Source organism: Urocitellus parryii, chromosome 12, assembly GCF_045843805.1.
Source record: "Urocitellus parryii isolate mUroPar1 chromosome 12, mUroPar1.hap1, whole genome shotgun sequence".
Taxonomy (NCBI): Eukaryota; Metazoa; Chordata; class Mammalia; order Rodentia; family Sciuridae; genus Urocitellus; species Urocitellus parryii.
Window position 1 is genome coordinate 11205139 of NC_135542.1, and position 72089 is coordinate 11277227.

At 41.1% G+C, this 72089-nt stretch overlaps 1 protein-coding gene across 1 annotated transcript; it reads left to right on the plus strand.

Moving 5' to 3' along the window:
- Window positions 1-24684: 24684 nt before the first annotated feature.
- Lyg1 (lysozyme g1) lies at window positions 24685-33180 on the plus strand. Its single transcript, XM_077792143.1, has 5 exons — window positions 24685-24727; window positions 27704-27808; window positions 29711-29922; window positions 32734-32866; window positions 33062-33180. Exons 1-5 carry the CDS (start codon window positions 24685-24687, stop codon window positions 33178-33180), a joined length of 612 nt encoding a protein of 203 aa, XP_077648269.1.
- The last annotated feature ends 38909 nt before the right edge of the window (window positions 33181-72089 follow it).

Consider the following 72089-nt stretch of genomic DNA (forward strand, 5'->3'; position numbering starts at 1 on the left):
AGCATGATCACAGAGGTTAACCACCATTGTCCTTTCTTTGATAACCAGTCCTCATCCTCTCTCAACCTTCATCATCCATTACCTACGGCGAGGGCCTGACCTTCGTTCCAGCCTCAGTTTGCTGAGGAATGTGACATATCTTGCCCACTTAGGCCAGTTGGGGCTGTAGGCAGATAACTTTTTGGCAAAAAAGCATATCGCGGGGTCAGCATAGTGGGCCCATTTTATCAAATTGTTCTCTTAACCTCATATTCCTACCATCCTCACCTATCTGTCCCCTTACACCAGTGTGCAGTGACCTCCTTTGTCTCTTCTGATTGATTTTGGCTTGAAGTCTACTTGTTAGATATGACAGCTACTCATACTTGCTTTTGGTTTCATGGAATATCATTTTTAATCCGTTCACTTTCAACCTGTGGATGTTTTTGAGGTGTGTGTCTTGCAGGCAACATATAGTTGGATCTTTTTTTTCCTTCCTTTCTTTTTTTCCCCCCTAGTGAAACCTAGTTTTATTATATCCTTTCATCCTAGGGAACAAAGAAATACCCAGCCTTTTGGCAAATTCAGTAAGAGATGAGAAGTGTTCTTCTTGTCATCAACTTCTCTCCTTGAGAACTTCAAATCATCTCTTCTAGCAATAAACTTGATGACAATAAGTCTCAGTGGCTGTGAGGAAGGGCTTCAAGTTAGCAGCATTGAAGAACTTAAAGTCATTGCATCTTTGAACATTCTTTCATTGTCTCACACATGAACTTTTTGGGGATACCTCATGTCCAAACTATCACAATGTGAATGATGGTAAGCATAGGAGGAATCCCTTCTGGATCAGAATATGACATGTCACCACCTCTGCCATCCACAAGCTTACATTCTGGGATACTAAGCTTATTTTTCTTAGATTAATAATGACGATAATAATGAAGAGAAGTAAAAAATACATTTTGCTGCTTACTGAAGCCAGATGTGTTTTCCCAAGGTAGAAACATGGGTGACATTGGGAAGGGTCAATTTTTAAAGAAATTATTTATCTTCTTGTTTTTATCTTTATCTACATGTAGAATTTCTTTAAGTATCCTCTGTAATTCTTCCGTAGTAGTTAGGAATTCTTTTATTTTATGCTTACCCTGGAAGGTTTTTATTTCTCCCTCAATTCTGAAGGATAACTGCTATAAGTAATCTTAGTTGGCATTTCTATTCTTTCAGGGTGTGAAATTCATTACTTCAAGCCCTGCTGAAATACTAGGGTTTCTTCTGAGAAATGAAACATTATTCTGATAGGTTTGTCTCTAAATGTGACTACATATTTCTCTCTTGAGGCTTTTAAAATTCTATTCTTATTCTTTATATTTGGCATTTTAATTAAAATGTGTTGAGGAGAGATTCATTTTTGGCCTTGCCTATTTGGGCTTCTAATGCCTCCTGTGTCTGGATGTCCACTTCATTCCCAAGATTTTAATTTTTTTTCTGCTATTATTTCACTGAGTATGTTATCAGTGCCATTAGTTTGTATCTTTGCGCCTTCAACTCCAGTGAGTCTTATTTTGGTCACTTACTATTGTCCCAAAGTTCTTATATATGCAGATCATAGTTTCTTTTTTTCTTTAATATTGCCAAAATATTCAGGGCTGGCCACCTTGTCTTCTATTTGATCTAATCTATTAAAGACATTTTCCACTGAATTTTTTATTTGATTTATTGAGACTTTCATTTCCAATATTTTGGCTTGGCTCTTTCTCAGAATCTCTATTTCATTATTGAAATGCTCTTGTATTTTCTTCTTTCGTTCGTTCCGTATATCTTCTTTTAATGCACTAATCATTTTAACTTTTTGAATTCTTTGTCCAATATGCTCAGCTCCTCCCTGTCCTAGCCAGGCAGCAAGTACTAGGGGAGTATTGTCTGCTTCAGCATAGAATCCACCCTCAGTATGTCTGTCATTGTGACCAAGGAGAGGAGCATACTCCTGGCAGGGCTGCTGGCCATCCGTCTCAACCATGCAGCCTGTCGACCCACCCAGGAGCCACTATCTGTGTGCTGGTGGGAGGTGTGTAGGAAGTGTTTCAGGAGAGGCCAACCTGTCCTCCAGAACTTTCTGGGCAGGGGGGAGGTGGCAGGAAGCCCTCAGTAAGCTGCCCCAGCGTCACTGTTTCCACCTGACCCTGATCCATCCCGGTGCCCCCACCACCACAGCCAAGCTCCTTATCACAGAGTCCAGGCTGCCCATCTAAGTCAAAGTGTCCTTCCTTCCCTCTGTTGACTTGCCGACCAGATGTCGAGCCACCCAGAGCTCTCCCTCCCGTTCAGTGTTACGCCTCACTCCTGGCCTATTAAGGAAAAGCGGATTACGGAGCAATTTTAGGCTGACTCACCTCTCTGGCACCCACAAATAGAGTGAAAAATAAAGCCTAAGTGGCTGTCAGGTCTGGAAAGAAGATATATAAATGTAGAGAATGTAGAAACATTTTAAATTATACATCATACATTACTAGACATCAGAGAGAACACACTGGAGAGAAGCTCTACAAATGAGACCGTGGTACCATTATTCTAAGAAAGGGACAACATTTAATTCTCCCCACAATAACCATAGCGTAGAGAAAGTTTTGAAATGTGAAAATTGACAATGTGACAATGCCTCCAAAATTTATTCACCAATACTCAGCACCTGTGGGTACATACTGGTTAGAGAAAATACAAATGGAAAAAAAAATTGTAGCCACGTGTTTCTTAAACACTGCTTATTTTTGGAGAATTCATTGTGACCAGAAACCCTAAAAAGTTAAATAATATTTCCAAAATGTATTTAAATTTTAAATTCATTGAACATCTGAAAACTCATACTAGTAGTGAACATTGAACAGATTTTGTCCAAAATGTATGCCTTATATAACATTTATAATAAATGTGAGAGTATAGTAAAGTTATTATCTGTACATTATACGTTGATGTCTATGAGGATCAGTAAAATACAGAACTCATTTAAATTTAGAAAATTAAAAAAAAAAAGTGCCGTAGTCCGGCTGCAGCAAAATAAACGGGGGGCGGGGTGTGACGAACAACTTGTGTAGATTGATGCAGCAGGAGTGGGAGCCGTTTATTGTAGGACGGGAGGGGTATATACACATTCCACACAGCTTATCTTAATTAACATAAACTAGATACAGCAGTCAACCAATAAGGAATCGCCACACTTACTGGCTCGCTGGCGTGACTTCGTAAACCACTCCCTCTGCAAAATGCCAGGCACCATCTTGACTTGTTTACAGATTCTAACAAGAAAGAAATCAGACCACAAACAAGACAAAAGAGAATTAGAGAAAAAAATAGAGGTTTAAAAATGGAAAACAGAGGTGGAGAGCAGAGATTTCTAGTCTCTAAATAATCTTTTCCTCCAGATCTTCTGGAAAGTGCTGAGTCTCTCCCACGCCAGCTCACCTTACAGTCTCTGAGTGTGTTTTCTACTCAAATGGCAAATTTGCTGGACAGAGGAACTTGTTTTTATTAAACTCTCTGGGAACTTCTCTCAACTCTGAAAATGTTTCTTAATCAGGCAACTGGGAAGCCTCTAGCAGTGGCCCAGCAACCTCAGCAAAACTCTATTTTCTCTTCCACCGAAGAAGAGGAAGTTAAATCTCTACAGGAGATCTCAAGGCTTAAAAAAAACAAAGTCTTGACCAAAGCACCAGGTTGTAGAGGTTGACAAAATGCAAAACCCCTACTTATGATGCATTATGAAATAGCTAGAAGAGCTGGCTGAATTTCAAATTTTTATGGTAAAAATTCATTACTGGAGGGGCTGGGGTTATGGTAGAGCGCTCACCTAGCACGCATGGGGCACTGGATTCTAGCCTCGGCACCACATAAAAATAAAATAAAGATCTGGTGTCCTCCTAAAAAACTAAAATATAAATTTTAAAATATTTTAAGAAATTCCTTACTGGATGCATATTCCATGCTCACTGAGTAGAATTTAAGGCAGGAAATTTCTCCAGTGTTTCTAAGAACATTGGCAAAGTGACCCACAGGGTGAGGAAGGTAGGTTTATTTGGGGGTGAGAAGGGGGAAGAGGGGCTCTCTCTGCTGTTTCTTCACTGTTGCAACCCTCTTCAGGGGGCTTCCTTCCCCTAGAGACCACAGCCAGGCCCTTTCATTCCTCCTGCCTGCCCCTTCTCGCAGGGTCCAGACCACCTAGTCTGCTCCTCTGCCTCCCAGGTCCACCCAAGGAAGCGCCACCACATCCCTTCACAGAGCTGTCTTATTTTTCTACACCTGATATAGATTATTTATCTATTTTTTACAGAGCTAGGGATCAAACCCAGAGCCTTCCACGTGCTAGGTAAGCACGGTACCCCTGAGCCAAACGCCCAGCCCATGATATACATTCTTAATTCATTTCATGTATCTTCTTTTCCATTTAAAATGCTTCTGTGCTGCTGGGATTGAACTCAGAGCCTCATGGATGTTAGACAGGTTCTCTGCAAGTGAGCTGCATCCCCAACTCTCATTTTATATTTTTTTAAACTAGATGACTTAAATTTTTAATTCTGTGCTTTGAAATAAATCTATTTTACTACTTATAACTATGTTCTTCTAAGTTTTACTTATTTGTTTATTTTTGTGGTACTGGGGATTGAACCCAGGGGCACTCTACCAGTGATACATCCCCAGCCTTTTTTACTTATTTACTTTTTATAAGTTTTGAGACAAGGCCTCACTAAGTTGCTGACACTGGCCTTGAACTTGCAATCCTCCCTCCTCAGCCTCCTTAATTGCTAGGATTACAGACATGTACCACAACTACCCAGGTCTTCTCCATTTTCGATAATGTATGAAAGATAAAGATTTGATCCTTTATAGAGAGAGACAAATAAAAACCTTAAAACTAAGCTAAAGCAAGCTGAGTCTCACAAAGGAAAAAAATTTCAACTGAGAAAACCGGAGCAATTCCCTGCCTCTCAGGTAAACTATTCCTACAAAGAACCAAGAAAAACTTGGACAGATGATAGATGAGAGCCAACAGAAACTCAGCAGAGGTGGATTTCAGCTTTGGTTGTACTTCCTACTGTTACTGTGAAAATCACTACCAACTTGGTGATTTTCAATGGCACATGTTTGATGAGTGTCGTGGTGTGCACCTGTCATCCCAGCAACTCAGGAGTGAGGTAGGAGGATTGAAAGTTCCAGGGCAGCCTCAGCAACGTAGTGAGGCCCTAAGCAACTTAGTGAGACTCTGTCTCAAAATTAAAAATACAAAATGTTGGGGATCTGGCTCAGTGGTGGAATACTGTGAGTTCAATCCCCAGTACCAAAAAAAACCCCAAAGAAGCACATGTTCATGGTGAGGTTGTAGCCGAGTGGTAGAACACTTGCCTGGCAGGCACCAGGCACTGGGTTGGGTCCCCAGAACCATAAAACCAAACAACAACAAAAATGACATAAATGTATTACCATACAATTCTGGAGGCCAAAAGTCCACAATCTTCCCTTGAAAGTCTAAAGAGATCCCTTTCCTGACCTTTCCAGCTTCTAGAACTTCCCCACTGTGGGGCCATGGTCCCTTCCTCTATAACTCTTCCACCTCCCTCTTCTGCATTTAAGAAACTTTAATATCTCTTGAGAGAAATTGATTTTATTCCTTAACACCATGTTCTTCTAAGTTTTAAAGCACATAGGAAGAACAAGGATCTGATCCTTTATGGAGACAGATGGAAACAACAAGAACAACACAACTGAGCTAAAGCAGGTTGAAATTCTTGAATGAGGCACAATTTTCAATTGAGAAGACAAGAACGGTCCCCTTGTGGTTACACTGGACCCACCCTGACAACCCAGGACACTCTACCTCTTTAAAGGCCAGTTAGTTAGCAGGCTTAATTCTGTACTTTTTGTATTTTTGTTGGATATGGGGTCTCACTGTGTCATCCAGGTGGGTCTCGAACTCTCTAGCCTCCTGCCTCTGGCTCCCAGGTTGCTAGGATGACAGGTGTGTACCACCACACCCTGCTTGGTTACCTTCATTACATCTGCTACTTTGATTTCTCTCTGGCAGGTGACAAACTCTTCAGAGTCCCAGGGATTAGGGTGTGGGCTTTTGGGGAGGATATCATTTTGTCTACCACAGCTTCAGGAAGTACAGATGCAGGACCTGCCCCTGAGATTCTGCTGTAATTGACCTTGAGTGTGGCCTGAGCATCTAGATGCTGGGAAAATTCCCCAGGGGATTCTAATGACCCACCTTCAAAAACCACCTCTCTAAAGCAGTCATTTAAACATGTGCCTGGCACAGTCCTGTGAGCTTCTGGTATGTACTAGCCATTTGTTTTTCTTTCATTTAATTGTTTCTTTCATGATGGGGGTCTCACTGTGTTGCCTGGGCTGGCCTCAAACTTCTGGGCTCAAGTGATCCCCCTGTCTCAGCCTCCCCTTTGGCTGTGACTACAGAGGCACCACTGTGACCTGCGGTTGCTGATTTTGTTATTTACATATCAGTTAACAACTCACAATTACACACCAGTTATTGTGATGTTTACTGTGCCGACAGCCCTAAGAAACGGGTATTGTTCTTATTCCCATTTCATAGAGGAGGAACTCAGAAATTTTATTTTAACAGACTCAGAAATGTGCCTCAAGTCACGTGAGAATCAAGAGTGAAGCAAGGATTGGATCCCAGTTCTACCTGACTCCTAACTTCTGCATTACTAGGCCTCTGGAAGGCAGAGGCTAAGAGCATTTGGATTTTAGAGGAAGAGGCAAAAAGCTGTGCATTAGGTATTTACCGTCTCCATTCAAGAAGTGGCCTGAGGAGTCCTGATACAGGAATCCTCAAGAAGCAGCTCAAGAGTTCAAAACCAGGTACTTTATTTCGTGTCAACAAGGCAAGTTATATTTCATGACTATAAGCCAATACGGAGGTGAACTAACTTTTTGTGCATTCAAAAGAAAACACAGAGGGCTGGGGATGTGGCTCAGTGGTAGAGTGCTTGCCTGGCATGCGTGAGGCCCTGGGTTTGATTCTCAACACCATAAGGAAGGAAGGAAGGAAGGAAGGAAGGCAGGAAGGAAGGAAGGAACGAACAAATGAACTGAGTCCAACTACAACTAAAAGTATTTTTTAAGAAAGACAAAATTATTTATTTATTTTTACTCCCTTAAAGGGACATCCCTGATTTTTGTTAGGGATTCAGGTCATAAAATCATCCACATTGTAGTTTCATTTCCCAATAAAGAACCATTACCAATTTTTGGCAGCTTTCATTGAAGGATTGTAGATTATCCAGGCCTTTCTGAGAAACCCCAGCCTTTTCCAGGTAACCAAATCCTCAACACTACTCAATGTTTCAGGATCACACCTGTGCTTTTCTGTAATCTTGATCCAACACCCAGGCAGCTGAGGCTCTGTAACGTCCATCCTTGAGAGTGGAAGGGTGTGAGCGGTCATCTCCAGAGAGCACACGGGTGTGAGGCTGGGCAAGATGACCGGCAACAGGACCTCAGGGCCGTGCATAAAGGAAGCAGGGCAGTGACCAGGTCTGTCACTGAGTCTTTCATGCCTAGAATATGGAATGTGAGTGGGTCCTAGCAAGATGAAATCAAGTGAGAATATAAGCTCAACAATACCTTTGGGAAGTGGTATTGATATGGAAAAAAATTGGACTTTAAGGAAGGAAGAACAAGGTAAACAAAAATATATACTGTTTGTAAGAATCATATAACTGTTTAAATATTTATCTGGGAATGTGACTCAGTAATAGAGCATTTGCCTAGCATGCACAAGGCACTGGGTTTGATCCTCACACAGCAAAAATAAATAAATAAATAAAAAGTAAATATAATGGACTTTCCTTTTCCCATCTTTGGTATTAATAGGAGATCTATACCTTCACAAATCCCCACTGGCATGTGAGAACTTTCCCCAATCCCACCACCTGGTCACTGTAAAAGTCAGAGGCATTCTCTCCTCCCGCTAGCCCAGACCTGCTGTGGCCACTCAGTTCTACCCAAGAAGTTTCTTGTGTGAGTAATTAACTTTCTCAAAATTCTCTGGCATGACATCAAAGCTTATAGAAGCTCAATTTACAATAACTAAGCTATGGAACAATCTAAGGTGACCTTCAACAGATGAATAGACAACAGAAATGTGGTAAAAATACACAATGGAATATTACTCAGCCCTAAATAAGAATGAAATTATGGCATTTGCTGGTAAAATGGGTGAAACTAGATATTATCATGCTAAGTGAAGTAAGCCAGTCCCAAAAAACCAAAAGTTGAATGTTCTCTCTGATAAGTGGATGCTAACACAGAATGAGGGGATGGTGGAGAGAAAAGTAGAAGTTCAGTGGATTAGACAAAGGGGAATGAAAGGAAGGAAGGGGAGATGGGAATAGGAAAGACAGTAGAATGAGTTGGACATAACTTTCCTAGTTCATATATGAATACACGGCCAATGAAATGCCACCTCATGTACAACCACAAGAATGGGATCCTAATTAGAATAAGTTATGCTCCATGTATGTATGTCAAAATACACTCTACTGTCATGTATATCTAAAAAGAACAAAAAAAACCTATCTGGCATGGAATGTTATCAGCTTGACAACCTACTCCTTGAGAGGGGGGTTCCATCTGCTTCTGCAGAATGACCATAGGAAATTAGCTTTGTGGACAGGATGATCCAGGCTGAGACCACACTGCTTTGAGACCATTCTTCCCTCAGTCTCAGCCTCCTCGGTGGGTCTGACCCACTGCACACAAAGTGTGGATGGCTCGACAACTCACTGGGAACTGTGCTGAATTTGTTCAGTCCTGCACAGCCTCTATGATGGGTCCAAACACACTAAATTGGAAGTCTTGATCAATGTGAGGGAATTCTGGGTTGGATCTCTCCATATATTGGCTCTGTGTCAAGTGTCCTGTTCTGGACATATAGATGTGTCCCAGATGGAATCTCGTGGCCTAATTTCAATATAAGACATGACTGAGCTAGGTTCAGGGGAGTAACCCTGTGATGGCTGGTTGTGTGACCCAACCAGGAATGGCCCCCTTTCTTTAGAATGAGCAAGGGGAACTGCTACGATATATGGGACATTGGATAGTCAGGTGAGAAAGAGCAGTCACCAGCTCAGGTCTGTGCTCCTAAGAGCAGATGTCTCATGAGGACCCCATGATTGTTAATTTGTATGCCTAATTGACTGGCCTATGGTCAAACATTATTGCAGATATTTTTGAGAGTATTCGTGAATGAGATTAATATTTAAATCAGTAGACTCAGTAAAGCGGATTCTCCCCATAATATGGGAAGAGCCTCGTTATCTCAACTGAAGGCCTGAACAGAACCTCCCCTGAGTAAGACACCATTCTGCTAGTAGGTCTTCAGACTTGAATTGCAATATTGGATCTTCCTGGGTCTCTAGTGTGCAGATTTTGGACTTTCTGTCTTTCAGAATCATGTGACCAATTCCTTAAAATAAATTTTAGAGCTGTGCACAGTGGCACATGCCTATAATCTCAGCTATTCGGGAGGCTGAGGCAGGAGGATCCAGGCTAGCCTGGGCAATATTGTGAGACCCATCATATAAAAATAAAATAAAATAGCAAGGCATGCCTGTCATCCCAGCAGCTGGGGAGGCTGAGGCAGGAGGATCACAAGTTCAAAGCTAACCTCAGCAAAGGCAAGACACTAAGCAATTCAGTGAGACCCTGTCTCTGAATAAAATACAAAATAGGGCTGGGGATATGGTTTAGTGGTTGAGTACCCACCCCTGAGTTCAATCCCTGGGACCAAAAAAATAAAATAAAATAAAAACTAGATTAAAATGGATTAAACATGTTTCAAAATAATAATAAGATAAAATTTCTCTCTCTCTCTCTCTCTCTCTCTCTCTCTCTCTCTCTATATATATATATATATATATATATATATATATACACACACACACATCCGATTTGTCCTGTTTCCCTGGAGAAGTCTAATTCCGACCCTTACATGATACCTATAATGCTCCTTATGAAGCAAACAGGTAAGAAAATGTCCTACCCTGCTGGCTCCTAAAAGACCAGAGGACACCTTAACCCTTTGGCTAATTGCAAAGTAGACTAACAGCAAATGTGGTCCTTGGCAAGTGTTTCAGACTTAGGAAAACAGGTGTGTAGCATCCACTTCCCCAGAATTCATGGGACTACTCCAGGCCTTAGCCTTCATCCGACAGAGGTGGATCAAGACACCAATTAAGGAAAGGAAAATTATTAGAGTTTAAAGGCTGTCTTACTTTGAGGAGTGCCTGATGGGCAGGAAGCCCTAGCCAGCCTTGGGAGCGCCAAAGACTCAGGGGATTCCTGTTCCCTTTGTAAAGTGGCCGCTGCTACAGGTCCCACGTGGCTTGGAGTAATGGCCTGTGGGTGAGGAACATTCAAGACTCAAGTCTTTGCTTCCCAAGGCGACACATCTTACTAGGACGTGAGTCCCCAACTCAGAACTTCCAGGGCCACCCTCCAGCACCACAGGACCCTTCTGAAAAGACCTAGTATCAGCGACTCTGCGACCTGGGCTTCCATCACGATTTTATTTTGGTTAGGAGTCCCAGGAGCTCTGCATAATTCCACAGAGGCATAAAGTACACAACATTCAGTCTCCTCTCTTGAATGCAATATCCAAAGTGTGGGACCCACTGCTCCTTTCCCTGGCGTGGGGCAGTGGCAAACTCTCCAGGTGCATTAGGTCTATGGCTGGCCCTAGCCACCAACCACCTAGGACAATCACCCCAGGTAGCTGTAGTGGGCCTGTTATGGCTTGGATCTTAAATATCTCCCAAAGCTCATGTGTTGAAGGCTTGGTCCCCAATTCAGCAGTGGTCAGAGGTGGGGCTTTGAGGAGGTAATTGGATCCCAGGGGTTGTGACATGAATGGATTCATCCATTATGGGCTATTGGGAAGCAGTAGAAAATTTGGGAGCCTTAGTTTCTTCAGGGCCTAGTTGGGAGAACTAGGTCCTTGGGGGAATGTCCTTTAAAGGTATATTTTGTCTCCATCCCCTTCCCCTCGCTCGCTCTCTCTCTCTCTCTCTCTCTCTCTCTCTCTCTCTCTGTCACTCTCCCCTTCCCAGCCACCATGAGGCGATCAGCTTTGCTCTACCCATGCTCCCTGTCAGGATGATCTGCCTGAGCACAAGCCCAGAAACAATAGAGTCGAATGACCATGGATTGAAACTTGTGAAACCAGGAACCCAAGTAAAACCTGTTTACTTTTAAGTTGGTTTTCTGGGGTCTTTTGTGATAATGACAGAAAACTGACTAACAGAGTCATTTGCTCTCATATAATAACTAGTTTTCTGTGGCCTCGATTGATATTGGTTCCCAAACTATAGTACTCCCCAGAGATCCCATTAAATTTAAGGGAGGAACTCTATGTTCTCTGGAGAGTTAGTTACAGGGTGTATGATTGAAGGCAAACCAATCTACCTCACCTGACTATTGGCTGGTTTGTTAACTTAGAAAAGTTGTTTCATGATGGAATGTCATGGTTTCCTCATCAGTAAAATGTGATTATTATGCCTGCCCTGCCCTAGGCCATAGGGTGTTACAGTCATATATGTGAAAGTGCTTTGTGACCTGGGAATTCATCAACAACTGCGAGGCAGGACTGGGTGAAGCCCTGGGCAGGTTCCCATATTTGAGGTATTTTAGACAAACTACCTGAGTCACGGCATCTAAGATGGTTTTATTGGTCCCTGGATATGGGTCACACTTCCACCTCTGTGGACAATAAAGAAATTTACATAGCGTTACCTCCTCAGTTTGTTGCTGGCTGGCTGATGGATTCTAAGGACTTTTATGATTTGTACATGGAGGGTTTGATGTTGGCTCCAGTGAGAGCCAGTGATTTAACCCCTTTGCCCAACATAAAATAATAAAATGTCATTGAATCCCCACTCACTGCCTGGCAGGGACCTTCTTGAGGACAGAAGGTGTGTCTTACTTGACTTTTATCCCTGGCGTATTGTTCAGTGCTTGGAACTCTGTAGGTACTAAACAAACACTGGTAGGAAGGACATAGAGAATATTTTGGAAGATGTGTCTTGGCATGTGTCTTGGTTTCTGGCACTGTTTTTTATATCCAGTTTGAACTTTTGTTTACGATTTGTCCTGTTTTTGTCCTGAGAGCAAAGGAAGGAACTGTATTTTTTTTTCATTTGGGTCTATTTTTTATTTCATGCTTATTGAAAGAAGACACCATATATTGGAAATATACACACAGTACCCACATCAGGGTCATACCCAAATGTCCAATTATTCTTTTTCTGCATATAAACTAGAAGAAATTTACAATAAATTAAAGAGCTAGCCTCCATTCATAGCTGTTCTCCCCAATGCTTTCAGGCAAAGGTGATTTGGGGTCCATGTAATTTAAGTTTTTTTAATATTTACTTTTTAGTCGTACACAATACCTTTATTTTGTTTATTTATTTTTATATGGTGCTGAGGATCGAACCCAGGGCCTCGCATGTGCTAGGCGAGCGCTCTACCTCAGAGCCACAACCCCAGCCCTTAAGTTTTTTTTGACTATTGAAAAGTATATTCCTGGGAAATTGCATTTTAGGCTCAAGAGAAGAGCCAGTGGAAGATATATGCTTGTGTGTCTAAATTAATGTAAGTACACATTTGTAATCATTGCTCTTAACACCCAAGGGGATTTGCACAATTTAGGGATATGCCTAGCCAAAGATGAAAGGTAAAAAGCAAACAAGCAAAAAAACATGGTAGAGCCTGTCAGTGAACTGGGATTTGACTGTTAAGGAAAAAACCAACATTCTGTAGCAGGAGGCTTTCCTTTCTACTTCTCTCCCAAGAATTTCTCCCAAGAAGAGCAGAAAGATTTTTGAAGACCTTTGCAGTAGCCAGCAGTCTGTCTAGACATCTACCCTTTCCAGCTGATGATGTTCAGTAGTCTAGTGTTTCTTATGCTAAAATTTCAATCACATTGATTTTAATGAAATGGTTTTTTGCAATGAGAACACTTGACTACATGTAGACTTTTGTTTCTGAAGAGACGTAAAAAGAACAGGGGGAAAAATCACCATAAATTCAGTGTTCAAGTTGTAAAAATAATAGTGTAGATGTTATTGTTTCTGATGTTTTGCTCATCAGTGGTGAAGGGCAACCAGAAAGTTTCTATGGTCTCTTGAATACAAAGGTTCTTCAGGTGCATATCAGGTCAGAACAGTTCCTTCCTTTGCTCTCAGAAAGCACTGGCCAGATCTTTCTAAGACATGGGCACGAGAAGGCCCTCTTGAGTGTCCCTGCCAAGGGAGCAAGTGCCTGGCATACCCAGTATCTGCTGGGTACTGGCCGTAAGTAAGCACTTGCACACTGTGTCTCAAACCTGCATCTAAAAACAGGCTCATGGAAGGAAAGAAGAGCTGGTTCATTTCCCCAGAAGATGTTAGCAGAGCACAGCACAGCACTGCCTCGTGCAGCCCACTCCTGTGAAATGCCACCAGGAGCACCGAGTGTGTAATAGAGGAGAACATGCAGGACTGCGGCAGCTGAAGCTTCCTTCCAACAGAGTTGACAGTGCATCTCCAGGGGGCACTAAGTGCCCGCAGCACACCTCAGAAAGGTCACAACTCAAAAAGATCACATTCCCAAATGCCCTTATTTAGAACAATTCATCCTGCCCCAGGGAGCTTAGGAGGAAGGAGGTCAGGTTTCATTTGGTTTGGTTTTATGGGTTGCTTTTTTTCCTTGTCTCACCAAAAGAAAAACTATTTATGCAAGAAGTTCGATGATTTCCACAATAAAACAGCAAGTCAGTGGTGTCCAAAGCCAACAGTAAGGGCTCATTTGTAGCCCTCTTCTTCTGATTTCTTTCTTCTGCCTGCAGCCTGGCATCCATGGCCAGAACTGCCCAATACCTAGTAAAGCTGTCAAAAATGATGGAAAATTATTGACTTCTTAGTCCTCCCTTTATCTGGGATGAGGACGCTACTGACAGTATTCATTTCTGGGTAGCAATGTCCTTGTCAGCAGGATAGGTTTAATTGCCACCTCCAAGAACTCCATAAGGACTTTGTTGAACTTTATTGAACTTTGTTGAACTTGGAGACTATTAGATGTAAAGTTTTGTAAATATAAATTTATATGGTCTTTTCTCCCTCTATCTTCTTGGGGGTCCAAAAGACAACTCAACACTTAACCAGATGTTTATCACTGACTTAAAATGAGTTGGTAGAGTGGATCAGGGTTGGGAGGGGGAGAGGGAAGGTCTGAAGAAGCTAAAAATACCGTTGAGTCATTTACAAACATCATTTCATTTAATTCTCACAACATGAGAATAAGAGCCTCTCCCTATTTTAAAAGCCAAGGAAACAGGCTCAAAGACATAAAACTTGCTCAAGGTCACCCAGATCTCTCAGATTTCAAAGTCAGTGTTCATAGTCATGCTGCCCCTTCTCCAGGAAAAGCCAGACCCTTCATGCACTCGGGACCACATGCTTCTCAATTTCATGGGGACTTTGGTCTCTTTCTAATTTCCTCAGAGCCTTTCAAACTCTGTTGTAGAGTTTCTACTTCAGTGTTCAGAGATGCTCTAGTAACACCTCTTGTAAAAGCAATCAAAATGTATGCCTTCCCATGTCTGTCCAGTCACCTTATCTCTTTCCTCTTTCAGCCAGACATCCTGAGAGAGTGTCTCCACATGTTGTTTCCACCACCTCCCCTCATCCACTATTTACTCTTTCCCACCTGACTCCTGATCCTCAGCAGTGTTCATTGATTGCTTCTTTGGTATCTATTCCTCTTACCTCTGCAACTAACCTGCTTTTCTTTGGCTTATCTCTATCCATTTGGTGGTTACATCTTGGATTCCATTCTTGTCTTGCCTGTAAACCAGGACTTAGCGGATCATAACATCACATTCCCTACCTCTAGTTATGTTCGTTCTTTATAACCAATAAGGGATGGACACATGATTCATTTGCAGCCAATAAGACATGAAGAAAGATTTGTTGGCTGTGGGCGGGGGAACATTCTCACTTTTCTGGAATTTGCTAAGAAATCCCCTCTGTCTCTCTCAGATTTGAACGAGGGAGTGTGAACCCTGGGAGCCATTGGCAGCCATCTTAGATGGAGAGTTGGGGAAGGGAGGGCCTTGAGCTATCAAGAAAGCAGAATGGGGAGACAAAAGGGTTCCAGGTGCCTGATGACATCAATGAGCCACTGAACCAAGCCATCCTAACCTCTGAACTGTTCTATGAGTTAAAAAATGTTCTTTGGTGTTTAAGTCTGTTTGAGTCGAGTTATTAGTTTCTTGTAACAAAACAAATCCTGTTCTTCTCCCTCCTTCCCCCAGTACTAAGGATTGAACCCAAGGGTATTCTACCACTGAGCTACACTCTCAGTTCTTTTTGTTTGTAAAGGAGAGAGAGAGAGAGAGAGAGAGAGAGAGAGAGAGAGAGAGAGAGAGAGAGAAGAGAGAGAGAGAATTTTTTAATATTTATGTTTTAGTTTTAGGTGGACACAACATCTTTATTTTATTTGTATGTGGTGCTGAGGATCGAACCCAGCGCCCCTCGCATGCCAGGCGAGCGCGCTACCACTTGAGCCACATCCCCAGGCCACTCTCAGTTCTTTTTACTTATTTATTTTTTATCTGGAGACAGGGTCTCACTAAATTTCCCATGCTGGCCTTGAACTTGAGATCCTCCTGTCTCAGCCTCCCAAGTAGCCAGAATTACAAGCCTGTACCACCATGCCCAACTAGAAAAACAAATTCTTATGCATCTAAATGAAAATGGTTCTTGCCTGGTTAACTAATGACCTCATGTAGATAAATACAATGAGCTCTTCTCAAGTTCATCTATTCTTCTCAACAGCATCTGACAAAATATACAATTAACTCTTTCAGAAAATCTCCTGACTTCCATGATTTTCTATGATACTGGATTTTTTCCTCCTCTATGCTCTTTCATTCAGTCTCCTTTACGAAATCTTTTTTCTTTACCCAACCTTTAAATCCCTGGAGTTTCTCAGGGACTGGTCACAAACACACTTTTGGTCTCACTTGACATTTTCTCCCTAGGCAATACCTTCAGTCTGTTATCCTTAAATCCCTCTATAGAGCAATGACTCCCAAATTTATAGTAGTCTTCAATCCAGACCTCATTTTGGAGCTGCAGCTGCCATTGTGACTCCTGTCCTGGGATATAGTGCAGCACCTTATTGTATTGGAATATAAGCTTCACCCAGATCAGGACCATGTTTATCCCATTTAGCACTATATCAGCCATCCCCAGCATCATGCCTGACACAGAATAAACAGTCCATGAAATGTTTGAATAAATGAGTGAGGGATAAACAAATAAGTGGGTAAAATAAATGATAGTGTTCTTTGGTTGCAAATAATATTATCCCAACTCAAACCAGTTTAAATAAAAAGAAGTATTTAGTATAAAACAACTGGAGCACCTCAATTGAACTTGAGGATAGGAACACTGTTAGAACTTTGTCTTCACGTGCGTCAGGACTCTCCTCAACTCCTTGCTTCTAATTCTTCATGAGCAGCTACTGTATCTTTCTCTTTAGCTGCTTTGTTGTTGTTGTTGTTCCTCAGGACAAATGGAGATTGCAGATCCAGGATTGGTAAGCTTTTTCTCAAAGTCACAGGCAATATATAAATGATTGGCCCTGGCTGTGTTTCAGTAAAACTTTATTTGCAAAACAGGCAGGGGCCTTTGGGCCATAGATTGCTGATAACTCAGCTTCCAACAAATAAAAGATTCATGTATCAGTTCAAAAATTTGGTTCTGGGACCATTTAAGGTCATTATCCCATCCTTGGCACAGAGACTGTGGCCAAAGAGACAGGGTCATGTTAAACTGGGGTTACCCTCATGTCACTCACCTATATTGTAAGAGGCTTGAAAATGGGAGCAATTCCTGAGAAAAAGCATGCTGCAGAAGTCCAATGTCTAAAATTTCTTTTTTAGAGGGAGCGGGGGTACCAGGGATTGAACTCAGGGCACTCGACCACTGAGCCATGACCCCAGCTCTATTTTGTATTTTATTTAGAGACAGAGTCTCACTGAGTTGCTTACCACCTTGCCATTGCTGAGGATGGCTTTGGACTCAAGATCCTCCTGCCTCATGAGCCCAGCTAAAATTTAATTCTTAATCTTGCATCAAGCTCCTGCACCTCCAGCACTTCAGACCCAGCACCATTCTCTCAGTGCTTGTTCACTCCCCTTTCCCTCATCCTTGGCCTCCAGTCTTATACTAAGGCCTGTCAGTTCTTTTACTTTGTAGTGTTGGGATGGAACCCAGGGCCACACACAGCTAGACAAGTGCTCTGCCACTGAGATATACCCCCAGGGCCCAACTGCATTTCTAACATAGATTGCCAACAGGTCTACTGTCTCTGGAGTATCCTAGGGCAACCATAATCTCCTTTCTGGTCTTCTACAAAATCTCCCTTCTTTTTTGCTCACTTCCAATCCAATCAGCAGCCAGAAACATTTTATAAAACCATCTTTTTTTTCTAAAAAGTATCCAGGAGGCTATATGAAGAATGCCCCTTTAGCCACTGGTATTTTAGGGTTGGGGGACCCAGGAGTGGTTGGAAATCATCACAGAGAATTGGAAGTCATCAGAGAGAGGCAGTGTTCACATGAAGCCATTTTTCAGGGACTTGGATGGCAACCAAACATGGCAGCTCCCCTTGGGACTGAAGGTGGTTGGAAGGTCAAACAGAGTAGAGTGTGAGACTGAAGAACAAGAGTCCAGGAAGGACCTGCCTAGAAGGGATTGTCTAAGCATGTGGCACAGTGGTGCATCCCTGTAACCCAGCTGCTAAGAACCCTAAGGTAGAAGGATGGCATGTTCGAGGCCAGCCCAAAATGGAAAGCAACTCAGCGAGATGCTGTCTCATAATTTAAAAATAAACAAATAAGAAAGGGCTGGGGATGTAGCTCAGAGGTAGAGCACCCACACTGAAGAGCCAAATGTTGCTGGGGCAGCGTCCATGGGAGCCTAGCCCTGGGTTCAGAGTTCAGTCCCTCCGTTCCCAAGGAGGCTGCCTCCCTGTCTGTCAACTCAGGTGATGAATTGAGGAGTGAGGGGCAGGGAGCCATTTGCTAAAGATTGTAAAGGCTCAATAAATGCTTTCCACCTGAATGCAGCAGAATTGTGCGATAGTTATTCCATTATTGGAGTAATAGCAAATGCCAAGAGGGACCAAGAGATGGGGGAATGTTGGCTGTTTAAGAGACATTTTAGAAGATAAATCCCTGACACTTTGGAGAGAGAGAATTGTTAGGTTTTTGACATGTAGAGTAATTGCCTTTTGGGAGTCCAATTGTCTATTAAACTCTGTATTTTAAGTTGTTTTTTTTTAAGAGAGAGAGTGAGAGAGAGAGAGAGAGAGAGAGAGAATTTTTTAATATTTATTTTTTAGTTATCTGCAGACACAGCATCTTTGTTGGTATGTGGTGCTGAGGATCGAACCCGGGCTGCACGCATGCCAGGCGAGCGTGCTATCGCTTGAGCCACATCCCCAACCCTGTATTTTAAGTTTTGGGGGCTTTCTTTCAGTGACTAAGTTTGTGTTCCCTTGGGCAGGTGTCATGAAGAACCTGGCCTTAAGGTGAGAGTAAGAAGACTGAGAGGTCCTCTGAGAAACCAAGTCAAACTGAGTCTCACACAGGCCTGGGGATGGTGGAGGGGGTGGCATTCACTGCTCACCCAGCCCTGGATCATGGGAAGTCTCTTGAGCTGTTTCTATGTGGTCTCATTTAAATCCAGGTGCAGCCTAGACTGGGCTCAAACCCCGGGCTCAAGCAATCTGCCGGTCTCAGCTCCCTCAGTCACCTGCCTCTGGGCCCAGCTGAACTTTCTTTCCAATCCTTTCCCTGCCTCCCCCACTGGTGTCTAGGGTCCTCCTCCCTTTGTCTGGGACAGGATTTGTAAGTATATATGAGGTCTTTGAAAGGAAAGTTGCCCATAAGGGACTGACTGAGAACAAAGAGAACCTGAAGACATAGGTGGGCATCACTTCTGCAGAACTGTTGCCAGGCAATGTGCTGGCTGTTGACAGAGGAGACATTTCCTGGACGCTAACATGGCCCTCAGTGCTGATGACACATTGCCTTTGTAGCTGGGGCCAGGGCATCTCCCAATTTTCTCACATTGTAATAAATTTTAATTGTTGAGATGTGTGAAATAAACCGAAAGGATTCCATTTGGGGGGATAGGAGTCTTTGATGTGGTACCTTATTTCTCTATTTTTTAAACCCCAACCCTGCAAACACTAAAGGGAAGCCCAGAATTCTTTTACTCCCCTCCCCCTGGGTATCCAAGTCTGGATCCTTGCTCATGGTACTCTGTCTTGTGGTGGCCTTACCATTTTACTCGTGGGTAGTGAACTACAAAATCCTAATCTCTGACATCTGAGCTGGGATGTTGAGTCGGTGACCCTGATCTAGAAGCTCTGATACAGACCAAGAGTGAGAGTTCCTGACACTCCAACTTCAATTCCTTCCTTCCTCCCCCTCCTCCTCCTTTTTCTCCACTACTAATTTTCTTGCTTTTTTTTTTTTTTTGTACATAGTCCTGTTCCCAGAAACTGGTGAGAATGAAGTTGAATGTTGGACCTGAAAGTGTGAACGTGAGACCACAATTAGGATCTGGCTTCTGAGGTGTCGTAAGGAACTAATTGGTTAATGTTTGCAAAATGCCAAGACACTCTTAAATAAAAGGCTTAAGCAAATAAGTTCAAAGTATTTGTAATTATTATGATTATTACTAAAATTTATGAGACCTAGCCATAAATATTATAATAGGATGAGGTCAACACTTTAAAAAGAGGAAGCAGGACAGGGACTGTATATAAAGCACAGTAGATTCACTGCTTCTAAGCACAAGAGCTAACTGAAGACAGGTGAGTATAAACAGGTGTGGAACTTGTGCCGGGCTAAGTTAGGGTAAAAAAAAGAATCTAGTATAAGGAGGTTGATTGATAATAATTGTGAATCTGCTGCTGAGTGGATTAGAAAGGTTGGATCAGATGAAACTTTTGGAACTTGCAAGAAAAAACAAGTTTTGAAACCTATATAGATGATAGGAAATTCTTTTTCCTGTTCATTACAATACTTACAAAAATTTAGATCTTTTTTTTTTTTCTCCCAGTACTGGTAACTAAATCCAGGGCCTCATGCATGCTAGGCAAGTGCTTTATCCCCAGACCTTTTTAATTTTAAAACAGCATCTTGCTAAGATGCCCAGGCTGGCCTTGAACTTTCGATCATCCTGCCTCGGTCTCCCAAGTCGCTGGAATTACAGGTGTATGCCACTTCATCTGACTTAGATTTCTATTAATATATAGTTTCTTTTGGATTTGTGTGCATGTGCAAAACAAAGAATGGAAGAACAAAATCTTGTGTGCATTTAATAGTAGTAGTATTAGATCCAATGGATGTCTTCTTTGTTAATGCAAAGCCAGAGGATGAAGGTGTTTGTATTTTGCAGGATGGTAAATCTCTTCCTTGTGCTCCAGTCTTGCCAATGTTAGGCTATCCCACATTCTGTAAGTGTTGGGTCTACAAGAGAGTCTGCTTTTCTCTGAAAACTGTGAAAAAACTAAGTCAACTTATCTAACAGCTTAAGTCTTAGCTATTAGAGTAAAAAAGAGATAAGCTTCCAGAGTGTGTGCATGGAACACAGGTCAGGTCTCTTGATTTGATCTTTGTTCAGAAGGGGATATTCCTATTCCTAGGCAAGTCCAACACAAGGAGAAGAGCCTTCCTGGAGTTCTTAGCTCCAGGAACCCCAAATTCAGAGGGAAAAGTAGGCAGAGAGGTGCACAGTCTCCTCAGCAGGAAAAGGATTTGCTCACAGGGAAGCAAGTGAATCAACCAAACCTTCTTGAGTTTTTCTAGGCTCACAACTCAAATTCAGCAAATACACATGTTTAGACCATGGAAAAGGCAATTAAAAAAAAAGACAGTTTAAAATGAGCTGTCATGTCATGGCCTTAAATTTCACTCTAAAAGGTTAGGGTTTTTTTTTTTTTTTTAGATTGTTCAAAACATTACAGAGCTCATGATAAATCATCTTTCATACATTTGACTCAATTGGGTTTTGAACTCCCATTTCTACCCCAAATCCAGATTGCAGAATCACATCTGTTACATACTCACATTTTTACATAATGGCATATTAGTGACTGTTGTATTCTGCTACCTTTCCTATCCCCTACTATCCCACCTCCCCTCCTCCCATCTTCCCTCTCTATCTCCTCTGCTGTTGTTCAATTATCTCCCTTTTCCCCCCTCCCCCTTGCCCCTCACAACCTCTTATAATTTTGTGTATCATTGAAGGTCTCCTACCATTTCCATATCCTTTCCCTTCTCTCTCCCTTTCTCTCCCCCCATTCGTCTTTGTTTACTGTTAGTCTTTTCCTCATGCTCTTCCTTCCTGTTCTGTTCTTAGTTGCTCTCTTTATATCAAAAAAGTCATTTGGCATTTGTTTTTCAGGGCTTGGCTAGCTTCACTTAGCATAATCTGCTCTAATACCATCCATTAGGTTAGGGTTTTTTTTCCCTTAAGAAAATACAGTCACAGTGGCAGAAGCATTTTATATTCGTGACTGTCATTTTAATTTGAGGACCGTTGATGTAAAGCACTGTGCAAGACTGGGGTGTTGCTGTGGTGTAAGGAGGCGGGAGACACAGGACAGCCAGAGAGGTGTGACTCAGATGGGAGGCCCCTGGAAAGGTCCACAGGCCCACAAGGAGCTTCAGTGGAGAGATGCTCCAGAAACTCACCAAGGGCCACAGCGTAACTTGGTGGAGGAGGATGCCTAATGTGGATGCCTGGGGTGGTTTTCAGCTCTTCCAGGATCAGATGGGGCCACCTTCACCTCTCAGCATGTCAGGGTGCTAATATAGCACATTTCCAAGCTGGTTGGAAGGCCCCAACCACCTGGGATGCTCTTATTCAAAGTTTAGGTAAAGATGGAAGACGTTCATAGAAAAGGAATGGGGGTTCTGTGGTGAGAGAACTACAAGGACCAAAAGGCCATATTTCCACCTTTTCTAGGGAAACAATTGAACTGAGGAAGAAATGATCCTTATCCCTTGTAAATCTGAACAAGGCTTTGGGAATTACAAAGTGCCCAGTGGCATGGTGCACGCCTGTAGTCCCAGTGACTCCGCAAGCTGAGGCAGGAGGATCACAAGTTTGAGAACCAGCCTGGGTAGCTTAGGGAGACCCTGTCTCAAAAAATAAATAAAAGGACTGGAGATGTAGCTCAGTGGTAGAGTGCCCTTGGTTCCATCCCCGGCAAGTCACACACACACACACACACACACACACACACACACACACACACAAAGTGCTCAGGGGAAAGAATACAGAAAAAGATATCTTGGCGAGGCAGCAGGAACTTGAACTAGACTCTGAGAGATCCTCCGGTTATCAGTTTCCAGGGTGGCCTGTGGCTTCAGCTTGTCACACCGCTTTGCTATTTGCAACCACTTTGCCATTATAGATATTGTTCTGGGCATTGAGACTCAGTATATGTCTTAGCCTAACCTTTTTATGATGGCTTTGAGTGCAGTGAGCCACAGGGATATTAACATATTAGTCCCAGTGACCAACGGACACTCCTTGAGCACACCCTAGGGATGCCTCACCATCCCTTCTAAACATAGAGTACTTTCTGGCCTATAAAGTTGGGCCACAGAGTTTGAGTTGCCTCGACCTGCTGTTTATGGATGGAACACTTTGTCCATCCATATGAGAAGCTCATTGTCACTTTTTGCTCTTCCCTGATATAATGGGGAAAAATTACTTTGAAGATCTAGTTTCAAAGGCAACCACAAAGTAACTCTATGTTACTAAGTATATGGCACAGGTATTTACTTAGATTCAACCAAGTGCTTGCTCAACATAGATATTTAATTCCATGCTTGGAAAATGGAGAAAGCACTCATAAAAGCTAAATCTTTCCACCTGGGTTTCCAAGAGAAAGTATATTTCTTTCTCGGAAAAGCAGAAAAGAGTGAAATACGCCGGGTTTGGCATTTGAATGTGAGCGGTGCTTTTTTTCTAAGGGTCCTTTCCATAAAGCTGTGAGTTGCCTGTCAAGACAGATTTTCATGAGACCATGAGCATTTTCTAGTCTCATGCTGTTCTTTCTCCATTCCTTTTTCCTGGAATTGATTGTCCTCTCTCATTCAGGGCTGGGGGCTCGGGGGTGCTAAAATAAATGATTCTTATTGAGTTGTTAAATCCGAGTTCCTGCAGACCCAATTAACATCTCAAGTTCCTATACCTTTTTTTGACAGTTGTGCATGACATTTTCTGTTTAAGCAAAACCAGACAGATCATCTCAAAGTCATAGGGAAGAAAAACAAAGTATAGCCTCATCAGAGGGCCACCTGCTCCTTCAGTTTAAGAAGATGGAACTCAGATGAATTCCTTAATGCCTCTCCATCTGGAGATGGCACCTCTTAGGTATTTGGAAGAAACTGCCTGTAAGAATAACTTTAGAACAAAAGAGGGCTGGGGTTGTAGCTCAGTTGGTAGAGCATGTGTCTAGAATGCAGGAGTCCCCAGGTTTCATCCCCTGCTTTAAGAGAGAGAGAGAGAGAGAGAGAGAGAGAGAGAGAGAGAGAGAGAGAGAGAGAGAAAGTGCTATGTGCCAGGTTTATTCTCAGGCCCCTACACATAATGATGGTAATAATTCAAAATGGCAGGTCACCAGGCTCTGCTGATGATGGAGATGGGGGAAGTGGAAGTTTTGGGGGCAGGGAGCTGGTTCCTCCAGCATTCCCTGGGGTCAACTGTTCTTGGTGGCGTTTATGCATTAGTTTGGTAGCTAGTAGGGGCAGGGGCTGTGGTAGTAACGGGCAGAATGGCTGGAATAAGAGAGAAAGCATGGGAACATGATCTTCATGGCAGTCAGTTGTCAAATGGCCTGTTGAGCAAGCCCCTCATGAGTGGATTCTGGGACCCCTGCCCACGACCCAGCTTCCTGGGAACTTGTCTCTCCATTCTCTGTGGCTCCAGCCCAGGAGTTTTACGGAGGGATATTGGGGAACATGGTTCAAAGTCATCAAGGGGGTCTGGATTCCCAGACTGGGGCTGAGGAGTTGGAATGCCCTCAGGCTCCCTCCTATATCCTAAGTCTCAGTAGCCATTCCAAGGCCCTGAAGAAGTGTGGCCTTTCCTCCAATTGAGAGAAAAGAATCCAGATTCAGAGAAATGACCAATATGAACTTCTCCTTTTCACATTATAGTTTGATAATGAAGAGGCTCTTGGGATAAGACAGTTGCATCAAATATTTGCTTTTCTGAGTCTTGAACCCAGTTACCATGTTCTCGGTATTGAGAACCAAAGCATCTTGGCGTCTTAAAGTAATTAGTATCCGGTGTCTGGATGCTATATTGAGTTCCTATAGACCAAGCAGAAGTCTTCCCATTTTTTAAGCTAATTAAAGGATAGGTGGAGCATTTGTCCCACTCTTGATTTTTAACTGTGACCCAAATCATTAATTTTCCTTCTTTGGAGATGAGTGAACTTGTTCCATTCATCTTCCTCCCACAGGAGCATTACATGTTGTTGACAGCGATTGCTGTTTTCTCATCTCCAAGCTAATTTTGATTTCAGGAGCTGTAGAGCCAGACCCTTGACATGTCTGCTTTGTGGCTGTTGCTGGGCCTCTTGGCCTTGACTGGTGAGTGTGTTTCATTTTTCCCAAATGACCTTGGAGGTGGGATGGAGAAACATAAGAAAATGATGCCTCTCTCATATTTGAAATTGAGGTGGAAACATTATTTTTCTCCTAAGACATCCAATAAATCCTGAAGTTAGGCACAGTGATTGACCAGCAGTCTCTCCCCTGAATGTTTCAGAATTTGGGATGGGCTATAAAGCAGGTAGTTTACAACAGGATTAAAGTCTTGTAAATATACACCAAGTGTAAATATACACCTGCTCATTGCCTACTATAAAAACTGCTTCATCAATAGTATTTATTGAACTTATTTATAGACCATATAGTTCCACAAAAAGATTGAGGTGGTTGCAATAGTAATACCAATATAATTCAAATAGAAAACTAGTACCAAAGGAATCAAGATGTGACCAAACTAGCAACCACCAAGGCTGACAGAGTCACTTCAATTGAATTTCAGCTTTGACCTAAAGTTTCTTGCAGCGGGGATTTTTTTTTTTTAACAAGTGAAAGTATATGTTTTTTTAACAAGTTAAAGGAGTAAATGGTTCCTTAGGAAAAGCACAACTTTTCCTGGTTCTAAATTGAAAAAATGTCTCTGATGGGGCCTTACATTAGTTCATTTATTTATTGATTCATTTATTCAACAAATATTTTAAGAATTCCTACAAGGTGCTAAGCATTGGGAATGTAATGTGGTTAGGGAGAAGTCTTCATGGCAGGCAGCATTGAGTGACAGATTAGTGCAATATAAAGGGTATTTGTCAATTTGTCACCTATCATAAAGATAAATGTGCACTGATTAAAAAGCTAAAAAGAACATATTGGCTTATTTAATTTTTAGTATGTTCACAAAAGACAAGGTCTTTTCATTTCCACATTTCTTTCAGATACTCATCCCTAGTCTCTAAGGTAGAAGTACTTACCCAAAATACTAGTATTTTCAGATGTCAATCTCATGAAGCTGTCAGTAAAGACAAAGAAATTAAAAATGCACTTATGTTAATATACAGATGATCAATAGACACACTGCATAGACCTGAAAATCATTAAGATTTGGTGATATAATCTACTTTCATCAAAGAATAAAATACATTTTAAGAAGTATGCTAGTGAGAGGCTTATGTAGGATGCAAGGATGAGAAGATTTTCTCAAGGAGCAATTTCCTGTCCCCTGAAGGTATCTGGTTACTGGCTCCTGCACCCACCTCCTGCAGGGAATTGTAAATTTATAGTTGTTCCTCAGTATCTGCAGGGGAGGGATGATGGATCCCAGGATACCAAAAATCTTTGGTTGCCAATTCCATTATGTAAAGTGGCATAGTATTTGCATAGAATCCAAGTGCACCCTCTTGTCTACTTTAAATCATCTCTAGATGATAGTAAATAATACAATGGAAATGCTATGTAAATAGCTGTTGTGCTATATTGTTTAGGGAGTGGTGAAAAGAACAGAAGGTTTGTACATGTTTGGTACATTTTTTCCCTAAATATTTTTGATCTGCCATTGGTTGAATCCATGGATGCAGAGACCACAGATAAAGAGGGCTGATTACATGTTAGAAATCTCATCCACTAGCTACTCTCACAAATGGAGATGAGGATGTGAAGAAATTAGAATTCTTGTACACTGTTGGTAGAAATACTAAAGGGCATAAGGGCTGGAGAACAGAATGCTGCTTCCCCAAAACTTTAAAAATGAAGTCACGATACAATCCATAAATTCCACTTCTGGGTATATACCAGAAATAATTCAAAGCAAAGTACTAAAAAGATATTCGTACACTACGTTCATAGCAGTCTTTTTCACAGTAACTCAAATGGAGGCAACCCATGTGTCTAAAAAATGCATGGGTAAGCAAATGTGGTATGTCCATACAATGGATTATTATTTAGCCTTAAAAAAGGAAGAAAATTTTGACATATGGTGTAAAATGAATGAACTTTGAGGATATTGTGCTAAGTGAAATAAGCCAGACAGAAAGACAAATACTGTATGATTCCAGTTACATAACATAGGCAAACCATAGAGAGAGACAGTGGAATAGTGGTTGTGAGGAGCGGGTGGAAGCAGGGAATAGAGACTTAATTGTTTAATGGTAACAGTTTCCATTTTACAAAATGAAAAAATTCAAGGAAATGGTTGGTGGCGATGATTGTACATCATAACTATATTTAATATCACTGAATTATATACTTTAAAAATGGTTAAGTGATAAATTCATGTCATATATATTTTACCATAATAAAAAATGATAAGTTCGAAAGAACAAAACAAAAAAATACTCATTCACTCTTTCCCTGGTGTGAAGAGAAGAAATGTCCTTCTCTTCAATGGTCCTTGAGAAATCTCAATAGTGTCCAAAACAACACCTTGCTTTCAGTGATGGCTACGATGGCAATGGGAGGTAGAGAAAGAGAAGGAGCAGGAAGAGGAAACCCCACGCACAGCCCTGGTCCTCAGCCTCACCTGCGTGTGCCGCCTTTGCAACCGTAGGCCCCACTTGGAATGGACTGCGATAAGGTGAAGCAGACCCCAGTCCCAGGCTGTGGACTTGCCCTGCCTTAGGTCTTGGTGGCAATTCCTGGGAGATCCAGGCTTTATTCATGTTTCTCGAGAGCAAGCATAAATGTGCCACCAGGCGGACGAGTTAGGAGTGTTTGAGGGAGAAGTGCTGAGTTCATAGAGGTGGTAAGAGAGGACCAGGGTACAGATAGTCTCTGATCTGCTTTTCCCAGGAGTTCCTCATGACTGCAGGACAAGAGGTGAGAATTCAGCAGCAAAGCCGTGTCTGTGATAATTTCTTAGTACACTGTGAATTAAACTCCAAAAGATTTTTCAACTGCAGAGTGAAGCTCTTGTTCTTATTGGTTTTATTATGACCTTTAAAAAAACTGGTTGCTATTCCATTCATAGGCGGATGATAAGAACTATTCTAGGTCAATGTCTTAGGTTCAACTTCTCTCCATCCGTAGACTTATCTGAAAGCAGCAATTGGGGATGTTACGGAAACATCCGAACCCTGGACACCCCAGGAGCATCCTGTGGGGTTGGAAGACGTCACGGCCTGAACTACTGTGGTACGCATAACCTCTGGGTCCACTCTCATCCTCGAGATACCTTCATGGCTCATTTCCCACATCCCCATGCTAGGAAGTGGTGGAAAAAGCCCTGGGTCGGGAGGCCAAGGACTGTTAAAGTTCTGGCTCTGCTTTTTAAATTTTTTTTTCCTCCCCCCAGTATTGGCAATTGAACCCAGGGTGCTCTTCAACTGAGCTACATTCCTAGCCCTTTTTACTTTTTTTTTCCTTGTTCACAGTGTTATTTTTAATATCAAACAAGGAGAAATAATATAAACATCCAATATTAAGACAATTAAAATTGTATGACACATCAGTTTAGTATAATATGGTGAAGCCATTAAAACTCATAATTTTTAAACAAGTACAATGACAAATGATATAATATTAAGAAAAAAAATCAAGACAATGCTAGATATATACCATATGATCCTATTTTTTATATTTATGCATAACTATGCTTAGAAAAGAGACTGTTGGGAAAAGTCTCAGAATTTTTTTTTATTGGTTGTTCAAAACATTACAAAGCTCATGACATATCATCTTTCATACATTTGATTCAAGTGGGTCCTTTTTACTTTTTATTTTGAGACAGGATCTTGTTAAGTTACCCCAGCTGGCTTCAAATTTGCAATCCCCCTGCCTCAGCCTCCTAAGTCTCTAGTATTACAGGTGTGCACCACCTCTATCTTTTAAAAAAATTTTGTATTTGTTCTTACTAGTTATACATGATAGATGAATTTATTTTGACATATTATACATATATGGAGTATAACTTCTCATTCTTCTGGTTCTACATGTAGAATTACATTGGTCTTGTAATCATACATGTACATAGGATAGTGGTGTCTGAATCATTCTACTGACTTTCTTATTCCCATTTCCCATCTCTTCCCTTCATTACACTTTGTCTAATCCAAGGTACTTCCATTTTTCCCTACCTCCACCCCTTATTGTGACAGGCTCTGTGTCTTAAAGAAGTGACTTAATTTCTCTGAGCCTCTGTTGAGGGTCAAGGTCACAGTCTTTGCTTTATAGGGTTGTAAACTTTTGTCAATATAATGGGATGAGAGTGCTTTTTAAATCAAAAAAATTGCTAACAAGGTAAGGCTAGCTAGGTAAATTAGGATCAGTTTTCATTTTCTCCAGCATTTTGTTAAAGGTTTAAACTTACATGTTTTGAAGCTAGGAATGGCAGTGCACACCTGTAAACCCAGATACTCAGGAGGCTGAGGTGGGAGGATCACAAGTTTGAGGCCACCCTCAGCAACTTAGCAATTCTATCTCAAAGAAAGAAATAAAAAGGGGATGTATCTCAGTGGTAGATTGCTTTTCTAGCATGCACAAGTCCCTTGGTTCAATCCCTAGAACCACACACACACACACACATACACAAAAAAATCTTACATAATTTCTTGGCGTCACTCAGGAGTGAAAAGATGAGCCATTGTGAGCAAACCTATGGAAGACAGCTCCCAGAACTCACTGAAGAGTTTAGGGGAATTTTTCCTTCACATCATAGTCCTGTTGGAAATGATGGACAGGCAGTGCATTTTACTGGGTAACCCTGTCTGGCATGTTTAGGACAGGACAAGTGGTTCTCATGTCCCCAAAATGTCCTGGAGCATCAGATCAGCCCCTGAGCGCCTAGCTGGGGGTCACTGGTGGCCACAGAGGATGCCTGCCTTACAAGATGCATGAGACCGTGACTTAAGCTCACAGGAAGAGAGTCCTAATCTCAGGTCAGAGACTGATCACTAGGGATGTAAGACCAAAACTTGGGCTTCTCAGCCTCGAGCGCCACCCAGATCCATGCAGCCTGCTTTCTCTCTCCCTGTTTCTCAAGATGCCGTTTCAGTGTCAGTCACACCAAGCTGCCTCCTTCCTTTGTGTGTGTTTTAGGAGTTCGTGCTTCCGAAAGGCTGGCCGAAATAGACATGCCCTATCTCGTGAGATATCAACCCATGATGCGAACCGTTGGCCAGAGGTACTGTGTGGATCCTGCAGTGATCGCTGGTGTCTTGTCCAGGCAGTCCCAAGGGGGCAACTTTCTGGTCAACGTGGGCAACACAGGCAACGTGGGCAACATGGAAGATGGAGTCAGGATGCTGCAGGTAACTCTCCATCAGTTAGTGTCACCGGTGGCCGTTCCGCTTAGAGGGACAATTCCAAGGGCACCCCTCTATAGAATCCAGAAAGAATGGTGCTGCCTGGAGTCTGTGAGGGCCACAGCTCTGCCCTGGGAGGCAGGAGCAGCACCTTCAGGCAGCTTCTCTTCCATCTACAATTTCTTTTCAAAGTAAATAATTTGAGGCACCCTATTCTGGATTTCTAATAAGGCACTAGTCCAGGAGAAAAATCACAGATGGCATCTTTGCTACATTATTTTCTAGCTTTATGAACTTGAATAAGCCTAAGCCTCAGTTTCCCCACCTATAAAATTCCATTTTGGGGGTGTTAGTTCTGGGGATCAAGCCCATGATGCTAAGCAAGCACTCTACCACAGACCTGGCCCTAAAATGCCATTCTTGTAGAATTATTATGAAGATTCAATGAAGTAATGTGTGAAAGTATCTGATATTGAGTAGATTCTTAACAAATATTAAATTCTTTTTCCCTGTCCTCTTTCTACATAATTCCTAGTTCTGAAGATGGAGTTTTATCTTTTCACTTATTCCGCCTGGATCAGTGTCAGAGAGAGACTTCCAGGGAACATATCCTACCCGCCCCCCCCCACCCCTTGGATTAACCATCTTAGGGAATCGGTGGAGGCCAGGATGAGAGTGAGGCCTGCTTTTTCTTGTTGCATCTCAGACCATCGTTATTCTGAGAAACCCAAGAGTTGATGCAGTCATTTAAAAAAGATTTTAGGAAAATTTACTATTCAGTGATGTTTAAATTGGTTTCCATGAGTCCTTGGAATGAAACTACAAACTTCATCTCAAGGTGAAGTATTTGAAAGTATTTTTGAAGAACTGAATGGGACCCATCCTGTAATCCTTAACACAGACCATGTAGATGATCCTTGAGGACATTTTACTAAGTGAAATAAGCCAGTCACTGAAAGACAAATTCCACATAATTCCATTTCCATGAGAAGTGGTGCATTCGATCCATCCTTAACAAGTGAGGAAATGGACACTCTCCGGGAGTTTGTGCTGCGAAATCACACTGGAAAACGCCCAGGTGGGACCAAGGATGTCTCAGGATGTTAGGGATGGCCTCGTTTCCACTGCCCTTCTTGACTCTTTTGTAAAATATGGTTCTTGGGAAAAGGGCAAATCTATATCCTTTGAAGAGAAAGTAAGAATCCCCCAAATTGGGACATTTTTCCTAAATATGGTGAATCCTATGTGGAGGAGGGAACTAAAGGTGTACAGGAAAGGTTAGAAGTACCTTTAGATGTTCTGGTCATCTGCAAGGAGAGCTGCAGTACAGCAGAAAGCCCTTCCTGGCTTGTTTGGAGGTTTGCATGTCAACTGCAGGAGTATACCACACTGCTTCTTCCACAACCAGCCATCTCTGGCTTCCCACTGGCCCTGTCACCACGACACGGAAGCAATGGTGAAGTGACTGCTTGCCCCTCCCTCAGTCCAAACCCTGCAGCTTGATTGATTGATTGATTGGTATGAATATTTATCATGAGATCTATCTTCTTAATAGCTCTTACTTAAAATACCCAACAATACAATTACAATATTGATGATTATATACACAGTGCTATATGTCAGATTTCTAGGAAAAAAATTAATGCACAAGTAAAATTTCATAGACATTAACTAGCAACTCAATTCCCCACCTCCCTTTGCCCTACCACCTGGTCACCACCGTTCTGTTCTTTGTGTCTGTGAATTTGACTACTTTAGATACTTCATGGAAGTGGAATTATGTGGAATTTGTCTTTCTGTGACTGGCTCATTTTACTTAGTATAAGGTCCTCAAGGATCATCTATATAGTCTGTGTTAAGGATTGTTTTGCTTTTCAAGGTTGAACCACATTACATATAACGCATATATAACATTTTCTCTGTCTATTCATCCGTCAAGGACATTTTGGTTGGTTCTATCTCTTGGCTATTGTGAGGAACTCTGCTATGAACATGGGAGTACTCTTTGAGATTCTGTTTTCAATTCTTTTTGAAAAATACCCACAAGTGGAATTGCTAGATCATATTGCACTTCTAGTTTTATTTACTTATTTATTTGTTGAAGAATCTCCATACTGTTTTCCATGGTTGGTCGCACCACTTTGCATTCCCATCAACAGTGCACAAAGATTCCAGTTTCTTCACATCCTCAGCAACAGTTGTCTTTGAGTTTCTGACAGTAACCATCCTAGTAAGTCTGAGTTGCTCTGCTATCTAATCCCCCTGGGAGCTGGAAGGTGGCTTTGGTTTCCCACGGGTGTTTCAATTGGCTTTTGCATTGCTGTGACCAATATTACTGACAAGAACAACTGAGAGGAGGAAAAGGTTGTTTGGTTCATGATTTCAGAGATGCAATCCATGGCCCGCCAATTCCGTAGCTCTGGGCCCAAGGTGAGGCAGAACATCATGATGGAAGGGTGTGGCAGAGAAAGCAGCTCAGGACAAAACAGCCAGAAAGGAGAGAGAGAGAGAGAGAGAGAGAGAGAGAGAGAGTTAGTTCTGCTCTCTAGCAACAAAATATAAGCCCCAAAGCCATGCCTCCAGTGACCTACTTGTTCTAGCCTGTCATCACCACCCAGTGAAGTAGTGCTTTCAAATGATTAATCCACCATGATTGTTACAGGGGCTGTAACCTCAGTCACAGAAAGACTCATTTAAACCATAACAACAGATGGAACAAGAAAGATAGAAGGGAGAAGAAAGAGCAGCACTGAGCTCGTATCACTGTCACCCTCCCACCTGGCTTACTTTGTCTTTCCTCTGCCCCCCTCCCTCTAGGACCCAAATCTTTATGCTCCCTCATCCTGGATCACTGAATCCCAGGTTTCCCAGATAACTGGGGTTCTGACTTCTAGAATCAAAGAAATCCAGAGGCGATTTCCTACCTGGACCCCCGACCAGTACCTGAGAGGTATGTATATACCACCATCGGTCAGTCGCTTCATAGCATGGAATCTATAGGGACAGATGTGACATCACACCAGATTCCCCTAAACCACAGTTGCTCCTGAGAGGCAGTGAGGAAAGATAATGAAAGTTTTCTATTGGGTATCCAGAAGCAACAAGGGACTGTTGTGGCAGGATTAACTTATCACATGAATTTCAGGTGGACTCTGTGCCTACAGTGGGGGCCCTGGCTTTGTCAGAAGCAGCCAGGACCTGGGCTGTGACTTCTGCAATGATGTCCTTGCACGAGCCAAGTACCTCAAGAGACATGGCTTCTAGAACTTCAGGTGAAACCAAAGTTTATTATCATCCATGAGATCTCGACTATTATGCAAATAATGTCAGCCGATGGGGTTTGCAACTGCAATTCTGAGCTTGACCAGAAGATCATCAAAATTGCATGAACCACATTAAATGAAGAGTTGTTACCTGCATTTTGTCATCTTGTGAATGTGTGTGTGTGTGTGGGGGGGGGTAAATAATGGGCTGTGTCTCTTTAGCACTATTTCCACAGATGTTAGCACTCCTGTGGATCTCTGTGAAATGAATCTTATACCTCATTGGCTATCACCAGGTTTAGCAAAGACAAGCACGGAAAACTCAGTTTCAGTATAAATTCCATATTATTGTTTATAATATTTTTTGATGCTGGGTGTTGAACTCAGGGCCTCACCCTTGCTAAGCAAACCTCTACCACTGAGTTACAGCCTCAGACCCAACAAGGAATTTTTTTTGTGTAGGTTCCATGTAATATGTGGAACATACTGACACTAAAAAATTATTCATTGTTTATCTGAAATTCAAATTTAACTGGACTTCCTGTATTTTATCTGGCAGACCTAACTGACTTTTTGGATAAAAATCAGATTAAAATGTAACTGAAAACTTTTAATGAGAAGAAAGGCATATGAAAGGTGAAATAGTTTTGAGAAAGTCACTTGCAAACTTTGCATTGTGATCCTAACCCTGGGATGCCTCACATCTAAGGTCACCTTCTCCTCTCCTTTGCTGGACAACAAAACCTCCTACACCACAGCTCCCCAGCTTCCCACCCAAAGTATCCAGATCTTAGCTAAAGTCTTCCCTTTTGGGGGTCACTTTAGTCACCCATAGAACCAGGCCACTGGAGGTAATGTCACTGTGCACTTGGTAAATTACTGAATCTGAGGGTTGTATACTATACAAGGAATTGATGTCCCATTCTGTCAACTGACCAATATCAGCCCTTTACAGAGTGGCATTCTAGAGCAGCTCTCATCATTTCATCTTCGGCCTGTCCCTAAATCATTTTTTCAAAGCAACTCCTATGTGTCCAGTACCCCATGAAGATACGAGAGTTTCTGTCCATAGAACTATCAAATCAGAGAATGCTTGGAGACAGCAGTCCACACAGAAGAGGAGAAACAACCATACTGTGATAAGGGATGGGGCAGGGCATGCATATAGTGTGAAGTTCCTGCCTTTGTGTCAGAGCCCCATTCCCCCATGACTGTGGGTGCCCTTGATCTTCCCTGGGGCCACTTCCTTCCTGGACTCCCCACCCTCTGCCTTCCAAGTCCTACTCTCAAGGCTGAATGCAGTTAATGGATTCCCACCAAGAAAAAGATGGAGAAGACTTCATAAAGGCATCTCCTTTGCAGATGTACAGATCACAGGCAAAAGGAAAATCGAATGTGAGGCCCTGGTGCAAGCCCACAGGGAAACAGTGAGGTGAATAAAGTCCTGAGATGACAACACTAAGGAGACCTCCTGCTGCTCTCACCATGGATACAGGTGCCCAGTAAATGGGAGTCACTCTTTCCCAATAAAGGAAAGCAACCCAGGAGCACCATGATGTCACAACGGGAGCTCTGGGGAGATACTGCACAGGTAGGGGTTAGTAAGAGAACAAGGATATTAATTAGTCAGCAATTAGCTCCTATTTAATTCCTTCTGCTCACCAGGAACTGTAAACCCAAGATGAAAAGGTACAATCTTTGTTCCGAAATGCTCCTCTTCTAGCTGGTATATGGATAATTAGCTCAGGACACAATTAGCTCATCTCTCTAAAAATGAAATAAATAAAAATCAGTAGGGAAGTTTTGGAGAAGGGAGGCCAGCATCCACACAAGAGGCAAGGCCATTTATGAGGTGCTAAACTCACATTAATGCTGACCAGATGGACATTTTTATTCAATTGAACAGATAAGTGCTGATCAGACCAGAACTGTTGATCGACAGGAACTTGATAGGACCGTAATCCAAACCCAGATCTGTTCCATTTTAAAGCCTATCCTTTTAGGTTTCATTTTCCCCTGAGTGGCACATATACATATTTAGATGACTGGCACATGTAAGTACGTGTATGTGTTTGGTGAGGTATCAGGGTGACCATCGTCCAGGTATGCCTGTGTCAAAATTACACTCTAGCTCAAAGATCTCAACGGATTTTATTTCCCATTCTAGAAGCAGATTAATAGTTGTGAACCTGAAACTCTCAAGACAGGGATCTCTGAAATAAAAGGGTTTATTGAGCCATTTCAGATGTTAACCAGAAAGGACCAAGTTCTGGGTCCACACCTGCCAGCAGCAGAACCAGATACATTTGGAAAAATATCAGCAGGCCCAAAGCCAAGTGCATTTTTATAACAAAAAACTGGGGGAAGGAGCCCAGTGTGGTGGCCCATGCCTGTAATGCCAGTGGCTCAGGAGGCTGAGGCAGGAAGATCGAAAGTTCAAGGCCAGCCTCAGCAACTTAGGGAGACCCTAAGCATCTTAGCAAGACCCTGTCTCAATATATATATATATATATATATATAAAGGGCTGAGGATGTGGCTCAGTGATAAAGCAACCCTGGGTTCCATCCCTGTACCAAAAAAGAAAAAAAAAGATTGGGGGAAGGGAAAGCATAAATCGTTTACACTGAATCTGAGACAGGTGGGAACCACCAGGGTTGAACAAAAGGCAAGGACAATGAAAGACACCCCTGGGCTCCATAAGCCAGGATCCTTTGTAGCAGGGCGTGCTGCTATTTGTGCTATTTGCAGGAAGACCCATCTTGGGACCTGAGAAAGCCAGAAGCAGAATGTTTGCACAAGATGAAATTGTTACCGGGGGAAGGGGAAGCTAAGCCAAATAAACCCTCTAGCTTCACTCATGTGTAGTCAACTTAAAAATCACTCATTTGGGAGGTCACACGGCTGTGCAATACTTGTGTGTTTCCCTAAGTAGTTTTGCTGCAAATAACACCTCTGATGCGTGGGTTATGATGACATGGTTGCCTAGGTTACTTTTCAGGGACTTGAAGGCCATTGCTACCAAATACACTCGCTGTGCACTGAGGCCTGCAGATGTCTGACGGGGACTATAATATGATCTCTGTCTTCATCTTATGTCTGTTCCCTTTGCTACCTTAACTCTTGGGTCAGATTCTACTCCGCCCAGCATGCAGGCATGTTGATTGCCCCTTGGAGTTAGCATGTGCTTTTTTCTACTCTGCCCTGTGCTTTTTCAGCAGCTAAAGCAGCCCAAGCACCAAAGTCCCTCAGCCCTATTGTACATAGGTCCCAGTTTAAGCCACAAGGCCAGGATTTTTTTTTTTTTTCTTTCTGATACTGGGGATTGAACCAGGGATGCTTAACCACTAAGCCACACGCCCCAAGCCCTTCTATTTTTTTATTTTGAGTCAGGATCTCATGAAGTTGCTGAGGCTGACTTTGGACTCAAAAGAAAAACAGCCATGAACCACTGAAATGTGGAAGGTGCCCATGGACCATGGGAATGCAAAACAAGCAAAATGAGGGATCCTTGTCTGCAAAACACAAAGAGATGGGGGGCAATGCCAAGGGCAGGGAGGACAGGCCAAGATTGGGTGAGTCCACCTGACTCTAGCTACTGGCCCTCTGTAAACATTAACAGCCAGACCATGGGGTTGCTACTTCTCCCACATTCTCCCTTGAATGTGTCTCTGCTTTCCTAAATAAATCTGTCTGTGCTTCTAATTGACATGCCCTTAAATTCACTTCTGTGATGTTCATCAAGAACCCCACTAGTTCTGATTTGAGTTCCCCTCTCCAGGATCTCTCGGGACCTCCTCCAGGGACAGTCTTGAGTAACCTTCTACCAATATTCTTCAACTTAATAATAATATTCTTAAATTACACCACATTGTAATGTAACATAAGAACTTAGAGGAGAAAAATGTTATTTGGAGCTCATGGTTTCAGAGATCTCAGACAACGGACAGGCTGGGTCCATTGCTCTGGGCCCACAGTGAGGCAGAACACCATGGTGGAAGGGCAACGTGGAGGAGCACTGCTTCACTATGGCAGGCGGGAAGCAGAGAGAGAAAGGGGAAGGGATTGCAGGAAAGATGCACCCATCCAGGTCTTGCAACCAGTGACCCACCTCCTCCAGCCATGCCCCACCTGCCCAGTTAGTCCATTCAAATTAGGATGGACTGATTAGGTTACAATCCAATCACTTCACCTCCAAACATTCCTGTATTAGCACAGGAGCTTCTGGGGAACACTTCATATCCAAACCATAATAGGGGGCTAACCAGAAAAGGGATGTCCTATCGATTGGGTAGGAGGGCATTTTTCTCTTATTGGTCCTGAATTGGAAGCAGCTGGGAACATTAGGGCAGCTATCAGTTACTAATCTATTCCCAGCTGTTTAGGACCAGTTGTGAGAGGGGTTATTATTTGCTTCCCAGACCAGTTACTAGAGATGTCACCGGGCTGAACCTGTTTTACTGACAGCCTGTTATCCTGTCAGCTCTGTTTGCTTACAGGTGGTGCTTGCTTGGGACAGTTGAGGAGGATGTATGCTGATAACTACATGCTTCCAACTGTCAGCACTGAGTTATCACTTGCCTAGAGGAACCCCAGACTGGCTTGATCTGGTTTGGGGGCTATGTTGACACTACAGATGACCTTGGACTCTTTATAATGATACTAACACATTTACCAACACCGTGGTATTGATTTGACTTTGCCCAAATTATCGAAGAAAAGAAGTGGCACCCTGACTCCTGGGAATCTCCTTTCTCTATGATTGCATGCATGCCACAAGCCCTCATAACCCAGTCCTCATCAAAATCCCAAACCCAGTCCTGTTCAGGAAGACACCTTCAGAACACAAGCTCCCCTTCTCCATGGGATAAGTTCCCTGCCTGCTCTCAGAACTGTTTGGTCATGGATAGCAGTATCAAGCAGGAAAAGAACCTACTGGGTAATAGAGAGGGATGGTCTGCCTTCTTATGAGTCCGGCTTATACAGGGCAGGCTGGCTTCCTGAGCTGGTTGCTTAAATAATGGGCTGTGTCCCAGGCTGGTTGCTTCAAATTGTGGGTCTAGTCTCGCATGTGGTTTTGCCATTGTCCTTTTATACATTCAGTCTCTCATTGTATGTTCAGTAAGGTGTGTAACTGTTTCTACTATCTAAAACCAAAGCATGCATCAGCCCAGAAGAAACCCTCTGCCCACTACCAGGCATTCTTCATTCTCCCTCAATCTTACAGATTTAGCAACCACTAATCTGATTTCCATCCCTATAGATTTGCTCACTCTGGACATTCCTTTATTATTTATATATAGTTCTGGGGTTGAACCAAGAGCATGATAGGCAAGTACTCTATTTTGGAGCTACATCCCCAGTCCTGGATATCCTACTTCGACTCATACAACAGGAGGTCTTTTGTGACTGGCCTCTTGCACTTATTATAGTACTCATAAGTCTCATCCACATGCTAGTACATGTCAGTACTTCACTACTTTCTTTTTTTGCTTAAGAAAAATGTATAATAAATTTATTGATGCTATTTTTAGTTATACATATCACTTATTAATTTGCTATCAAATTTCCCATAGTAGCTTCTTTTTTTTTTTCAGTGTCTGACAAAGACCAATCTCAAAAAACCAAAATCTGAATGTTTTGTCTGATATGCAGATGCTAATGCACAATGGCGGGGGAGCTAGAATAGTTACTTTAGATTAGGTAGATGGGAGGGGAGGGGGTATGGGGGTAGGAAGGGTAGGAGAATGAATCAGACATTATTACCCTATGTATATATATAACTATGTGACTGGTGTGATTCTAAGTCATACACAACCAGAAGAATGAGAAATTAAACTCCATTATATATGACGTATCAAAGTACATTCTACTGTCATGTATAACTAATTAGTACTACACTACTTTTGATTGAGGAATAGTATTTTATTATATATCTAAGGTTTTCATCATTTTGAAAGATAATGATAAATTATTCTTCATACATTTCATTCTTACCAGCAATATATGTTTATTTTCCCATAGCCTTAATGTAGAATGAGTTTTTAATTTTTTTCTTTTTTTACCAATATGATGTGGGTAAAAAGTGTTATCTTACTTTTGTTAGGTGCAGGACAGGCTGAATAAGCTGTCTGCAGGGCATGCCAAACAAAGTTAGCTGCAGGATGACCTGGCCTCTCAAACCCTCTGTCTGGTTCTTTATCAACTGTTTGCTTCAAGCCCAAACGCCCCAGCCCCCGCTCAAGGCTGAACACTCAACCCCCTGCTCAAGGCCGAACACGTAACCCCCCTCGTACCAACAAGGCAGCTTGCAGACCCAGAGACCTCACTAGATTTGGGCTATAAAAACTCCCTCCTGCCGGGCCCCTCTCTCTCTTGCTTTCTCTGTGTCTCTCTTGTGCACGCTTCCCCTCTCTCTCTCTTTCTCTCTCTTCTCCTCTGTTGCACTGCTGCAATAAAGGTCTCTTGGTTGCTCTGAGTGTTGTGGTCACTTTTCTTTCACTTTAGTTTTGTTTGCTGTTTGTTTTTGCCATGCTGGGGATCCAACTTAGGGTTTTGCACTTGTTAGGCAAGCATTTTACCTCTGAGCTGCAGCTCCAGCCCCTAGTTTAGTTTTAATTTCATTTTTCATGTAATGAATGAGGGTGAACATCTTTTCCTATGTTTAAGAGTCTTTGGCATTTCTTCTCTGGAATCTGTTCATATCCTTTGCCCATTTTTTCTATTTACTTAATATTTGCTGGAATTTTTTATATGTTCGATAGCATAGCCTTCTCTAATAGGAGTTTTGGATATTTTATCTTGATTTTACTTGGTTTTTAAAATGTCAAAATCATTTTCTACATACTGAAAAACTATTTTGGGGGGTTCATTTCTTATACTAAAATTTTTCATCTAGCTAGAATTTGTCCTAGTTATAGTGTGAGGTACTAATCTGTGTAAATCTGTGCACCTAAAACAGAATAACTCAGGCCAGGTAATTTATGTTTTGGGTTTTCTGCTGGGAATTGAACCCAGGACTTCACATATACTAAACACCCTCACACTTGCTAAGCATGTGCTCTACCACTGAGATACACCCCCCAGTCCAGACTGTCATTTATAAAGAACACAGACTTATTCTTCATAGTCCCAGGGGTTGGGAAATCTAAGACTCAGGCACAGGCAGGTTCAGTTATCTGGTAAGGGTTGCTCTCTGCTTCCAAGATGGCACCACAGTGGTGGTCCTTACGTGAAGCCTCTTTTCTGCTGGCTTTAATTCCATTCACGAGGGAGGATCCCTGATGGCCTACTTACCTCTTAGTGGCTTAATGTTACTCGGCGGACACAACATCTTTGTTGGTATGTGGTGCTGAGGATCGAACCCGGGCCGCACGCATGCCAGGCGAGCGAGCTACCGCTTGAGCCACATCCCCAGCCCCCGTTAATGTTACTATCATACTGCTAACACCTGAATTTTGGAGGTGCACATTTAAACCGCAGCATGGTCCAACTTCATTTTTCCTGAATGGCTACCTCATTGTCCCAACATCACTTATAATATAGTCCGTGTTCTCCTACTGATTGGAAATCACATTATCTCACACTAAATCCCCATATTTCCGGTCTATTTGTGGAGTGTTCATGCTTACCCATTAACTATCCTCACATGTGCCAGTATCACCTTATTTTAACTCTTTAGACTACATTTTCTTTAGTCTGATCCTTCTTTAATATTTATTTTTTAGTTATAGGTGGACACAGTATCTTTATTTTATTTTCATGTGGTGCTGAGGATTGAACTCAGTAACTTTCGTGTGCTAGGTAAGCACTTTACCTCTGAGCCATAACCCCAGGCACCCAGCTTAATCCTTTTTTACTGCTCCTTTTTGGTCCCTGGAAAGGACTTAATCTGTTCTCAGTGATTGAAACCAAAGTGGACAGTTTCAAATCCATTTTAAATGCAGACGGTGTGCTCTGTCAAAATGCCAAGAATTAAAAACAACACCAACAACCAGCCAGGCACCACATTGCATGACTGTAATGCCAGCAACTCAGGAGGCTGAGGCAAGAGGATCACAAGTTTGAGACCAGCCTCAGCAACTTAGCAAGGCCTTAAGCAACTTAGCAAGGCCTTAAGCAACTTAGCAAGACCGTATCTCAAAGTATAAATAAATAGATAAATAAATAAATAAAGTAAGTAAGTAAGTAAGGGCTAGGAGTGTAATTCAATGGGAAAGCACACCTGGATTCAATCCCCAGTACCATAAAAACAGAAAAAGACACCCCCAGGACTCAGGTCTTTTAGGGCTGGGATTGAGGGCGGGTGGGAAAGCAGGAGGTCTAGATTCTATGAAGAATGGGGGACTAGTCTGCAGGAGCCCTGGAGACTCCTCTATCAAAAAACAGTTAGCTGGGCTGGGGATGTGGCTCAACCAGTAGCGCACTCGCCTAGCGTGCGTGCGGCCCGGGTTCGATCCTCAGCACCACGTACAAACGAAGATGTTGTGTCCGCCGAGAACTAAGAAAAAATAAATAAATGTCCCCCTCTCTCTCTCACTCTCTCTCTTAAAAAAAAAAAAAAAAAAAAAGACAGTTAGCTGAGCCAGGCACAGTGGTGCTTGTCCATAATCCAAGCTACTCAGGAGGCTGAGGCAGGAGAATTACAAATTCAAGGTGACCCAGGACACCTTATGGAGACCCTACTTCAAAATAAAACTTATAAAAGGGCTGGGCATGTGGTAGAGTGATAGAGTGCTTGTTAGCATGCCCAAATCCCCAGGCTCAATCCCCACTACTGCAAAAACAAGCTGTATTAGTCAGATTTACAACTGTGACCAAAATACCTGATAAGAACCTTTTAGAGACAGAAATGTTTACCTTGGCTCATGGTTTCGGAGGTCTCAGTCCCTGGTCATCTGGTGCCAAGGTAGTAGCACCATGGTGCAAGGGCATGGCAGAGAAAAACTCTTCAGTTCATGGCAGCTGGCTAGAAGAGAGGGAAGGAGAGGGAAAGGAGGGAAAAGAGGAGAGAAGGGGAGAGGAAGAGAAAGAGGGAAAAAAGAGGAGAGGGAGAAGATAAGCCCTTCCAGGACACGCCCCCAGTAAGCTACTTCCTCCACTAGGTCCTGCCTCCTAGTAGTCCATTCAGCTATCAGTGGATTAATCCACTGATAATGTCTGAGCCTTCATGATCCAATCATTGCCTAAAAGCCCCACCTCTGAACCGTGCTGCACTGGGGACCATGCTTTCAACAGACGAGCTTTTGGAGAGGACATTCCAGATCCGAACACAACACAAGCAAACAAAACCAGAATGGATGCTGTTCCCTTTTCATGTTAAAAATATCCTTGTCTTCCCTTGCACCAGAGTTCACCCTGGCTGCACATTGGACCACCTGGAGAGCTTTAAAATTGCTGGAAGCCCACCCCCAGAGAGTCTGGAGTCTGAGGTTTGGCCTAAGCACAGGGGCTTTTTTCAATCCCAGGGATCATTCCCGGGAATTCTAATGTGTAGCCAAGTTGGAGAATTATTGTCATACAAATTCTCCAGGATCACCTGGAACAAATAGAATGTAGATGTGGAGGTTTTATACAGCTACCTGGAGGGCTGCTCCACAGCCTCCTTCTGCTTTTCAGGATTATTCAAAATCCTGATTCCTCACCCTTTGGGCTTAACTGGCTAGATGGGGTCAAGGGACCCCTCTACTCTCTGAATCAGCCCATCCAGCCTCCATCCCATTTCCTCCTCTGTCTGCCTCCCCTGCAGCCCTTTCTCTTTTTTTTCTTTTTCTTTTATTTTTTATTGATTTTTTAAAAAAATAAAGGCAGCAGAATGCATTACAGTTCTTATTACACATATACAGCACAATTTTTCATATCTCTGTTTGTATATAAAGTATGTTCACACCAATTCATGTCTTCATACATGTACTTTGGATAATGATGTCCATCATATTCCATCATCCTTGCTAACCCCCTGCCCCCTCCCTTCCCCTCCCACCCCTCTGCCCTATCTAGAGTTCTTCTGTTCCTCCCATGCTCCCCCTCCCTACCCTACTATGAGTCAGCCTCCTTATATCAGAGAAAACATTTGGTATTTGTTTTGGGGGGATTGGCTAACTTCACTTAGCATTATCTTTTCCAACACCATCCATTTACCACCTGCAGCCCTTTCTAATCCCTTCCCCAGGCAGTCTGACAGCAGCCTCATGTAACTGAAAATAGGGCCAGATCAAAGTGACCCGAATTCCGGAGGTATACCTCAAGTCTATGGCCTGAGTCTAGGTTTCTAGCACAGCCCTAATAGAAAATTCCTATGTCCCAATAATATATTTATATTTCTTGTGCTAGGGAAATGAAAGAGGGATTTTTTTTTCAATATTGGGGATTGAACCCAGAGCCTCCTGCATACTAAACAAGTGCTCGACCAAGTCAGGGGGCTCTTAACATCCTGGGTGAAGCCAAGCACTGAGTCCAGGTTCCTACCTAACTTCACATGGCCCTTGTGTTTCACAATAATCAGGTAAAATGTTTTCTTTCATTACCATGAGTTTGGTAACCAGCAAGAGGGCCTTGGGGCAGCTACCCCTTTAACCTGTCCAGTGTATAATGTGTCAGGAGCTGCGCTTGGACAAGCTAATCACTGACAATAATAGACTGAGGAAATGATGATCTCTGTTCTTGAGATTTCAGAACTGGAAATGAGTAGTGACTAGGAGATTCAAATCCAATGTGTGTCACTTGGTCACAAACCTCTACTGAGAGAAGGCAACTACCCTGCCATCACCCATCTCTACATAAACCACTCCTCAGTCAGCTTCCCGGCACAGATGACTTTTTAGGATGAGGATACTCTGATTAGCTGGCTGACTACAATAAAGTTCATCCTCTATGACCACTTCACCTTGGAACCGATTGACTTCCATCATGTGATGAGCAGAGAGAGACTTTTGTGTGGCTACATGAGTAAAAGCTCTTTAAGAATCTGGGCCCTCCAGAGTGTGAGATCTTCAACAAGGAAAACTGAGCATCACAGTTCCTCAGACTGTTAGAGGCTCCCTAGCTCCATGCTGGACACACTGGGCCCAAATGTGCCCATCTGATGAGCCCAGCAAAGAACCACGCTTGTTCCTCCCTGAATTGCCATTGTCCCAGAAAACAGCAGAGACACTGTCATCACGGGTGCCTTCACCTCTGCATCTGAGAACATAATCATGCACCATCTTGTGTTGTTTCTCCCCAAAGCCTAAAAGCTCTGGTTAACTCAAAAGAAGGATTTGTTCTTCCTGTTGAAAAGAACCCAGAATATATTTACAGGCACACAAATAATGGGATGGCTTTTATGTTGGAAACAAAGAAAAACTCTGAGAACAAAAGATGGGTGCTGGGAGCGTAGTCAGTGGCAGAACACTTGCTTCGCATGCTCGAGGTCCTGGATTTCATCCCCAGCACTGAAAAATAATAACAATCCCATGGGAATGAGTTTGTCTGTCTCTGATCTGAAAAGCAGAAGATTGCATCTTGTTTTCCCCTCACATGCCAATGGGAGCCAAGAACTAATAAGAGCAAAGTCCTTGATCAAAGCTGACCATCTGGTGAGGGGCAAGTCAGGCAGGGCTTATCAGGGAGACACCAAGGGTGCCAGGGCTCCTTGTCCTATGTCTTTGCTTCTCCATCAGCATATATTTCCCCCTTGATACCACCTTCTTCTTCCTGCCCAGCTGCTGCTCATGACCTACATGCTTTCTAGCACAACTACGTGACACTTTATAGATATGTGTGTACCATGCTTTCTTATTTGGTAGGGGTCACAATACAAATGATTGTGCCCGTGTGGATAGAAGTGGAATACCAGAGGGGTTTAAAATGAAGGTGTCTTACAAAGCAACAGCAAGGCATAGATCTGACTGTCAACACGTAATCCACTGCACACCTGAGCACCAGTATCACCCACCCAAATACAGGATCTTGGACCCCAGCCTAGCCCTCCTGGATCACAGCTGCATTTTGACACCATCCTCAGGCAATTCATGTCCCCATTAAAGAAAGATTGCTCTAGAATCTTCAGTGTTTGAAAAAGAGATATGCAAATAAATCATTTATTCTCAGAGAGGGTCATAGTTCAAAATCACAAATCCAGTTAAGGGCTTCACACTATTTGACTTCACATCTTATTTTGAAGTATTACATCAGAAGGCTACTTAACCACCTGCTGTCTCAAGAATCATCGCCACAGTTTTTTAGAATAAGTCCACATAAGAAATGAATTTTTAAAAGGTCAAATGTTCCTTATTTTAATTTTAGCAAGATCTTCATTTTCATTGCTAAGAAACACTTCAACAGTTTTAAAGCAAAACTGTTAGAGACCAGCTAGTTAAAGCTATACTCCTTAGTTCAAGCTTACAGATAAGTTTTTAGAAAGTAGCTCTCCATAAAATATCCTCTCTTCCCACTCTCTGCCCCAAATCTTGTACTGTTTCTTATGAAACTTTGGTCAAGAGTTGAAATAAATCCAGGCAGATTACATGCCATACAGTAGCAAGAAAAATAGATCCCAACTAATTACGTTGGGTTTCAAAAATAGAAGGCAATTAAAATGTACTCAATGTGACATTAAGAAAAGCTTTCATGGGGTAATAATAAAACAGTCAGGAAGGTTAAGAATATTGATATCAAATTACAAATGACCACAATGTTATAATAGAAAAAAGATTACTATACAAGAGCTTTTTCCCCCCCAAGCTTTATAAAAGCACTTTCATTTTGCTCAAAATGGGCAGTTAATAGATAGAGAGAAGCCAAATTGAACAGCTTCAACCAAGTAAAATTAACATCAGCAGCAAATCCTCTTGCTGGAGATTGGCTAGAGTACACGTGTACCAAAGTTCTGCTACTATTAAAAAGGGACACATACCCATGCACTGTCCCACCTTGAACATATGTGAGGATGCCTTAGGCCTGAGCCTAAGCAACTCCATTTTAAAAACTCAAGTTTGAAACTTTTAATCTTACCAGGCTTGCCTAGAGGAGCCCTCCAGTATGGCCCTCAGGCACAAACAAGTCACTTCTCTCCACCCTGATAAACTTTTGGTGATCCTGGCCTGATAAGACTTAAAGGCGAAAAGATCAGGGTGGGGACCACCAGACCAGATGTTTTAACCCCAGGGTAAATGATGTCACTGAGAGATCCGCTGGCAGCTGATAAGGATTGAAAGAGGGGTTAAAAACCCCCAAATTTGGTATAAATAATAGAGCAAATGAACAGACATTCAGCGAGCTGACAATGATGCCCTCACGCTGAGAGCCTGATGAGGACCTGGACTGACATCCCAAACACTTTTCATCATTGCCTGATCCTCTGCATTTTCCTCACCGCTCTCAGACTCTACAGTCACATCTTGACCCTGGTCGCAACTTATCCCTACAACCTTGTCCTCAACTGGTCATCAACTCCACCCCAGGAGAAACTTGCCTTGGTTCCTGACCTGATCAATGGGGTCTAAGTGAATGTGCATCTGTTGGACTTAAAGCCTAAGGCTTGAGACTTTTGATCTGACACTTGAACTTAGCCTGCAGAGGGAATGTCTGTCATTAGCCTGTCATGATTAAGTGTGTTTACAGTGCTTAGAATGAATCTAGAATTGTTTTCTCTGAATTAATTATGTCTATTGCAGTGCCTAGCATCAAGGATTGTTGTTTTCTTAATTAAGAACCTATAGAGTGAAATTGTATTGAGTGATTTGAGTGAATAAAGTATTGAAAAGGGCAGAAGCACGTGGACATTTCTTTGTTTCTCCCCCTGGACTGCATGAATCACACCTTTTGCCCCTCTTGAAAACACACTGGTAAGGAAGTCAGTTATGGATTTCAATAGCCTTTTCAAGGTAAGTATAGTGACTCCTCTTTGGGGCTTTGTTGAAGGGGGTGAGCCCTAGCCAAGGCCAAAGGTGAGACATGTTATCAGGCTGTGTACAAGAGCCTTTTTAAAAAATTAAAATGATGTTCCTGTTCTACTCATGAATTTTAGTCTTTGCATTTATAGGGTGAGTTGTGTTAACATCCAGTAGAGTTTCTTATGACATCCTATGAAGTCTCAGTCCAACTTCATAGGGTGGATCTTCCCCAAGGAACCTCTTGATCCTGGTTACATATTGGTCATTATACAATTTCAAAGTAGTGAACTATCACCATGATGCGCTGGGCATGAACATCTATCTGGTGTACAGTGCCATCCTCACAATGGAGACCAGCATAGAATGATTTCGAGGTCCCAGTCCTCTGGTTCCATTGCTTTGGACTGAAGTGAGGCAGAACATCATGGCAGAAACATGTGGTAGGGCAAAGCTGCTCAGCTCATGGCAGCTGGGAAGGAGAGAGAGAGAGAGAGAGAGAGAGAGAGAGAGAGAGAGAGAGAGAGAGAGAGGGCTAAATCACTTCATTTTGTTATTGAGTCAGACATTAAGGCCTGGTGATGGAAATGCAAATGTAACTAAGTTACAATCCTTGCCATGAACATATGGTTAAAAAATGGACATATATTAATTATCTATAGCAATAAAACAAATTCACCATACTACTACTTTCTCACTCTTTCTGTAGCACAGAGATGTCTTTGTTTTGGGATGTCTACGGCCTCAGCTGGATGACCTGAGGCTGGATGTAGAGGTCACTCATAAATCTGGTAGTCGATGCTGGCTGTTGGCTCCAGCCTGAGGACTCAGCTAGGGCTGTTTACTGAAATGCCGACATGCGGCCTGGGATTCCTCACAACATGGTGGCTGAGTTCCAAAGGAAGTATCTCAAGAGATAAGTGCAGAAGAAGCTGCATTACCTTTCATGATCCAGTCTTGGAAGATATTCAGTGTCATTTCTGCTGCTTTCTATTGGTTGAAGAAGTTACAGACGTGCAGCCAAGTTTGAGGGGAGAAAACAATGACCTGACCTTTTGATACAAGACTGTTGATGTCAACAAATAAGACATGCACTGGCGATGGATACACAATGGTGTGGCTATCTATATTACTTACTACAGGAGGTGGGCTTGAAAAGTAATTACATCAGAATAATTATGGATAATAATGATGTCATAGAGATCCCACTGTCACTACTAACAAAAATAATAACAGCAGGCTATGGGGCTCCAATTTGTCCTGTTGCACCTGTTGTTATTTTCTTCTTTTTTTTCACCGCTTTATTGAGCCATCTTTTAAAAACCATACAATTTACCCACTTAAAGTGTATGATTTGGTGGGTTTTTAATATATTCACAGAGTTGTGCAACCACTACCCACATCTAATTTTGGAATATTTTCAACACCCCCCAAAAGAAATCCAGTACACATTACCATTTCTTCAATGTTACTCCCCAGCCCCTAGCAACTACTGATCTACTTTCTGTCTCCATGGATTTGCCTATTCCAGAATTTTAGTAAAAAGCACACAATAAGAAATCTTTTGTGACTAACTTCTGTCTCTAAGCAATAATGTTTTTAAGGTTCATCCATGTTGCTATGGGTTATTTCTTAGTCCTCAGAACAATTTGAGTTGATGAGTGTTCTTCATTTCCAATAGAAGCATTCAGAAGAGAATTTCTAAAACCTCTTAGCTGCCACAGTTTCCTTATTTATTTTACTTATTTTTTATGATGGAAGAAGAGTGATCTGTATATAATAAGCATATAATGAGTATTTGTGAAGAAATGAGGCTGTAGTTCCCAAAGTGCAGCCCCTGGAAGTCTTAATTTTTAACGAATTAATTATTTGCTGTTGTATGGATCACAACCAGGGCCTTGTACATGCTAGGCAAGTGCTTAACCACTGAGCTACACCCCTAGCCGACTTTATTGATTTCCTGGGCCCTCAACTCTGAGCCAGGGATGGGGTCCAAACAATGATATCACAGAAATTGATTCATTAGGTAATATATTCATGAGTATTGTTCGAACATTCCTGTTCTCTAGATACTTGGCTCCTCTCCCTAGAGGCAATCAATTTTATCAATTCTTTTGAATACAATTTTTTACAGAGATATTTTCTACATATGAATATATATGCATTTAATATTCCTTTGCTTTACCAATTTTTCCACAAGAGCCCTGCTAAACACATTTTAATGTGCACTATTCATATTTAAATATAAATTCTTAAAGAATAATAAAACCAACACCTCTCTGCCCATCTCTCAGGTTAGGAAACAGACCTTAACTGCCATCAGAGAAATTCCCTGAGTTCTTCCTCTCCACCACCACCAGGGGGCCCTAGACTGGACTGTAGTAGTTAACCAATCTTTGGGCTTCTTACTTTCCCAGTCATGTATATATACCTAGATTGGAAATCATTTGGTTGAGCCTGTTTTTGAACTCTACATAAATGAAATCATTTTCCATATGTTTATTTCATAAGTTGTTTCTTCCTTCTAATATTGTTTTTGAGAAACAGCTGTACTGTGTTTGTTTTCACTGCTGTCTGGAATTCCATTTTATATGTGACATGGTTTATTAATCTCCTGATGATGGACATTTGGACTGTTGTAAATTTTGCTTCTATGGACAATGCTATTTTGAACATTGTTGCACAAGCCTCCTGACACACACCGAGTGTTTGGAGCTATGCTGTCCTGTGCAGTGGGCACCAGCCTTATCTGCCAGACAATATCCTTAAACATGGTAATTTTGAGAGATACTGCTAGGTCTAAAATGTCCAATAGACTTTGAAGACGGTATGAAAGAAAAGGAAGGTGAAAAATTTCACTAACCATGTTTTAATATTTACTGTATGCTGAAATGATAAGATGTTGGCTCTAATGGGCTAAATAAAATGCAGTCGGCCCTGTAATTAGACCCACAAGTGTTGCATCTGTACTGAACGTGTACAGACCTTTTTTTAATTCCCTAAAAGCATAACAACTTTTTGGGGGGTAGGGGGTTGCTGGGGATTGAACCCAGGGGGCTCTACAACAGAGATATATCCCCAACCCTTTTAAAATTTATTTTTAGACAGTGTCTCACTAAGTTGCTGAAACCGACCTCAAACTTGCCACCCTCCTGCCTCAGCAGAGGCACGGGAATGACAGGCACACCTTGAGCTGCATCCCAACTACTCACATAGGATGTCATGTGTCAGATATTACAAGGAATTTAAAGATGATTTCAAGTGGGGGGGGCACTGGGGTTGTGGCTCAGCAGTAGAGCACTCGCCTAGCACATGCGAGGCCCTGAGTTCAATCCTCAGCACCACATAAAAATAAGTAAAATAAAGCTTGCTTAACCTGAATTGAATCTTGTCCTAAAAGCATAATTTCTTGGCAAGAAAACAAAAAGGGGCTGTGATTCCATTCTTTTATGCTGTAAGAATTTAGAGGGAAAAAGAAAATGAGAAATAAACTTACGAAAATGACAATCATTTTTGATAGCACTCATTTAATTCTGCTTCCACATTCTGGGAAGAAATCAGGTCCCTAAGTTTGTATGTGTTGAAGAGAACCCCCTGGGCAGGCCACTCCCGCCTTGGGAAGCCTGTTTTTCAGGATTTCCCTCAGCTTGTTTGCACCATCGTTACTCAGTGAGTTGGTTGACCTGAGGAGAGGGGGACCTTCCATCAGTCCCGCAGGGAAGCCTTGCCATCCTCCTCAGATGAAAGACTACCTCTGTCATGTGTTTCCCACTTGGCTCATGGACTTGTGACTCATCTCTTGATAATTGATGTGCCTCAAACCACAGACATGCAGGACTCTGGAATCACGCAATTCAATTCATCTGGGAAGAACTCAGAGCTTATGTGGTCTCAGAGCATCTGCTGCCTCCTTATGTGGTGAAGCTGCCTGGGACATCTGATTTGAAATATCACAGAAGGGAAAACAGTTTTAAGTGTCTTAGAGCCTGATGAGCAACACTGGTTACAGAGTGTCAGGTAAACAGAACCCTAAGAGTTGCTTCTGTCACCCTCCTTTCTAGGATGAGCAGGGAGACAATACAAGGTTAAAAAGAGCCGAGCATTTGTAAAAGGCTGTTGTTACTCTGACTTCAACCTTGACCTCTGTGGCAGGTGGTTTGCAGCCCATGGTTTCATTCATCCCTAAGTGCAGCTGAGCAGTCTTGCTCCAATGCCTGGGAGACACTTGCACTGAGGCCTCCACCCACACACTAGCAGTCCCCTGATAATTTCTCACATCAACATGTACCTTGCTCCATCAAAATGTATCCCTCCTGTTGCCATGTTCTCTGTCATGTCTTCGCTTGTAGCTATCCTAAGGGAGAGGGTAAAACAGTGAGAGAGAAAGAGAGAGAAACACAATTTTAAACCCACTAATGTAACTAGGCACCGTGGTGCATGTGTGTAATCCCAGAGACTTGGGAGGTTGAGGCAGGAGGATCACAAGTTCAAGGCCAACCTCAGTAACTTAGTGAAGCCTTAAGTAACTTATTGAGACCCTATCTCAAATTTTTTAAAGGCAGGGGGGCTAAGTGGTTAAGTACCCCTGGGGTCAATCCCCCATATCAAAACCAAACAATAATATGCGCTAATGTGACTTGCCATTTTCTTGTCTATAAAGTAAAAATAAAACTGCCTACAAGTAGTCTAATTAAATTTAAATACATTTAGGCCTGCAGTTGGGGAAATGCCCAGGCTACCTCAGGTTTGGTGATTTCTTGTAAAGAGTCCTAAAGGAAATGAGAAAGCACAGGAACCTGCCTCCGCAGATGCTGGGCGGTGGCAGGAAGAACTGGAATGTTCCTTGGAGACCTTCTGTCTTCCCTGGGACTCAGGAGGCCTCCTTCTCTGTATTGAAACCTTCCGTTTCTAACAGCCACTGGCTTTTCTGCTTGCTTTCTCCTCTCCTGTCCACTCCCCCGCTCATGGCTCCTCTGGCCTCATGGCTTCTGCCTACTGCTCTCTCTCTCTCTCTCTCTCTCTCTCTCTCTCTCTCTCTCTCTCTCTCTGGTTCTTTCTGCCTCTGTCTTTCCCTCTGTGTCTAACATTCAGACCCCAGAGTTTCATGGGCTACTCTCCAGCACAATTGCCCACGGAATTCTCCTAACTTGCCCATTGCCGCTGGCCCATAGAAATTGCTTTCTGTGAGATGCATCAGGGATGGAATGACATCCTTCTATGTCTATCACAGTTGGTGCTATGGCTTGAACGTTTATCTCCTCCAAATTTATGCTGGAATTTAATTGCCAGGGGAGCATTATTAGGAGGTAGAAGGCTGAGGGTGTAGCTCAGGGGCAAAGCTTGTGCTCACATGTGTGTAGTGAGCCGTTTCTGTGTACTGTGGCCGCCATTACAAGATGGCGCTGAATAGCACCGTGGCCTGTGATAAACAACTCCTTATTTTGGGAGAGTTGGCACGTAGCTGTAAATTACCCTATGAGAAAGATCCACGTGGCAGTTGTGCATTGGGGCTTTATCTGCTTTATTAAGGCTGGGGCACGTAGTAGTAGTAGTAGGAGGAGGAGTAGCAGTAGTAGTAGTAGTAGTAGTAGGAGTAGCAGTAGTAGTAGTAGTAGTAGTAGTAGTAGTAATAGGAGTAGTAGTAGGAGTAGCAGTAGAAGTAGCAGTAGGAGTAGTAGTAGAAGCTAGAAGACATGTCAAAATAAAGGCCTGAATAAACTGCTGAAGGAAGAATCCTGTGTCGTGTTTCCTTTGCTGGCGAGGGGACGCGGCACATGTGCAGGGCCCTTAAACAAAAAAAAGTTGGGCCCTTAAGAGATGATTAGGTCTTGAGGGCCACACTCTCATGGATGGTACTGGCACCCTAACAAGGGCTCAGCTTGGTCCCCTCTTGCCCTTTCTCATCTTCTTGGCTTCTGTCATGATTCAACAAAAAGACCTTTTCCAGATGCTGAATCTTGGTTGCGCTTTTTTGTCTCCACAACTATTAGCCAATAAATTTCTAATTAGTTTAAATTACCCAGTCCAGAGATCAAAGATGGCAGAATAGAGGAGGTCCTGTTTCTGGCTGCTGTGTGGCGTGAAACCAGGAAAACAGGCAGCTTCTCCACAAGGTCTCACCTAGACGGAATACAACATCTCAGAGAGTATGAGAGGACCCCTATATGGCCAATTTTCGCAGAAATCACCAGCGCTGCAACCACCCGCACAGAAATCAGAGTCTCTGCACTCAAGTAAGTCTCCGGACTCTGGACCCAAAGCCCGCAGTTCTAGCTCACCCACAGCTCTCAAGCAGCTTAGCAAAATCACTATCAGTACCTCTGCACAACTCCAGGCTGTACTCTGCTCCACGCAGATCACTTGGCTGTTACCTACCCACAGCACAAGCCTGTCGCCCTGCTCCTCCCACCTCACCAGACACCCTGGCACTGGAAGCAGACCATCTTGGAAAACCATCTTGGAAAACTTTTCTTGCCATTTTTGGTGGGCATGGCTCTCAGATATGATCTCCATCTGAGCAGCATCAGCGATAACTCGGAGATATGATCTCCATCCCCCACCAGCATCAGGGTTAACTCGGCACAGTGACCACCCAGCACAAAAACAGCTCTCAGTTGGACAGGACTGCATTGTGACCAGGGCGCCGCCCACCTGGTGTGAGCCTGGGGGTAAGAGGTCGAAGTTGGGATCTGATAAGTAAGAAAGGGGAGGGGACTAAAGTCTAGAGCATAACAGAGAGACCAGGATCTTGGAAATCTCCAGGCAAGAGAGGGAGACGATACCAGGGGCTCAAGTCAGACGAGTAGTTACAAAAAGAGACCCTTGAGGTGCAACTTCCCTCTGAGACTGGTGGGCGGCACTCCCCACTACCAGATGCTCTACACCGGGTCCAGTCTTCTCACCCTGGTTACCTACACCATCTTGAGGGCAGAGACACCAGCATAAAACAGACAACCCCACCTAGTGGATGAGAAGAGAAGCAGGAAAGAAATGGATCTCTAAGAGTATTTTTTTCTTCTTTCTCTTCTACCCTTCTATCCTCTGGCCTTCACATCCACAACATACGTGAAACCAAGAACTTTGCATGAGGACTGAGTCACTTGAATAATATAATATAGAGAAGCTGCATAAGCCCTTTTTTCTTTTTTCTTTTTCTTCTCTTTCTTTCTTTCCCTTTTTTTCCTCTTTCTTCTTTCACTCTCCAAATTTTACTATTTTTACATCCTGTATTTTTCTAAATACATATGTGTGTTTGTTTTATGTACTCTACTGTCTTTCCATGTACTTGTCTACCCTAAATTACTTCCTGTCTATTCTCCTGCTACTAACCCTCTTCATTAGATTTCTCCTTCACATTTCCTAAGATATATTAACTCTATACCCTCACATCTGTCTCAGCATATCATCCTACACCCGACCCCCAGTTCATTGTCCACTGCCAGAAAATGTAAATCTTTTTACGAAACTACTGATTATATTTTAAATAATAATTGAATCCAAAATTTTTAGACATTGAGACTAAACTGTAAATGTCTTAATAATAACAATTTGTTCATAAGTAATGTATTATTGATATTGTTAACATTGTCCTTCCCCACGAAGGAGGGATCTTAGAACCCTACAAGAGCATATAAATCTATAGGGTAAAAAACAATAACATATCAGATCCACAGAGCTGGAAAGGAAGACACATGAGCAACATGAAAAGACAAGGGAAGAAAGTGTCCCAAACAAATCAAGACAACATATCATTAGAAGAATTGGCAGCTACAGCAGAGATTCTAAAAAAAAAAGCAGAAATTCTAGAAATAAAAGAAATAATAAACCAAATTAAAAACTCAAATGAAAGCATTACCAACAGAGTAGACTACTTAGAAGACAGGACATCAGACAATGAAGATAAAATATATTATCTTGAAAAGAACATAGATCACACAGCAAAAATGATAAGAAACCACAAGCAGAACTTTTAAGAAATATGAATAGTGTAAAAAGACCAAATTTAAGACTTATTGGCTTAGAGGAAGGCATAGAGGCCCAAACCAAAGGAATGAATAATCTATCAATAAAATAATATCAGAAAACTTTCCAAACATGAAGACTGAATTGGAAATCCAAATTCAAGAAGGCTACAGGACACTGAATGTACAAAATCACAACAGATCCACACCAAGGCACATTATAATGAAAATGCCCAACATACAGAAAGAATAAGGAGAGAATTTTAAAAGCTATAAGAGAAAGGAATCAGATTACATATAGAGGAAAACCAATTAGGACAACAGCAGATTTTTCAACACAGACCCTGAAAACTAGAAGATCCTGGAACAACATATATCAAGCTCTGAAAGATAATGGGTGCCAACCAAGAATCTTGTATCCAGAAAAATTAAGTTTTAGATTTGAAGATGAAATTAAAACCTTCCACAATAAACAAAAGTTAAAAGAATTTATAGCTAGAAAACCATCACTACAAAACATCCTTGGCAAAATATTTTATGAAGAGGAAATGAAAAACAACAATGAAAATCAGCAGAGAGAGGTAGTACACTAAAGGAAAACCTAATCAAAGAGGAAAACCAAGTCAAGTTAAACACCAAGAATAAACAAAAATGGCTGGAAATACAAACTATGTCTCAATAGTAACCCCAAATGTTAATGGCTTAAACTCACCAATCAAAAGACATAGGCTAGCAGATTGGATTTAAAAAAATCCAACAATATGCTGCCTCCAGGAGACTCATCTGATAAGAAAAGACATACACAGATTGAAAGTGAAAGGTTAGGAAAAATCATACCACTCATATGGACTGTGGAAGCAAGCAGGGGTTTCCATACTCATATCAAATAAAGTAGACTTCAAGCCAAAGTTAATTAAAAGGGATAAAGATGGACATTAAATTACCCAGTCCATGGGATTCTGTTATAGTAGCACAACATGGACCAAGATACTAGGTTTGGTTTTCCCCATGGGCTTTCTCCCATCTTTCCCAGTCCACAAACATTTAAGAGCACCTGAGATGTGCCAAGTCCTCTGCCAAGTCCTGGAGCTCCAAAGATATGTAAGACAGAAAACGGATGAACAGTCTGTTCATCCATCCAAAAAAGAGAGCTGAGATACAGCAGTGTATTAGTTTCCTAAGGCTACTGAACAAATGACCTCAAACTGAGTGGTTTAAAACAATAGAAATGTGTCCTCTCACAGTTTTAGAGGCAGGAAATCCAAGATCATGTGGTCAGCAGGACCATCATCCTAAAGGCTCTGGGGAAGAAACCTTCTTTGCCTCTTCCTAGATTCATTGGCTTGTAGCCACATCTACCCTAATATGACCTTCTCTATATGTCCCCCGTGTATTTATGTGGCCTTCCTTTAAGGATGCCAATCATTACAACTATGACTCACCCTAATCCAATATGACCTCAGTTTTATGCCATCTGCAGAGACTCTATTTCCAAATAAGGCCACATTTATTCATGAGTTTTGGCCATTTTCAACCCTGTGGTCAGGGGGCTGCTGTTACATAGGAGTATGGAAGGCACTTCCACTATCCAAGTGATGGCTCTCTGCGGCCTAACCCTTTCACAGAGAGTCCAGCATAACTGAACAGCTTAGCAGAAGCAATAATGGTAATGCAGAGTTAACATATGTTGAATGATATAGTGACAGGCACATGAGAGGTGCTCTGTATGGAACATTGAATTTTGCTCTCACAAAAATACCAAAAATAGATAACAGCATTCCCTTTTTTGTAGGTAATGAAATAAAGGCCCAGAGAGGTTGTTAGGTGCTTAAAGTCAAATAGCTGGTTAAGAGCACAGTAGAGTCTAAGGCTTTAAGCATTCACAAACATTTCCAGGGAGCCTGGAGCTGGATGACCTGTACAATTTCAAATCCCCTATGTAAATATGAAAAAAAAACCTATGTCTTAGGGTATCAAAGACTCATGTGAATAGTCATCATCTAGAACTGTCCTAATATGATAGCCCTAGCCATGTATGGCTGTTGAGCACTTGAAATGTGGCTAATTTAGACTGAGATGTACTGTAAGTCTAAGATACACAAACTTACTATGGAAAAGAAGATTGTAAAATATCTTAACTTCTATATTCATTACATACTGAAATAATATTTTGGAACCATTGGCCAAATAAAGTATCATATTAAAATGCATCTCACTTTTTCAACATGGCTCATAGAAAATTTCAAATTAAATATGTGGCTCACATTGTATTTCTTTTGCCCAGGTATAGTTTCCACTGGGATTGGAGGTGAGTATTTTGGAGGAATTGACAGGTACTAGGCAATGACAAAATTAAGTTAGGACTAGGGGGGATATGGGGGAAGTGTCGGGGAGTGATATTGGCCAAATTATAGTTATATTGTGTGCATGCATGAATATGTAATAACAAATCCCACCATTATGTACAACTAAAATGTACCAATGAAAATGTGAGAAAAAAGATATAAGCAAGAAAATATTGAAGAAATAAAAGATGAATTTAAAGAAAAAAAAAGTAAGTTAGGCCCCTATGACATTGACTTTGTGCAGCCATGCAGGTGAGAGATTTTAGTGCCTGGCTGTTAGAAATGATGAAATAAATCAGTGAGTCCTGGAATTTCAGGGTTAAAAATTGCCTTACCAATTATCTGATCAAATACAGGACAGAGTCTGACTGTTCACGTTCTAGTATCAGCTCCATCACTTATTAGATGGGAGGTCTTGGGAAAATACATTAATACCTTTTCTTGTAAGTCTGGTAGGTAGGAATTCAGGGATACCAAGATGGTCGAGACAGGGTATTAAAAAGAAGCTGCTGGAGGGCTGGGGCTGTAACTCAGTGGCAGAGCACTTGCCTAGCATGTGTGAGGCACTGGTTTTGATCCTCAGCACCACATAAAAATAAACAAATAAAGGCATTCTGTCCATCTGCAACTAAAAAAAAATAAAAATAAGCTGCTGGAGGACAAGACAAAGACAGGAGTCCTGTCCCCATTTACAAAATAAATCCTATCACCAAGACAACTCCCACCACTAAGGATATCACCATGACAACTCTCACCACAGGTTCAAACTTTAAAATGGCCAATGGGAAGTAAAGTGGGCAATATTCTTTTTGTTTTTTTAATTAGTTATTGATGAATATTTTGTTTATTTATATGCAGTGCTGAGAATCAAATCCAGTGCCTCACACATGCTAGGCGAGTGCTCTACCACTGATCCACAACCCCAGCCCAAGTGGGCAGTATTCTATTTAGGTTTTATTTTTTATTTATTTTTTAATTTTTTATTCTAATTTGTTATATATGACAGCAGAATGCATTTACAATTCATAGTACATATACAGAGCACAATTTTTCATATCTCTGGTTGTTTACAAAGTATATTCACACCAATTCATGTATTCATACATGTACTTAGGGTAATGATGTCCATCTCATTCCACTGTCTTTTCTACCTCCATGTCCCCTCCCTTTCCTCCCACATCTCTGCCCCATCTAGAGTTCATCTAATCCTCCCATGCTCCCCCTCCCAAACCCATTATGAATCAGCCTCCTTGTATCAGAGAAAATATTTAGCATTTATTTTTTGGGGGATTGGCTAACTTCACATAGAATTATATTCTTCAACTCCATCCATTTACCTGCAAATACCATGATTTTATTCTCTTTTATTGCTGTATAATTTTCCATTATAGATATATATATAGATATATATATATCTATATATATATATCACATTTTCTTTGTCCATTCATCTATTGAAGGGCATCTAGGTGGTTCCACAGTTTAGATATTGTGAATTGAGCTGCTATAAACATTGATGTGACTGTGTCCCTGTAGTAATCTATTTTTAAGTCCTTTGGTTATAGACCGAGGAGAGGAATAGCTGGGTCAAATAGTGGTTCCATTCCCAGTTTTCTAAAAAATCTCCATACTGCTTTCCATATTGGCTGCACCATTTTGCAGTTCTACCAGCAATGTATGAATATCCCTTTTTCTTCACATCCTCGTCAAAATTTATTGTTGTTTATATTCTTGATAGCTGCCATTCTGACTGGAGTGATTTGCATTTCTGTAATTGCTAGAGATGTTGAATATTTTTTCATATATTTGTTGTTTGATTGTATATCACCATCTGATAAGTGTCTGTCAATTCCTTGGCCCATTTATTGATTGAGCTATTTGTTTTTTTGGTGCTTAGCTTTTTGAGTTATTTATATACCCTACAGATTAGTGCTCTATCTGATGTGTAAGTGGTAAAAATTTGCTCCCAAGTTGTAGGCCCTCTATTCACTTCACTGATTGTTTCTTGTGCTGAGAAGAAGCTTTTTAATTTGAATCCATCCTACTTATTAATTCTTGTGCTATAGGACTCTCATTAAGGAAATAGGGGCCTAATCCAATATGATGGAGATTTGGGCCTACTTTTCTTCTATTAGGTGTAGGATCTCTGGTTTTATTCCTAAGTCCTTGATCCACTTTGATTTGAATTTTGTGCATGGTTAGAGATAGGCGTCTAATTTCATTTTGTTGCATATGGATTTCCAGTTTTCCCAGGACCATTTGTTGAAGAAGTTATTTTTTCTCCAATGTATGTTTTTGGCACCTTTGTCTAATATAAGATAGCTTTAATTATATGGGTTAGTCTCTGTGTCCTCTATTCTTTTTTAAATATTTATTTTTTAGTTGTAGTTGAATACAATACCTTTATTTTATTCGTATATTTTTATGTGGTGCTGCAGACAGAACCCAGGGTCTTGAAGGTGCAAGGCGAGTGCTCTACCACTGAGCTACAACCCCAGCCTTCTGTGTCCTCTATTCTGTACCATTGGTCTACCAATCTGTTTTGGTGCCAATACCATGCTGTTTTTGTTACTATTGCTCTTTAGTGTAGTTTAAGTTCTGGTATAGAGATGCCACCTGCTTCACTCTTCTTGCTAAGGATTGCTTTAGCTATTCTGGGTCTCTTATTTTTCCAAATGAATTTCATTACTGTTATTTTTTTTAATTTTATTTTTTTATTGGTTGTTCACAACATTACAAAGCTCTTGAAATAAAATATTTCATACATTAGACTGAAGTGGGTTATGAACTCCCAATTATACCCCAAATGCAGATTGCAGAATCACGTCGGTTACACATCCACAATTTTACATAATGCCCAATTAGTAATTGTTGTATTCTGCTACCTTTCCTATCCCCTACTATCCCCCATCCCCTCCCCTCCCATCTTCTCTCTCTACCCCATCTACTGTAATTCATTTCTCTCCTTGTTTATTTTCCCATTCCCCTCACAACCTCTTATATGTAATTTTGTATAGCAATAAGGGTCTCCCTTCATTTCCATGCAATTTCCCTTTTCTCTCCCTTTCCCTCCCATCTCATGTCTCTGTTTAATGTTAATCTTTTCTTCCTGCTCTTCCTCCCTGCTCTGTTCATAGTTGCTCTCATTATATCAAAGAAGACATTTGGTATTTGTTTTTTAGGGATTGACTAGCTTCACTAAGCATAATCTGCTCTAGTGCCATCCATTTCCCTGCAAATTCTATGATTTTGTCATTTTTTATTGCTGCATAGTACTCCATTGTGTATAGATGCCACATTTTTTTTATCCATTCATCTATTGAAGGGCATCTGTGTTGGTTCCACAGTCTAGCTATTGTGAATTGTGCTGCTATGAACATCGATGTGGCAGCATCCCTGTAGCATGCTCTTTTAAGGTCTTCAGGGAATAGTCCGAGAAGGGCAATAGCAGAGTCAAATGGTGGTTCCATTCCCAGCTTTCCCAGGAATCTCCAAACTGCTTTCCAAATTGGCCACACCAATTTGCAGTCCCACCAGCAATGTACAAGAGTACCCTTTTCTCCACATCCTCACCAGCACTTGTTGTTGTTTGACTTCATAGTGGCTGCCAATCTTACTGGAGTGAGATGGTATCTTAGGGTGGTTTTGATTTGCATTTCTCTGACTGCTAGAGATGGTGAGCATTTTTTCATGTACTTGTTGATTGACTGTATATCCTCCTCTGAGAAGTGTCTGTTCAGGTCCTTGGCCCATTTGTTGATTGGGTTATTTGTTTTCTTATTGTCTAATTTTTTGAATTCTTTGTATACTCTGGATATTAGGGCTCTATCTGAAGTGTGAGGAGTAAAGATTTGTTCCCAGGATGTAGGCTCCCTATTTACCTCTCTTATTGTTTCTCTTGCTGAGAAAAAACTTTTTAGTTTGATTAAGTCCCATTTGTTGATTCTAGTTATTAACTCTTGTGCTATGGATGTTCTATTGAGGAATTTGGAGCCTGACCCCACAGTATGTAGATCAGAGCCAACTTTTTCTTCCATCAGACGCAGAGTCTCTGATTTGATATCAAGCTCCTTGATCCATTTTGAGTTAACTTTTGTGCATGGCGAGAGAAAGGGATTCAGTTTCATTTTGTTGCATATGGATTTCCAGTTTTCCCAGCACCATTTGTTGAAGATGCTATCTTTCCTCCATTGCATGCTTTTAGCCCCTTTATCAAATTTAAGATAGTTGTAACTTTGTGGATTAGTCTCTGTGTCCTCTATTCTATACCATTGGTCCACCCGCCTGTTTTGTTACCAGTACCATGCTGTTTTTGTCACTATTGCCCTGTAATATAGTTTGAAATCCGGTATCGCTATACCGCCTGATTAACACTTCCTGCTTCGAATTGCTTTTGCTACTCTGGGTCTTTTATTTTTCCATATGAATTTCATGATTGCTTTAACTATTTCTACAAGAAATGCCATTGGGATTTTGATTGGCATTGCATTAAACCTATAGAGAACTTTTGGTAATATCGCCATTTTGATAATGTTAGTTCTGCCTATCCATGAACAGGATACATTTTTCCATCTTCTAAGATCTTCTTCTACTTCTCTCTTTAGGGTTCTGTAGTTTTCATTGTATAAATCTTTCACCTCTTTTGTTAGGTTGATTCCCAAGTATTTTATTTTTTTGGAGGATATTGTGAATGGAGTGTTTTTCCTCATTTCCGTTTCAGAAGTTTTGTCGCTGATATACAGAAATGCCTTTGATTTATGCGTGTTGATTTTATATCCTGCCACTTTGCTGAATTTATTTATTAGTTCTAGTAGTTTCTTTGTAGACCCTTTTGGGTCTTCTAGGTATAGAATCATGTCATCTACAAATAGTGATAATTTAAGTTCTTCTTTTCCTATTTTTGTGCCTTTAATTTCTTTCGTCTGTCTAATTGCTCTGGCCAGAGTTTCGAGAACTATATTGAATAGAAGTGGTGACAGAGGGCATCCTTGTCTTGTTCCAAATTTTAGAGGGAATGCCTTCAACTTTTGTCCATTCAGAATGATGCTAGCCTGAGGCTTAGCATAGATAGCTTTTACAATGTCAAGGTAAGTTCCCGTTATCCCTAGTTTTTCAAGTGTTTTGAACATAAAGTGATGCTGTACTTTGTCAAATGCTTTCTCTGCGTCTATCGAGATGATCATATGGTTCTTATCTTTAAGTCTATTGATGTGGTGAATAACATTTATTGATTTCCGTATATTGAACCAGCCTTGCATCCCAGGGATGAATCCTACTTGATCATGGTGCACAATTTTTTTGATGTGTTTTTGTATTTGATTCGCCAGAATTTTATTGAGGATTTTTGCATCTAGGTTCATTGGAGATATTGGTCTGTAGTTCTCTTTCTTTGAGGTGTCTTTGTCTGGTTTCGGAAGCAGGGTGATGTTGGCCTCATAGAATGAATTTGGAAGAGCTCCCTCTTTTTCTATTTCCTGAAATAACTTGAAAAGTATTGGTATTAATTCTTCTTTAAAGGTTTTGTAAAACTCTGCTGTATACCCATCCGGTCCTGGGCTTTTCTTGGTTGGTAGTCTTTTGATGGCTTCTTCAATTTCATCCATTGATATTGGTCTGTTCAAATTTTGTGTATCCTCCTGGCTCAGTCTGGGCAAATCATATGACTTAAGAAATTTATCGATGTCTTCACTATCTTCTATTTTATTGGAATATAAGTTTTCAAAATAATTTCTCATTGTCTTCTGTATTTCTGTAGCATCTGTTGTGATATTGCCTTTTTCATCCCGTATGTTAGTAATTTGAGTTCTCTCTCTTCTTCTCTTCGTTAGCATGGCTAAAGGTCTGTCGATCTTATTTATTTTTTCGAAGAACCAACTTTTAGTTTTGTTAATTTTTTCAATAGTTACTTTTGTTTCAATTTCATTTATTTCTGCTCTGATTTTAATTATTTCTTGCCTTCTGCTACACTTGCTGTTGTTTTGCTCTTCCTTTTCTAGGGCTTTGAGATGAAGTGTGAGCTCACTTATTTGTTGGTTTTTTCTTTTTTTGAGGAATGACCACCAGGCGATGAATTTTCCTCTTAAAACTGCTTTCATTGTGTCCCATAGATTCCGATATGTTGTGTCTGTATTTTCATTTATCTCTAAGAATTTTTTGATTTCCTCTTTTATGTCTTCTGTAACCCATTGATCATTCAGTAACATATTGTTCATTTTCCATGTGGTGTAGGATTTTTCCTTCCTTCTTTTATCATTGATTTCCAGTTTCATTCCATTATGATCAGATAAAATGCACGGAATTATCTCCACCCCTTTATATTTACTGAGGGTTTCCCTATTGCATAATATATGGACTATTTTTGAGAAGGAGCCATGTGCTGCTGAGAAAAAAAGAATATCCATTTGATGATGGTTGATATATTCTATATATGTCAGTTAAGTCTAGGTTATTGATTGTGATATTGAGTTCTATAGTTTCTTTATTCAACTTTTGTTTGGAGGATCTGTCCAATGGTGAGAGAGGTGTGTTGAAGTCACCCATAATTATTGTGTTGTGGTCTATTTGATTCTTGAACTTGAGGAGAATTTGTTTTATGAATGTTGCAGCACCGTTATTTGGTGTATAAATATTGATAATTGTTATGTCTTGTTGGTGAATGGTTCCTTTTAACAGTATATAATGTCCTTCTTTATCCCTTTTGATTAACTTAGTCTTGAAGTCGATTTTATTCGATATGAGGATGGCCACCCCTGCTTGCTTACGAGGACCATGTGCGTGGTATATTTTTTCCCATCCTTTCACCTTCAGCCTGTGTATGTCTTTTCCAATCAGATGTGTCTCCTGGAGGCAGCATATTGTTGGATTTGTTTTTTTAATCCATGATACCAGCCTATGTCACTTTATTGGAGAGTTTAAGCCATTAACATTCAGAGTTATTATTGATATATGGTTTGTACTTCCATCCATGTTTGATTATTTATCCTTTTTTAAAAAAATTTAGTTTGTTTCTCCATGATTATCTTTCCCCTCACCCTCTGTCTTTACCGAGGCACTTCCCTCTGATGGTTTTAGTTATTGTTTTTCATTTCTTCCTCATGTAGTGTTTTGCTCAAAATGCTTTGCAGTGCTGGTTTTCTGGCTGCAAATTCTTTTAACATTTGTTTATCATGAAAGATTTTTATTTCATTGTCATACCTGAAGCTTAATTTTGCTGGATACAGAATTCTTGGTTGGCATCCATTGTCTTTCAGTGTTTGAAATACATTGTTCCAGGATCTTCTTGCTTTCAGAGTCTCTGATGAAAAATCCGTTGTTAACCTTATTTGTTTACCCCTGAATGTAATCTGTCTCCTTTCTCTTGTAGCTTTTAATATTTTCTCTTTGTTCTGTATATTGGATATCTTCATAACGATGTGTCTTGGCTTTGGTCTACTGTGATTTTGTGTGCTCGGTGTCCTGTATGCATCTTCAATTTGTATATCTGTTTCCTTTTTTATTTCTGGAAAGTTTTCTGTAATTATTTCATTCAGCAGGTTACTCATTCCCTTGGTTTGAATCTCTGTACCTTCTTCTATCCCGATGACTCGTAAGTTTGTTTTTTTTATGTTATCCCATAACTCTTGGATGTTTTTCTCGTGATTTTTTACCAGCCTTTCTGAGTTGGCTAGACTCTTTTCAAGATGATATATTTTGTCTTCATTATCTGACGTTCTGGCTTCTACTTGCTCCACTCTGTTAGTGATACTCTCAATTGAGTTTTTAATTTGGTTTATCATTTCCTTCATTTCTAGAATTATTGTTTGATTATTTTTTATAATCTCTGTCTCCTGATAAAGATGCTTAACTTCTTCTTTTATCTGTTTATGTAATTCATTCTCAATGTGTTCTTTTGCTGCTTGAATTTGCTGTCTTGTATCCTCTTTAAGGTTCCATTCCATCTGTCTAAGGTGTTCCTTGAGTTCTTTATATGACAATTTTTCTGATGACTCTAGGTCCTCCTGAATATTTAGGCTGTCCTGCATTGTTTGTACTCCTTTTCTTCCTTGCTTTTTGAAGCTGCTCATGTTACTTCTTGTTCTGTTTGACTGCTGAGTTACTGTTTACTCCTATAAATTTATTTGATGCTTGGGAGGCAAGGTATTAGAAGGGAAGGGAAGAAGTCACTAAAGAGAATGAGAGTAAGCAGGTAGAATTCAAGGAAGGGGGGATAAGATAATTGAAAAGAAATGAAAAGACAAAAGAAGAAAAAAATAGGAAAAAAAATTTAAAAAAAGAAAAAAAATTTATAAAAAATAAAAAAAAATTAAAATTAAAATTGGAGGAAAAAAATTTTAAAAAATTGTAAAAAAAAATTAAAAAACAAGAAAGAAAAATGAAAATGAAAGAAAAATCCAAATCAAAAAAAAAAAAAGAAAAGAAAAAAAAAACTAATAAATGCAGTCTTAGAGTTTGATTAACTTCTCTTCCAGTAGGTGGTGCTGTGCCCACCAGGCCAAGTTTCTCCTGTCAATGTGCAGGAACCAATCACTGTGCAGCAACTCCTCCCAGACTGGGCGAGTCTCCAATCCTGAGTTCCTAGGGCCTCCTTTTGTGTCTAGTCACTTCCCCACTTTTCCTCTAGCCAGGCCCCTCTCACGGGTGCCACTCACCACAATACTGGGTATGCGCCAGGTCTGCTGCTCCCGGGAGCCCTGTATTCATGAATGACTGGGCACACTCTTCCAGTTTGCCATTCCCTCAGACCCTAAGTTTGTAGAGCTTGGGGCTGAGAATCCTCAGCGAATTTTACTGCCCCTCCGGTAGCCACGCCCCCGGTAGCTGGTGCAAGAGACCTCAGCTCTCAGCACTGGTGGGAGCAGTAGTTCCGCGGCGCGGGTCCCGTGCCACCTCTAATTCCCTCAGTCTGGCTACCGCGCTCACAGGAGAGCTGGGAGGGGCCCTTACGGGAGAGCTGGGAGGGGCCCTTAAGGTTTCCCCGATGTGTGGAGAGGGAAGGCTAGGGGATTACACACCTGTAGCCGCAGGATTCAATGAAGTTATCTCCTCCACCGCAGTCTGATGACGTCAGTTCTCTGCCATGGTGGTATCTCTTGCAAATGGCGACAGTTCGTTTCCCTTTGCCGGGTGACCAATGCAACGGGTGGGTCCTTACTGTCTCTCCCAAGCCCCGTTTGAAACCTGTGGCCACTACCTATGAAGGCTCGGTTGGCATTACCTCCGTAGGATCAGAAGGGCTGACCAGTTGTTTCAGCCGGATGGATTAGTGCTGAGTCGCAGCTGTTTGTCTGCGGGAAGCAGGCGAATGGGAGCTTGAATTCAGCCGATCCGGGCTCAGTGTGTGTTCTGAGAGGCCCAGACTGTTCGCCCCAGATCCACATCAGTTCAGCATTGCCTAGTGATCCTGAGCAAACAGATTTAGGCTGTTTACGACTCCCTATGCCTGCACAGCTGAAGAGGTCAGAGACTTGATCTCTCCGCGCCTGCCACCATGTTGCTCATTACTGTTTTTCCTTCTTCTATGTGGAATGTCATTGGGATGTTATTTGGAATTTGATTAAATCTGTGTAATGCTTTTGGTTGTATGGTCATTTTGACAATATTAATTCTGCCTATCCATGAACAAGGGAGATCTTTCCATCATCTTTTTTTTTTCTTTAAAGAGAGAGTGAGAGAGGGGAGAGAGAGAGAGAGAGAGAGAGAGAGAGAGAGAGAGAGAGAGAGGAGAGAATTTTTAATATTTATTTTTTAGTTAGTTCTCGGCAGACACAACATCTTTGTTGGTATGTGGTGCTGAGGATTGAACCCGGGCCGCACGCATGCCAGGGAACGTGCTACCACTTGAGCCACATCCCCAGCCCCGATCTTTCCATCTTCTAAGGTCTTCTTTAATTTCTTTCTTTAACATTTTGTAGTTTTCATTGTAGAGGTCTTTCACCTCTTTCATTAGGTTGATTCCCAAGTACTTTTTTTTTTTTTGAGGTTATTGTAAATGGGGTAGTTTTCCTCATTTCCATTTCAGAGGATTTGTCACTGATATACAGATATGCCTTTGATTTATGGGTTTTAACTTTGTATTCTGCTATTTTTCTGAATTCATTTACTAGTTCTAGAAGTTTTCTGATGAAATCTTTTGGGTCTTCTAGGTATAGAATCATATCATTGGCAAATAGTGCTAATTTGAGTCCTTCTTTTCCTATTAGTGTCCCTTTAATTTTTTTCATCTGTCTAATTGCTCTAGCCAGTGTTTCAAGAACTATGTTAAATAGAAGTGGTGAAAGAGGCCATCCCTGTCTTGTTGCAGTTTTTGGAGGGAATGCCTTCAATTTTTCTACATTTAGAATGATGTTGGCCTTGGGCTTAGCATGGATAGCTTTTACAATGTTAAGATATGTTCCTGTTATGCCTAGTTTCTCTAGTTTTTTTGAACATGAAAGGGTGCTGTATTTTGTCAAATGCTTTTTCTGCATCTATTGAGATGATCATATGGTTCTTATCTTTAAGTCTACTGATGTGATAAATTACATTTATTGATTTTCTTATGTTGAATCAAGCTTGCATCCCTGGAATAAACCCCACTTGATCTGGTGTACTGTCTTTTTTGATATGTTTTCATGTTCAATTTGCCAGAATTTTATTGAGAATTTTTGCATCTATGTTCATTAAGGATATTGGTCTGAAATATTCTTTTTCTTTTTTTTTTTTTTGATGTGTCTTTGCCTGGTTTTGGAATCAGGGTGTTATTGGCCTCATAGAATGAGTTTGGAAGTGCTTCCTCTTTTTCCATTTCCTGAAACAAATTGAAGAGTATTGTTCTTAGTTCTTTAACAATCTTGTAGAACTTGGCTGTGAATCCATCTGGTCCTGGGCTTTTCTTGGTTGATAGGCTTCTGATGGCATCTTCTATTTCATTGCTTGAAATTGATCTGTTTAAATTATGTATACCATCCTGATTCAATTTGGGCAAATAATATGACTCTAGAATTTTGTCAATGACTTTGATATTTTTTATTTTATTGGAGTACAAGTTTTCAAAATAATTTCTAATTATCTTTTGTATTTCTGTAGTGTCTGTTGTGATATTTCCTTTTTCATCATGTATGTTAGTAATTTGAGTTTTCTCTCTCCTTCTCTTCCTTAGCATGACTAAGGGTTTGTCAATTTTATTAATTTTTTCAAAGAACCAACTTTTTGTTTTGTCAATTGTTTCTTTTGTTTTTATTTCATTGATTTTAGCTCTAATTTTAATTATTTCCTGTCTTTACTGCTTTGCTGTTGATTTGTTCTTTTTCTAGGGCTTTGAGGTGTAATGTTAAGTCATTTATTTGTTAACTTTTTCTTTTTTCAGGGAACAAACTCCATGCAATGAACTTTCCTCTTAGTACTGCCTTTATAGTGTCCCAGAGATTTTGATACATTGTATCTGTGTTCTCATTCACCTCTAAGATTTTTTTAATCTCCTCCTTGATGTCTTTTGCAATCCATTGTTCATTCAGCAACATATTATTTAGTCTCCAGGTGTTGGAGTAGATTTTATTTTTTATTTTATCATTGATTTCTAATTTCATTCCATTATGATCTTATAGAATGCAGAAGAATCTCTACTTTTTTATATTTGCTAAGAGTTGCTTTGTGGCAATTATTTTAGAGAAGGATCCATGTGCCTCTGAGAAAAAAGTGTATTTGTTCATTGAAGGATAAAATATTTTATATATATATATCAGTTAAGTCTAAGTTATTGATTATATTATTGAGTTCTGTAGTTTCTTTGTTCAGCTTTTGTTTGGAAGATCTATCCAGTGGTGAAAGAAGTGTGTTAAAGTCACTCAGAATTATTGTGTTGTGGTCTATTTGACTCTTGAACTTGAGAAGAGTTTGTCTAATAAACGTAGATGCTCCATTGTTTGGGGCATATAAATTTATTATTGTTATGTCTTGTTGATGAATGTTTCCCTTAAGCAGTATGAAATGTCCTTCTTTATCCCTTTTGATTAACTTTGGCTTGAAGTATATTTTATTTGATATGAGGATGGAAAACCCTGCTTGATTCTGCAATCCATGTGATGGTATGATTTTTCCCAACCTTTCACCTTCAGTCTGTGGATGTCTTTTCTTGTGAGGTGAGTCTCTTGGAGGCATCATCTTGTTGCATCTTTTTTTTTTAATCCAACCTGCTAGTCTATGTCTTTTGATTAGTGACTTTAGGTCATTAACATTCATATTCAGGGTTATTATTGAGACATGATTTGTATTCCCAGAATTTTTTGTTTATTTTTGGTATTTAACATGACTTGGTTTCTCCTCTGATTAGTTTTTCCTTTAGTGTAATACCTCCCTTTGCTAGTTTTCATCATTGTTTTTCATTTCCTCTTCCTGGAACATTTTCCGAGGATATTCTGTAGTGCAGGCTTTCGAGTTGTCAATTCTTTTAACTTTTGTTTATCATGGAAGGTTTTTATTTTATCATCAAATCTAAAGCTTAATTTTGCTGGATATAAGATTCTTGGTTGGCATCCATTTTCTCTCAGAGCTTAATATATGTTGTTCCAGGATCTTCTAGCTTTCAGGGTCTGGGTTTGAAAAATCTGCACATAATCTAATTGTTTTCCCCTATATGTAATCTGGTTCCTTTCTCTCATGGCTTTTAATATTCTCTGTATGTTGGGCATTTTTAGTATAATGTGCCTTGGTGTGAATCTGTTGTGATTTTGTATATTTGGAGTCCTGTAAGCCTCTTGAATTTGGTTTTCCAATTCTTTCTTCATTCTTGGAATATTTTCTTATATTATTTCATTGAATAGATTTCTCATTCCTTTGGTTTGGAACTCCATGCCTTCCTCTATCCCAATAATTCTTAAATTTGGTCTTTTTATGCTAACTCATATTTCTTGAATGTTCTGCTTATGGTTTCTTACCATTTTCACTGTGTGGTCTACATTATTTTCAAGATTATATATTTTGTCTTCATTATCTGAGGTCCTGTCTTCCAAGTGGTCTAATCTGTTGGTGATGCTTTCAATTGAACTTTTAATTTGGTTTATTGTTTCTTTCATTTCAAAGATGTCTGTTTTTAAATAGAAGAAGCCATTAAAAGACTACCAACTGAGAAAAGCCCAGGACCGGATGGGTATACAGTGGAGTTTTACAAAACCTTTAAAGAAGAACTAATACCAATACTTTTCAAGCTATTTCAGGAAATAGAAAAAGAGGGAGAACTTCCAAATTCATTCTACGAGGCCAACATCACCCTGATTCCTAAACCAGACAAAGACACTTCAAAGAAAGAAAACTACAGACCAATATCTCTAATGAACCTAGATGCAAAAATCCTCAATAAAATTCTGGCGAATCAAATACAAAAACATATCAAAAAAATTGTGCACCATGATCAAGTAGGTTTCATCCCTGGGATGCAAGGCTGGTTCAATATACGGAAATCAATAAATGTTATTCACCACATCAATAGACTTAAAGATAAGAACCATATGATCATCTCGATAGATGCAGAAAAAGCATTCGACAAAGTACAGCATCCCTTAATGTTCAAAACTCTAGAAAAACTAGGGATAACGGGAACATACCTCAATATTGTAAAAGCTATCTATGCTAAGCCTCAGGCTAGCATGATTCTGAACGGAGAAAAATTGAAGGCATTCCCTCTAAAATCTGGAACAAGACAGGGATGCCCTCTCTCACCACTTCTGTTCAACATAGTTCTTGAAACACTGGCCAGAGCAATTAGACAGACGAAAGAAATTAAAGGCATAAAAATAGGAAAAGAAGAACTTAAATTATCACTATTTGCAGATGACATGATTCTATACCTAGAAGACCCAAAAGGGTCTACAAAGAAACTATTAGAGCTAATAAATAAATTCAGCAAAGTGGCAGGATATAAAATCAACACGCATAAATCAAAGGCATTCCTGTATATCAGCGACAAATCTTCTGAAATGGAAATGAGCACAACCACTCCATTCACAATATCCTCAAAAAAAAAAATACTTGGGAATCAACCTAACAAAATAGGTGAAATGCTGCAAAATACCCGGCTGCAGCAAAATAGCCGGAGGGTGACTAACAACTTGTGTAGATTAATACAGCAGGAGTGGGAGCCATTTATTGTAGGACCGGAGGGATATTTATACATTCCACACAGCTTATCTTAATTAGCATAAACTAGATACATCAGTCAACCAATAAGGAATCTCCACACTTAATGGCTCGCTGGCGTTACTTCGTAAACCACTCCCTCTGGCAAAATGCCAGGCGCCATCCAGACTTGTTTACAGACTCTAACAATGAAAGACTTATACAATGAAAACTACAGAACCCTAAAGAGAGAAATAGAAGAAGATCTTAGAAGATGGAAAAATATACCCTGTTCATGGATAGGCAGAACTAACATCATCAAAATGTCGATATTACCAAAAGTTCTCTATAGGTTTAATGCAATGCCAATCAAAATCCCAACGGCATTTCTTGTAGAAATAGATAAAGCAATCATGAAATTCATATGGAAAAATAAAGACCCAGAATAGCAAAAACAACTCTAAGCAGGAAGTGTGAATCAGGCGGTATAGTGATACCAGACTTCAAACTATACTACAGAGCAATAGTATCAAAACCAGCATGGTACTGGTAACAAAACAGGCGGGTGGACCAATGGTACAGAATAGAGGACACAGAGACCAATCCACAAAATTACAACTATCTTATATTTGATAGAGGGGCTAAAA

Coding starts and splice junctions, on each gene's coding strand:
- Lyg1 (XM_077792143.1), top strand. CDS start 24,685: ATGTCTGCTTTGTGGCTGTTGCTGGGCCTCTTGGCCTTGACTG. Junction 24,728..27,703: donor GGGCCTCTTGGCCTTGACTG/GTGAGTGTGTTT, acceptor CTCCATCCGTAG/ACTTATCTGAAAGCAGCAAT. Junction 32,867..33,061: donor CCCCGACCAGTACCTGAGAG/GTATGTATATAC, acceptor CATGAATTTCAG/GTGGACTCTGTGCCTACAGT.